This window comes from Aristolochia californica, unplaced genomic scaffold, assembly GCF_029961685.1.
Source record: "Aristolochia californica isolate CCGP_79_NKW_82.1479 unplaced genomic scaffold, dmAriCali1.0.hap1 SCAF_10, whole genome shotgun sequence".
In the NCBI taxonomy this organism is placed as follows: domain Eukaryota; kingdom Viridiplantae; phylum Streptophyta; class Magnoliopsida; order Piperales; family Aristolochiaceae; genus Aristolochia; species Aristolochia californica.
Window position 1 is genome coordinate 33,404,849 of NW_027181771.1, and position 54,052 is coordinate 33,458,900.

Consider the following 54,052-nt stretch of genomic DNA (forward strand, 5'->3'; position numbering starts at 1 on the left):
CTAACCAGAGTAGTTGGACCTTCTCGACCCTCGCTTGATTCTTAGCGATGTCGTCGTTGACCCAAAATCCCTTCCTACCATCGTCCCTCTTCCGTCCAACTCCTCTGCCATCGTTGTTGTTGAAGACCATTACATCAGATCACCGTTCTTCCTTTCTTCATTGCCCTTCAAACTTCTCATCAACAATGCATTCCTCATCGCCAACCGCTCCCAAACCTTCTCGTCAGGCTGAACTGATCTTCCACATATCTTCACTAAACGATGCATTTTTTCCAATTCTGTCCGCCCCAGCTGCTACCAGTGTTGATGCTCTTCCACATCTCTTTACCGAACGATGCACTCTCTCTGATTCCATTCGCCACAATTGCTACCAATGCCGCTACTCTTCCACATTTCTTCACTAGACGATGTGCTCTCTCCGATTCCGTCCACCCCAGCCGCTGCTCTTCCACATTTCTTCACCAGACGATGTGCTCTCTCTGATTTCGTCCTCCTCTGCCGCTACAAGTACCGCTGTTATTCTACATCTCTTCATCGGATGATGCATTTTCTTCGATTTTGCCTGCTCCAACCGCTGCTATCTCTTCATCAGACAATGTACTCTCTCTAATTCCGTCTGCCCCAACCTCTACCAGTGCTACCACTCTTCCACACCTCTTCACCGGATGATGTACTCTATTTGATTTTGTCCACCCCAACTGCTGCCAGTGCCATTGCTCTTTCACATATCTTCACTGGACAATGCATTCTTTTCGATCCGTCCACCCCAACTACTACCAGTGTCGCTGTTGTTCCACATCTCTTCATTAGACGATGTACTCTCTCTGATTTCGTCTACCCTAACCGCTATTAGTGCCGCTGCTTTTTCACGTTATTTTGCTTCCAAAAACCCTCAAAACAAATCTCCTTACATAGCCGGTGCCAAATTCACAGTTTATGTTGCTATGAAATAAGATTGATTTATCTAATAGTGACCTATCTTGAAGGGTCATGATAAGGGATTAACATAATTCCTTTAGTTATCGAATATGATCCTATTATATTTATCCCATGTTATAATAATTTTTTCATGTAAAATTTATTTTTTTATTCTAAATTATATAAATACCAAGTAAAAGTGTGCTTAAGTTTTAAATCTAGGATGGGATTTGCTAGATTCTGAGAATGAAGAATGTGTTGATGTGGGAATGGATCGTGGTCTTGTCAAGGACTTTCTTAACTTCTAGCCGGTTGGTCACCCATGAGATTTTCTGAATTGCATCTCAGCATGAGATCAAATCAGCCAATGGTCCTATTCTGTTAAAATTTATGAGAGAAATTTTTTATTTTTACTTTCTAATCTAACCACAGAGGCAAAAGCTTAATTAACGACTGGTTATTTGGAATTCTGTGTTGCCGGCTTCTACATTTTTTTAATGTGAGATCAGCGTCCTTCCACTCCCTTCCTCTGTCTCTTTCGTTTTTGTTTCTTTCAAACCTGGCTTTGTTTTCTGATAAAAGAAGATCAAACACGTTAACATCTAACAAGTTCATCGTCATCTGCCCCATGAAAGAAACCCAGCAAAAGCGATCAGAGATCAGTGAAGTGGAAGAAGACGATGAGACCCTTCGCACCCTCGATCCCAATGTTCAAAAGGAACGGATCAGACAGATTATCCAGTATCAGAAATCTCTCTATTTCTCTTCTTCCACCTTGTCTTCCTTTGCTTCAACTGCTGCCTTGAGTTCTTCTTTCTCCTCCAGCAAAAGGACCAGTTTGCTTGACCAGATGAAAGGGGGAAGCACATCCCTGCGGAGGTTGTTTGACATGGAGCATATTTGTCTCTCCACGCATTTCAACGAGTACAGTGGGTCTCCCGTAATCAGGCCTATATATCTTTGGGGCAGCGACGAGGATGGAGGTATTCGCAGGTTTTCGCCGTGGAAAAACATTGCCAAGTTCCAGTTAACCAGTGACGGTGGCGGGGTTCCACGGAGCAATAGTTTTGCAGAGGGAGGAGAATCGAGTTCAGCGAGGAGAAAACGAAGTAGCAGGCGGAAACTGGCGAGAACGAAGTCGTTTAGAAACTTACCTGGTTTGGGCTTCTGGAGATGCAGAGGACTGAGGTTAAGGTTGAGACGCTTAAGAATTATGATCTGCTGAAGGAAGTTTTGATTGACTAGCTCTTCTTCGGAGACGGCTACTGAATCAGTACACAGACATTTTGCTGTAACAAAAATCATGACACGATCCATAGAATCATCTGAGCACACAAGCCTTGTACAAATTGCAATTGAAATGAGCTTTTCTGATGTCATAATCAGAGTGAAACAGATGCAAGCTTTGGTTTAACAGGGAGGAGGGAGGTTTCTTCGATAGCTAATAGCAAAAGATTTCTCGCCAGAATTAGACCTAGAATTTTAAATAAAATGGGATTTACTTCATAAGTAGGGAGGGTTGTGTTGTGGCTTATTTGATATTTTGATTTGTTTAAACTCGTTAATCAATTTAGATGAAGTTAAGGATGGCAACTCATTTCACTTAGGGGTGGCATCAAACTCAAGATTTTGCAAACTCAGTTTGTTCGCTCGTGAGCCGACTTGTCAACATAATTTTTTTATGAAAAATACCATTCACTTTAATTGCTCTCATTAATTCCCTTTTTATTTGGTTGATAGTTTCTCTTATTTACCTTAAACCTCAAAGACGATCAATCGTTCAACCCTATTGGGTCCCTTAACTTCTAATGGTGTTGTTTGCCAATAGAATAAACACTACTGATGAAGGTGTTTGCTCTTTCTTTTAGGTCTATTAAGCTGATTAGTATACATTAGTACACTAGTGTGCTCAAATGCAAAGTCTTGAATGGCTCGTGAATAGTGTATCTAGATTTTGCAAACTCGGTTTGTTACCTCATGAGCCGACTTGTGAACATAATTTTTTTATGAAAAATACCATTCACTTTAATTGCTCTCATTAATTCCCTTTTTAATTGGTTGATAGTTTCTCTTATTTACCTTAAACCTCAAAGACGATCAATCGTTCAACCGTATTGGGTCCCTTAACTTCTAATGTTGTTGTTTGCCAATAGAATAAACACTACTGATGGAGGTGTTTGCTCTTTCTTTTAGGTCTATTAAGTTTGTTATTATACATTAGTACACTAGTGTGCTCAAATGCAAAGTCTTGAATGGCTCATGAATAGTTTATCTATACTTTAATTGCTCTCATTAATTCCCTTTTTAATTGATTGATAGTTTCTCTTATTTACCTTAAACCTCAAAGACGATCAATCGTTCAACCCTATTGGGTCCCTTAACTTCTAATGTTGTTGTTTGCCAATAGAATAAACACTACTGATGGAGGTGTTTGCTCTTTATTTTAGGTCTATTAAGCTTGTTATTATACATTAGTACACTAGTGTGCTCAAATGCAAAGTCTTGAATGGCTCGTGAATAGTTTATCTAGATTTTGCAAACTCTGTTTGCTAGCTCGTGAGCCGACTTGTGAACATAATTTTCTTATGAAAAATACCATTCACTTTAACTGCTCTCATTAATTCCCTTTTTAATTGGTTGATAGTTTATCTTATTTACCTTAAACCTCAAAGACGATCAATCGTTCAACCCTATTGGGTCCCTTAACTTCTAATGTTGTTGTTTGCCAATAGAATAAACACTACTGATGGAGGTGTTTGCTCTTTCTTTTAGGTCTATTAAGCTTGTTATTATACATTAGTACACTAGTGTGCTCAAATGCAAAGTCTTGAATGACTCATGAATAGTTTATCTATACTTTAATTGCTCTCATTAATTCCCTTTTTAATTGGTTGATAGTTTCTCTTATTTACCTTAAACCTCAAAGACGATCAATCGTTCAACCCTATTGGGTCCCTTAACTTCTAATGTTGTTGTTTGCCAATAGAATAAACACTACTGATGGAGGTGTTTGCTCTTTATTTTAGGTCTATTAAGCTTGTTATTATACATTAGTACATTAGTGTGCTCAAATGCAAAGTCTTGAATGGCTCGTGAATAGTTTATCTAGATTTTGCAAACTCTGTTTCTTAGCTCGTGAGCCGACTTGTGAACATAATTTTCTTATGAAAAATACCATTCACTTTAATTGCTCTCATTAATTCCCTTTTTAATTGGTTGATAGTTTCTCTTATTTACCTTAAACCTCAAAGACGATCAATCGTTCAACCCTATTGGGTCCCTTAACTTCTAATGTTGTTGTTTGCCAATAGAATAAACACTACTGATGGAGGTGTTTGCTCTTTCTTTTAGGTCTATTAAGCTTGTTATTATACATTAGTACACTAGTGTGCTCAAATGCAAAGTCTTGAATGACTCATGAATAGTTTATCTATACTTTAATTGCTCTCATTAATTCCCTTTTTAATTGGTTGATAGTTTCTCTTATTTACCTTAAACCTCAAAGACGATCAATCGTTCAACCCTATTGGGTCCCTTAACTTCTAATGTTGTTGTTTGCCAATAGAATAAACACTACTGATGGAGGTGTTTGCTCTTTATTTTAGGTCTATTAAGCTTGTTATTATACATTAGTACACTAGTGTGCTCAAATGCAAAGTCTTGAATGGCTCATGAATAGTTTATCTAGATTTTGCAAACTCGGTTTGTTAGCTCGTGAGCCGACTTGTGAACGTAATTTTCTTATGAAAAATACCATTCACTTTAATTGCTCTCATTAATTCCCTTTTTAATTGGTTGATAGTTTCTCTTATTTACCTTAAACCTCAAAGACGATCAATCGTTCAACCCTATTGGGTCCCTTAACTTCTAATGGTGTTGTTTGCCAATAAAATAAACACTACTGATGGAGGTGTCTGCTCTTTCTTTTAGGTCTATTAAACTTGTTATTATACATTAGTACACTAGTGTGCTCAAATGCAAAGTCTTGAATGGCTCGTGAATAGTTTATCTAGATTTTGCAAACTCGGTTTGTTAGCTCATGAGCCGACTTGTAAACATAATTTTTTTTTATGAAAAATATCATTCACTTTAATTGCTCTCATTAATTCCCTTTTTAATTGGTTGATAGTTTCTCTTATTTACCTTAAACCTCAAAGACGATCAATTGTTCAACCCTATTGGGTCCCTTAACTTCTAATGTTGTTGTTTGCCAATAGAATAAACACTACTGATGGAGGTGTTTGCTCTTTCTTTTAGGTCTATTAAGCTTGTTATTATACATTAGTACACTAGTGTGCTCAAATGCAAAGTCTTGAATGGCTCGTGAATAGTTTATCTAGATTTTGCAAACTCGGTTTGTTAGCTCGTGAGCCGACTTGTGAACATAATTTTTTTTATGAAAAATATCATTCGCTTTAATTGCTCTCATTAATTCCCTTTTTAATTGGTTGATAGTTTCTCTTATTTACCTTAAACCTCAAAAACGATCAATCGTTCAACCCTATTGGGTCCCTTAACTTCTAATGTTGTTGTTTGCCAATAGAATAAACACTACTGATGGAGGTGTTTGCTCTTTCTTTTAGGTCTATTAAGCTTGTTATTATACAATAGTACACTAGTGTGCTCAAATGCAAAGTCTTGAATGGCTCATGAATAGTTTATCTATACTTTAATTGCTCTCATTAATTCCCTTTTTAATTGGTTGATAATTTCTCTTATTTACCTTAAACCTCAAAGACGACCAATCGTTCAACCCTATTGGGTCCCTTAGCTTCTAATGTTGTTGTTTGCCAATAGAATAAACAATACTGATGGAGGTGTTTGCTCTTTATTTTAGGCCTATTAAGCTTGTTATTATACATTAGTACACTAGTGTGCTCAAATACAAAGTCTTGAATGGCTCGTGAATAGTTTATCTAGATTTTGCAAACTCGGTTTGTTAGCTCGTGAGCCAACTTGTGAACATAATTTTTTTATTAAAAATACCATTCACTTTAATTGCTCTCATTAATTCCCTTTTTAATTGGTTCATAGTTTCTCTTATTTACCTTAAACCTCAAAGACGATCAATCGTTCAACCCTATTGGGTCCCTTAACTTCTAATGTTGTTGTTTGCCAATAAAATAAACACTACTGATGGAGGCGTCTGCTCTTTCTTTTAGGTTTATTAAGCTTGTTATTATACATTAGTACACTAGTGTGCTCAAATGCAAAGTCTTGAATGGCTCATGAATAGTTTATATAGATTTTGCAAACTCGGTTTGTTACCTCGTGAGCCGACTTGTGAACATAATTTTTTTATGAAAAATATCATTCACTTTAATTGCTCTCATTAATTCCCTTTTTAATTGGTTGATAGTTTCTCTTATTTACCTTAAACCTCAAAGACGATCAATCGTTCAACCCTATTGGGTCCCTTAACTTCTAATGTTGTTGTTTGCCAATAGAATAAACACTACTGATGGAGGTGTTTGCTCTTTCTTTTAGGTCTATTAAGCTTGTTATTATACATTAGTACACTAGTGTGCTCAAATGCAAAGTCTTGAATGGCTCGTGAATAGTTTATCTAGATTTTGCAAACTCGGTTTGTTAGCTCGTGAGCCAACTTGTGAACATAATTTTGTTATGAAAAATACCATTCACTTTAATTGCTCTCATTAATTTCCTTTTTAATTAGTTAATAGTTTCTCTTATTTACCTTAAACCTCAAAGACGATCAATCGTTCAACCCTATTGGGTCCCTTAACTTCTAATGTTGTTGTTTGCCAATAAAATAAACACTACTGATGGAGGTGTTTGCTCTTTCTTTTAGGTCTATTAAACTTGTTATTATACATTAGTACACTAGTGTGCTCAAATGCAAAGTCTTGAATGGCTCGTGAATAGTTTATCTAGATTTTGCAAACTCGGTTTGTTAGCTCGTGAGCCGACTTGTGAACATGATTTTTTTATGAAAAATACCATTCACTTTAATTGCTCTCATTAATTCCCTTTTTAATTGGTTAATAGTTTCTCTTATTTACCTTAAACCTCAAAGATGATCAATCGTTCAACCCTATTGGGTCCCTTAACTTCTAATATTGTTGTTTGCCAATAAAATAAACACTACTGATGGAGGTGTTTGCTCTTTCTTTTAGGTTTGGTAAGCTTGTTATTATACATTAGTACACTAGTGTGCTCAAATGCAAAGTCTTGAATGGCTCGTGAATAGTTTATCTAGATTTTGTAAACTCGGTTTGTTAGCTCGTGAGCCGACTTGTGAACATAATTTTTTTTTGAAAAATACCATTCACTATAATTTCTCTCATTAATTCCTTTTTTAATTGGTTGATAGCTTCTCTTATTTACCTTAAACCTCAAAAATGATCAATCGTTCAACCCTATTGGGTCTCTTAACTTCTAATGTTGTTGTTTGCCAATAGAATAAACACTACTCATGGAGGTGTTTGCTCTTTCTTTTAGGTTTGGTAAGCTTGTTATTATACATTAGTACACTAGTGTGCTCAAATGCAAAGTCTTGAATGGCTCATGAATAGTTTATCTAGATTTTGCAAACTCGGTTTGTTACCTCGTGAGCCGACTTGTGAACATTTTTTATGAAAAATATCATTCACTTTAATTGCTCTCATTAATTTCCTTTTTAATTAGTTGATAGTTTCTCTTATTTACCTTAAACCTCAAAGACGATCATTCTTTCAACCCTATTGGGTCCCTTAACTTCTAATGTTGTTGTTTGCCAATAAAATAAACACTATTGATGGAGGTGTTTGCTCTTTCTTTTATGTCTGTTAAGCTTGTTATTATACATTAGTACAATAGTGTGCTCAAATACAAAGTCTTGAATGGCTCGTGAATAGTTTATCTAGATTTTGCAAACTCGGTTTGTTAGCTCGTGAGCCGACTTGTGAACATAATTTTTTTATGAAAAATACCATTCACTTTAATTGCTCTCATTAATTCCCTTCTTAATTGGTTAATAGTTTCTCTTATTTACCTTAAACCTCAAAGACGATCAATCGTTCAACCCTGTTGGGTCCCTTAACTTCTAACGTTGTTGTTTGCCAATAAAATAAACACTACTGATGGAGGTGTTTGCTCTTTCTTTTAGGTCTATTAAGCTTGTTATTATACATTAGTACATTAGTGTGCTCAAATGCAAAGTCTTGAATGGCTCGTGAATAGTTTATCTAGATTTTTTTAACTCGGTTTGTTAGCTCGTGAGCCGACTTGTGAACGTAATTTTCTTATGAAAAATACCATTCACTTTAATTGCTCTCATTAATTCCCTTTTTAATTGGTTGATAGTTTCTCTTATTTACCTTAAACCTCAAAAACGATCAATCGTTCAACCCTATTGGGTCCCTTAACTTCTAATGTTGTTGTTTGCCAATAGAATAAACACTACTGATGGAGGTGTTTGTTCTTTCTTTTAGGTTTATTAAGCTTGTTATTATACATTAGTACACTAGTGTGCTCAAATGCAAAGTCTTGAATGACTCGTGAATAGTTTATCTAGATTTTGCAAACTCGGTTTGCTAGCTCGTGAGCCTACTTGTGAACATACTTTTTTTATGAAAAATATCATTCACTTTAATTGCTCTCATTAATTCCCTTTTTAATTGGTTGATAGTTTCTCTTATTTACCTTAAACCTCAAAGACGATCAATCGTTCAACCCTATTGGGTCCCTTAACTTCTAATGTTGTTGTTTGCCAATAGAATAAACACTACTGATGGAGGTGTTTGCTCTTTCTTTTAGGTTTATTAAGCTTGTTATTATACATTAGTACACTAGTGTGCTCAAATGCAAAGTCTTGAATGGCTTGTGAATAGTTTATCTAGATTTTGCAAACTCGGTTTGTTAGCTCGTGAGCCGACTTGTGAACATAATTTTTTTATGAAAAATACCATTCACTTTAATTGCTCTCATTAATTCCCCTTTTAATTGGTTAATAGTTTCTCTTATTTACCTTAAACCTCAAAGACGATCAATCGTTCAACCCTATTGGGTCCCTTAACTTCTAATGTTGTTGTTTGCCAATAGAATAAACACTACTGATGGAGGTGTTTGTTCTTTCTTTTAGGTCTATTAAGCTTGTTATTATACATTAGTACACTAGTGTGCTCAAATGCAAAGTCTTGAATGACTCATGAATAGTTTATCTATACTTTAATTGTTCTCATTAATTCCCTTTTTAATTGGTTGATAGTTTCTCTTATTTACCTTAAACCTCAAAGACGATCCATCGTTCAACCCTATTGGGTCCCTTAACTTCTAATGTTGTTGTTTGCCAATTGAATAAACACTACTGATGGAGGTGTTTGCTCTTTCTTTTAGGTTTATTAAGCTTGTTATTATACATTAGTACACTAGTGTGCTCAAATGCAAAGTCTTGAATGGCTCGTGAATAGTTTATCTAGATTTTGCAAACTCGGTTTGTTAGCTCGTGAGCCGACTTGTGAACATAATTTTTTTATGAAAAATACCATTCACTTTAATTGCTCTCATTAATTCCCTTTTTAATTGGTTAATAGTTTCTCTTATTTACCTTAAACCTCAAAGACGATCAATCGTTCAACCCTATTGGGTCCCTTAACTTCTAATGTTGTTGTTTGCCAATAGAATAAACACTACTAATGGAGGTGTTTGCTCTTTCTTTTAGGTCTATTAAGCTTGTTATTATACATTAGTGCACTAGTGTGCTCAAATGCAAAGTCTTGAATGACTCATGAATTCTATACTTTAATTGCTCTCATTAATTCCCTTTTTAATTGGTTGATAGTTTCTCTTATATACCTTAAACCTCAAAGACGATCAATCGTTCAACCCTATTGGGTCCCTTAACTTCTAATGTTGTTGTTTGCCAATAGAATAAACACTACTGATGGAGGTGTTTGCTCTTTCTTTTAGGTCTATTAAGCTTGTTATTATACATTAGTACATTAGTGTGCTCAAATGCAAAGTCTTGGGCTCCTCTATGATAACTTGCATTTCCATGGTACCAAGTTCATCATAATATTTTCTTTATTTATTTTTTAAGTTTTAAATGTAGGTTGGAGTACGAGCCCCGTTTGAACTCGAACTCAAACGCAGTTAAAAATTTTAGGCCTAAGTTTAATTCCACTTTTAGGCTCAAGGTTGAGCTCGAGTTCGAAGTATTTAGATCAAGCGAAACTCGAAGATATGCATGTTCAAGTTTGGCTCGGCTCGATGCCATCCCTAATTTCGTCCCCTTATTACTGCCTTCATACGAAACAATTCCAACACAACCATAAGCAGAAGTTTATTCGGTTGACTCGATTAATAAACGAAACGGGTTGATTTCAAGGCTTATGAGTCTCGATTTAATTTATCAAAAGAGCAAAAACTAAACCAAAAATTGGTTTGATTTAAAATTAACCGAATATTTTATTATTTATTTTTAACAACTTAATTAACTTAATTTTGAGTAATTTATATTTAAATAATTAGATATATTTATCATATTAAATATATTTTAAAATATTTAAAACTTGTTAAAATATTTCTAATGATATAGTTCTTTTCTTTCTATTTTTCGTCTTTCGGTTTGAACAACTTTACACTTCTCATTTCTCATCTCTTGGCTAGAACTGAACCTTCTAATTCCTGGTAGATAAACTTGCCTCTCATCTAACCATCTTTCGCCATGGCCAATGCTTTACTACTGAAACCTTATCATTCCCTGGTTTCATATCATTTGGAAGTAAAATGCAAAGTCCAAGGAGGAGATTCATTCCAAGTAACTGATCTCTAGTCCTGACTAATATGTGAGGGGAATGTTACCCCTTGCTGGAGCTCGAGGGGGCCCTTCCACTCCTCCCTCTTTCTCTATGACGAAGGAAGGGCGAAAGCCCTGCAAAGATGAAAGGAAAAAGAGGGATAGGGCCCCTCCTCCCTGCTCATATGTGTGGGTTTCATTCAAACTCCACTTGCATGCTTTCTACTTCAAAAATATCAACCTATGCATTCATATAATCAAACTCTATTTAAATTTTGTTCTCTTGATAGCAGTTTTATGAAACCCAGTCAGGATAAATTCAACTGGACTTGATCCTTCGCACAAGTCATATACTTCTAAATACCCTATGGAAGACGACCAATTAAAATTTCAAACCAACCAGCCTTCTTCCCTTCTCTTCAACAACGATGAAGGAGGAGCTGCCACCCCCTCCCCCAAACGTTGATTAGCTGGGAGCGGCAGCCAAAAAGGGGCAGGAGGGGAGAGGATCTTGTTAAGATTTCTTCCCTGAAGGAGAAATCATGTAAATATTCTGTAAATTTGGTGATTGGGGTAATCCCGTGAATCACTCAAATTCTTCCATGTATATTCTGTAAAACGGCTATTTAAGCCGATGATGTGAATGATAAATCAAGATTGTAATTGAAGTATTATTTTTTACTTGGTATCAGAGCAGGAGAATCCTTCTCCTTCTCATCGCCAAAGAACAGAGCAAAAGCTTTGTCCCGTCGTCTCTCCCATTAAGGGTGACATCGAGCCGAGCCGAGCTTGAACCTGCCTATGTTCGAGCCGAACTTGATTTAAATATTTCGAGCCGAGCTTCGAGTGGAGCTTCGAGTGGAGCCTCATCTCGAGCCTAAAATTGTTATTGAGCTCGAGGCCACCGAGTTCGAGTCGAGCTTCGAGCCGAACTCGAGCCTCAACATACATTTAAAACTTTTCAAAAAATATATACCAAATAAAAAATATATAAAATTATGCATACATTTTACATAAAATTGGGCATAACCTATATATATAATACATGTATAAGATTGGGCATAACCTCTACTTAACATTAAGCATAATCTATATATATAATACCTGTGTAAAATTCGACATGACCTCTATTTAAAATTGGGCATAATCAACATACATAATACCTGCATAAATACTCCATAAAATTGTTTATACATTCCATAAACACTCCAATAAATTATTTATACATTCCATAAAATAGTCTAAACACTCCATACACTGGATAATATTATAAATAAATTCCATACAATAATCAAACACAACAAAATTAAATGAAATATCACTATCAATTTACAATCACCCAAATAAAAATTATAAATCCATTATAAATTTACAAACTATAGTTATTTCTCTTTATGTTATAAAATAATATACGTCCTTGCTTGAGCAAAATCTCCACCTATGACAAAAACAAAAAAGTAAAATTAGTTATTGTCAGATAAAAAAATACTCTTCCACTAGTAGTTACTTAATGTCGTTAAAAATATTAAAATTACCATGATGAGAAAACATGAAAAATCATGTAGCTGGTAGCATTATCTTTGCACTCTTTTTCTAAGGCTGTAATCATAAAATAAAATTTTAATAAATAAAACTAAAAAATATCGTAATAAATAATTAATCAAAGAAATTCACCTTTTGATTTTTCTTTATACCGTGAAGAGTCTGAACCCAACCAGTGCCACAAATCAAAGTTTGAAATGTATTTGGTACCAAAGAAGAACGATATGAGTCTATTACTCTACCGCCAACACTAAATAATGACTTCGAAGCTACTGTGGATATGAGAATTATAAGGGGGGTTAGTCAACAAACTTAAAATTTGAAGTCCATCTTCATCTCCTGCTTCAAATTCATTTAATTCCTCTACATGAAATTCAATTTCAAACTTGGTGTTAGTGTGGACGAGTTCATATACATTGGAAAACAATTTCCAGTGTTAGTACCCCAAAATAAGAAAAATATAAAAAACAAGAAAGTGAGTAACTTATAATAGTATACTTAATTAAAACATAATATTTAAACCCCAAATTAGGTAAAAAAAACATGATTACAACACAAATAAATAATTTAATGTATAATTAAAATAAAATAATATATTAATTAATTAAATTAGATATTATATTATTTAATGATTGCAGTTTAATATATATTAATACAATAATTACGTGAACCAATTAACTGTGTGCATGATTAATTATAAAAAATAAAAAAATAAATAGGAAAATTTGATCAAATGATAACTTTAACACACTATATTTTTACATATTATTGCATCGTCCTGAAGAAAAACAGGGTGAGAATAGGATTTGCAAGTTTTTTTTTTTTTTTATAAAAACCACACGTGCGAAACTCGCATGTGTGAACTGCACGTGCGAGTTCGCATGCTGTCCGGGATGGAGCGTCGAGGAGGGAAAATAATCTCCCCCCCTCAGCTTAGGTCTCCGAACTCCGTAGGTATCCGGGGGTTCCCGTTCCGACGAGAGCGGTGGCCGGCTGATTTGACGGCGGCAACAGGCGGTGGTAGGGGGGTGACGACGATGGGAGAGGGTCTAGAGCAGCCACCCTAGTTGGGGTACGACGAGGCGAGGGTGACGCTACGGGAGTCGACGGCAACGACGATGAGAGGCAGAGAAAGTGATGAGTGGGGAAAGGATTAGGTGCGGCGACGGCAGAAGGGGCACCGGCGGTGAGAGGGAGAAGGGAGAAGGAGGCCGAGAGAGGGAATTTCGGAGGAAGAAGAGAGAAGGGAAGGAGGAGACGAAGAGAGCGAGGGCGGGAGAGAGACCGAAAAAAAAAATTTCGGGAGAGAGAGCGGGAGAGGAAGAGAGCGAGACCGAAAAAAAAATTTCGGGAGAGAAGAGAGCGATGGCGGGAGAGAGATCGAAAAAACAATTTTCGGGAGAGAGAGCGTGCGAGACTCCCAAAAATTTGCCCGATCCCGCCGCTTGTTAAATTAACGAGTTCTGCTCGAACTCGGCTTGTTAACCTAAGCGAGCTCATTTCTAAGTTCGAGTTCGGCTCGAACTCAAAATATAATGAGTCGAATCGAGCCGGAACCGAACCAAACACGAGCCGACTCGATTTGAAGCCACCCCTATCTCCCGTAGCCGAAGAACAGAGTTGCAACTCTGTCGCCAAAAAAAACAAAGCAGGTCTGCAACTCTGTTTTGTTTTTTCTTCGGCCGTCGTTGTACAACAAAACCGCCGTCACCTGATCTCCAGAAATCCGTCGACGTACCGCCAGCCTGAACGTCACCGGCAACGAACCACCTTCCAGCGATCGGCACTAGCATCACCGACGCAGAAGATGAAGAGCCGTATTATCTTCATCGTCTCCCTCACTCTGGTGGACCGTCGAGATAACACCGAAGACTGAATCAGAGCCACTGCTCGGCCTTCTAGCATACCGCCAGCCCAAAAGTCACCGACAACGAAGAAGCCCCACCGTTGATGAAGAAGACAGGTACGAAAAAATTCGCTTCCGTTAACTTAGGTCCGAATTTGTTTTTATTTTTCTGGTGGGTCGCGAGATCTTCTTGAACCGGACCGGACTGGGAAAGAAAGAAAAAAAATTATTCAGAAAGAGAACCGGACCACAATCGGAGACCAAATCGGGTCAACCCAACGAACAGAAAACAGACCGAATCAGTATTTTTTGGGTGATCATCACCAATCTATCGATCTTCTATTTCATCATGTCGAAGGAATCAACATCGATTATTCATGTGCAATCCAAAAATTCTGGTTTTTCAACCAGCGTCACTCTTACCGAAGTCAACTATGATGTATGGTCCCAGATCATGGAGATGCAAATTGCGGGACGAGAAAAGCTCAAATATATTATGGGAAAAACACCATTTCCACAAGAAACGGATGCCTCCTATGCAAAATGGTATGCTGAAAATCAAAAAGTCAAGGGATGGTTGTTAACCTCTATGTCACCAGATATTATGAAGCGCTATATTCAGCTGCATACCGCACGCGAAATATGGAATGCTCTGGAAAAAGCTTTCTATGATGGGTCAGATGAATCCCAATTATTTTCATTGAATCCGAGAGCTTTCTCCATCAAACAGACTGGTCGCCCTTTATCAACGTATTATGGTGATCTTGTGGAAAATTTTCAAGAACTTGATCATCGTGACAGGATTATAATGAAAGATCCTGATGATGTTATCGCGTATAGAAAATCCGTTGAAAGATTGCGTGTTCATATTTTCTTGAACGGATTGGATGCAGAATTCGAACAAGTCCGTGGAGAAATTCTCAGAAAAGATCCGATATTGGATCTTGAAGAAGCCTATGCTTATGTACATCGTGACTCTGTTCGTAGAACCACTTTACATAATGAAGTTGACCGTGTTGAGACATCTACAATGGTAACACGTCGAGCTAAGCTTAAAATAGCTCGACCAACTAGTCCTAACAGTGATCAAAATCAAACATCAGGATTTCAGAATCGTAGCTATGAGGTTGGAACAACCAAATCAGAGCGCATTTGTACTCATTGTGGTGAGACTGGACATATAAAGTCACGATGTTATGAACTTATCGGGTATCCAGAATGGTGGGATCCTACCAAAGCGCCTCGCAAACGGAACTCCAAATCAAATAATCATGCTTCCGTTGTAGTAGCAGAACCTTCCACCTCTCACATAACTAAGGATGCATCAGTCTTAATCGCTACATCTGGTAAGGTTCTTAATACTTCTGCTCCTAGTAGAAATAATGAATGGATAATTGATTCTGGTGCTACTGATTATATGACCTTTGACAATCATCATGTTAAAAGTATGAGACCATCTGCACAACATATCGTATCTACAACAAATGGTACTCCATCTCACGTTATTGGAGAAAGTTCTATCACTCTCACTGAAAATCTGAGTCTTGATTCTGTATTAGTTGTTCCAACCCTCAATCATAATCTATTATTAGATGCTCAAATAAGTCATACTCTGCATTGTATTGTGGTTTTTTGGCCTAATCTTTGTGTTTTTAAGGACATTCGAACTCACAAGACAATTGGGTATGGTACTAGAAGGGGGAAGCTCTATTACCTTGATCTGCAGCCAGAGAGTTTTTATCAGTTAGCCCAAGTGTTCTTAATGAAGAATAAATCTGCAGATTCTGACATTTGGTTATGACATAAACGGTTGGGTCATTCATCCTTTGGTTATTTAAAGAAATTGTTTCCTACACTTTTTGCAAAATTTCAGATTTTAAGTGTGATGTATGTAAATTGGCGAAAAACCATCGTGTTCCATTCCCAATAAGCATGAATAGGAGTGTAGCACCTTTTATGATTATTCACTCTGATGTGTGGGGTCCAACAAATATAGCCTCTCTTAGTGATAAACGGTGGTTTGTATCTTTTGTTGATGATCACACCCGTATGACTTGGATTTGTTTAATGAAGTCAAAAAGTGAAGTTAGTTCATTGTTCAAACTATTTCACAAAATGATAGTCACTGAGTATCATTCTACAATACGAACCCTTTGAAGTGACAATGGTGGAGAATTTGTGAATCAAAGTTTCAAAGAATATCTAGATGATCATGGTATTACTCATCAAACTACTTGTCCATACACCCCTCAGCAAAATGGGGTTGCAGAGCGAAAGAATCGCCACCTTCTTGAGGTTGTTTGTGCTTCCTTGTTTGAGGCTCATATGTCGGCTAGTTACTGGGTTGAAGCCATCACAACTGTAGCTTACCTTATCAATCGAATACCCTCGAGTGTGTTACAATTTCAGACTCCCTTGAGTGTTCTTCATAAAACCATAAGTTCACCTACTGTACCGAATCTGCCACCTAAAGTTTTTGGGTGTGTAGTCTTTGTTCACCTCCATAAGTCATTGAGACATAAATTGGAACCCCGAGCTCTCAAGTGTGTTTTTTTTTGTTATCCTCAACATCAGAAAGGTTATCGTTGTTATCATCCTCCCTCTCGCAAATTGTATGTCACTCTTGATGTGGTATTTCACGAAGAAAACATGTATTATTCTACTCCCGAGTCTTCAATACAGGGGGAGAAAATGATTGAATTGAAGACCCTTAATCATCATTTGGATATCTTGGATACTACAAGTGGTCAATATTCAGATTACAGCTGTGGACATCAAAATGATATAAATGAGCATGATTCACAGGATGGAGAAAGACAAGACCAGATGGAAGTAATGCAACTAGAGTCTCAGCCACCATCTTCCCCCTTCATAATGTACCAATGGATCAATTGCCTTCTGAGTCCGAGTCTATGTCTGAGACTCAGGTAATTTCCGAAACTCAACTAAGAGTGATACCTCATCGAACCACAAGAGGAAAACCTATAGTCAATTATGAACCTCATCGAACCTTTAAATCTCAGTATCCCATGCATAATTTTGTGTCTTATCATAGATTGTCAAAGACAAATGAAGTATTTGTGAATCAATTATCTGCTATATCTATTCCTAATAGTGTGCAGGAAGCCTTGAAATATCCTAAATGAAAAGAAGCCATGAATGAAGAAATGAGGTCCCTCCAAAAAATTCAACATGGGAAGTGGTAAACCTACTTGTAGGAAAGACACCAATTGGATGTAGGTGGGTATTTACCATTAAATATAAAGCCGATGGCACCATTGAAAGGTTCAAAGCAAGACTTTTTGCCAAAGGATATGCTCAAACCTACGAGATCGATTATATGGAGACATTCGCACCAGTGACCAAAATCAATACTGTTCGGATTCAACTATCTCTAGCTGTGAATCTTGACTGGTCCTTATATCAGTTTGATGTAAAAAATGCATTTTTGCACGGAGATCTCCAAGAAGAAGTATATATGGAATTACCTCCTGGATGTATTATGCAAAACAAAGGATGCAAACAAGTATGTAAACTGAGAAAATCCCTATATGGTTTGAAGCAGTCCCCTAGGGCGTGGTTTGGAAGGTTCACAAATTTTATGAAATCTATCAGATACAATACTCTCTTCTTGAAATATAACAAGGAGGCCATTGCAACTCTTATTGTATATGTTGATGATATGATAATAACTGGGAATAATCCAAAAGAAAAGAAATCATTGCAAAGTCGTCTTGCTAGAGAATTTGAAATGAAAGATCTTGGCTACTTAAATATTTTCTTGGTATTGAAGTATCCAGATCCAAGGAAGGAATTTTTCTATCTCAAAAAAAATATGTTTTGGATTTATTGAAGGAAACTGGTATGACAGCGCGTAGTCCAGTTAGTACTTCTATGGAAGAAAATCTGAAACCGGGATCACATTCAGATCAAGTCCCTGCTAACAAGGAGCGTTATCAGAGACTAGTTGGGAGGTGAATGTATCTTGCACATATCATACCAGACTTAGCTTATGTACTAAGTGTGCTTAGTCAATTTATGCACTCTCCAAGTGAAGAACATATGAATGCCATCAATCGTATCCTGCCCTACTGGAAATCATCTCCAGGGAAAGGAATTTTATTTAAAAAGGGAGGTGACTTGAAAATTGAAGGTTACACCGATGCCGATTGGGCTGGGTCAATAGAAGATAGACGGTCTACATCTGGAAACTTTACATTTGTAGGTGGAAATTTGGTCACTTGGAGAAGTAAGAAACAAGAGGTGGTGGCTAGATCATCAGTTGAAGCCGAATACAGGGGAATGGCCAAGGCAATATGTGAATTATTATGGATCAAAAATCTGATACAAGAACTACATATTGAGCAGACAAGTCCTATGAAATTATATTGTGACAATAAGGTAGCATGCGATATTGCCCACAACCCAGTCCAACATGATAGAACTAAACATGTTGAAGTTGATAGACACTTTATTAAAGAAAAGTTAGAAGCAATAATAATTGAAGTCCCTCATGTTCGATCTGAGGATCAGCTTGCCGATGTGCTAACCAAAGCAGTGTCTTACCAAGCTTTTAACAAATGTCTTGACAAGTTGGGCATGCGTGATATCTATGCACCAACTTGAGGGGGAGTGTTAAGATTTCTTCCCTTAAGGAGAAATCATGTAAATATTCTGTAAATACGGTGATTAGGGTAATCTCGTTAATCACTCAAATTCTTCCATATATATTCTGTAAAACGGTTATTTAAGCCGATGATGTGAATGAGAAATCAAGATTGTAATTGAAATATTATTTTTTACTGATCTATCTCTATGTTATTGTAGAGTGAGGGGGCATTCAAAACTATGGGGTAAGATCCTCTGCCATCCCATCGTTAGATGAGGACAAGAGAGCATGTGGTTCAGCCATTTTCTAATAAGAAATTCATCCCTGAAGATTTCTATCTGAAAAAAGAAGATCACTTTCTTGGAAGAGATTTTCAATCCATCTTTACAATAATTATTAGGAGAAGCTAGTGGTTTTCCCTCTTCATCTGTCCCTGTTTTTCACCCCTTCGTGCCTTCTTTCCACCCCTTTTGCCTACATTTTAGTTCGGAGTAGAGCCCCTACTTGAGCAGGAAGAAGAGGGTGCCGCTCGCGGGAAGTGGAGGTGCCAACGCTCTCTCCTATTTAGGTCACTTGGTGTGTTGACCATGTCGTAGGGATTTTAACTCCGGTATTCTTTCTATTTCGATTTTTTCTAAATGTCCCTTTTTCTTCTATTGCTAATTTATTTATCTATTTTAAAGATAAAATAATTAAATACTATACTAAAATGTATTATATTATGTTATTATAAAAAAATAGTTATTTTATAGAAAATCAAACAACCAATATTGATTTAACAACTTGAATTGCCCAAATCCAAATTCAAGCTGATTAATGGAGACAAAAACATGAATACTTTTTTAAATAAGATTATACTAATAATTATAATATTTTTTACTAAATTCCAAAAAATTCAAATAAATCTCACATAAGATTTAATATGAAAAATGATTCTTATTATTTCTTTTAAAACTATACTAATAATCACTAGAAAATTTAACAAATTTCTAAAAATTAATTAGGACACTAATGATGTTTTAAATTAAAATTTTTAAATAATTTATAATCTTGAAAAAAATTTCCTATTTACCTACAATATACATTTTTACCTAGGGTACTCACTTGGTCAAGTCACTGTTAACTCGTAAGACTATGACTTCAAGCCCATGTGCTTATATTTGAGTATGTTGCATTAGTGTTCTCTTGGTAATAATTTCCCCCCCTTAACTTAGGTCGTCGTTGTGGTTCAGCCGAGAGATGTTATGCTGCAGTGGCAGCAGGGTGACGAACCAAGACCAACAGCGGTAGAGAATGCGATGCACGTGCGGTGGGGGAGTTCTATGCTGCGGCGCTGACGAGAGTGGTTGCGGGCGGGAGGTGATGAACTGAGACTAGCAGTGGCAGACTGCAGGGACAACGACAACAATGAGGGTGGTCGTCGATGACGGCTTGGGGAAGTTTGCAAATAGAGGCTGGTCGTTGATGACGGTTTGGGGAAATTCGCAAATAGAGGGTGGTCAGTAGGGCCTTTTTTTCCGGAGAATATTACTGACGACACTGTATGACGACGACGTAAAGATATTAAGAGAGATGGAGAAGGGGAAGAGAAAAGTACCAAGTATGGGCGGCGACAGTCGATAACTGCTTCCGAGAAGGATTTCCAGCGACGATAGACTGGTTTTGATTAAACGATCAGGAGCTCTGATACCATGTAGAATAATATTGATGTGATTATCATTAATCAGGTGTACGCAACAAGTTAGTTAATCAAGTTGCAGTTTGCTCATCAACAACAAAACACTAATTAAGTTTGCATGTGGAGGTCGGTTTTAGATTTGTAATTTTCTTTTATTCGTATACCGATGGTCGTGTCAATTTGTGAACCGGTTCTTTTGTACATCGACACTAATCTAATAACTTTTTTCTAAAACAAATCTAAAAAAATAAAATTATCTTTTTTTATTAAGCAATGAAAACATCCAATAACATTTCGAGAGCTAATGGTTTTTTCAAACCCTAAACCCTCACAATTAATAATACTAAGTTTCCAGATTTTTTAAATTATTTATAACTCAATACATAATGCACCTTTTCATTAACTTTATGACTTATTTAATAGCTAATAATTTTAAAATTTTTTAAAATCCTAAGACCTAACAATTAATAATATTAAGTTTTATAAATTAGATAAATGATAACTAATAAATAATAAATCGTATTAATTAAATTAATGTCTTATTTAATAATTTTTATTTACTCTATTAACGAATACTTTTTTGAAATTAAAATTTTGATCACCCACAAGAAAGAGAAAGGGTGATCGACGTGTTCTCATGCTCTCCACTCTCCATCGATCTAGACACCGGATTGAAACTGATTTGTATGTTACTCTGTGTTGCAGGAGCCGCTTGGACTTCCTTTTCATAGAGAATTCACATCCAATTAGTTGTACTTGCAATGAATGTGCAACCATATTTCTGAGAAGATGGGCTGAAGGAAGCTATTTTGCCACATTAGAAATAAGAGTAAGAGAAGATGTATTTCTGCAGTGTGTTGATTTCCTCTGCGAGGACGATGGAGGTCTCCCCCTCGATTCTTTGGTCATCTATCCTCTGTAGATGTACAACCCTGCTCTTCATGTTCCATGTCACCGCTTCTGTGATCGTCTTTGTCAAAGAAACTGAAAGACTCTCTCTCCTCCATTTTAAGAGCAAGATCACCTCCGATCCTAACCGAGTCTTGAGTTCATGGAACGACTCCGTTCATTTCTGCCAATGAAGAGGAGTCAACTGCACTCGGGAGATGAGAGTCACTTCATTGGATTTAGGCTCACAAAGCTTGGTGGGTACCCTGTCTCCCAGCCTTTCCAATCTCACCTTCCTCACACTCATCAAACTCAGAAACAACAGCTTCCACAGAAGAATCCCGCCGGAATTTGGCAAGTTGACCCGCTTGCAGTATCTTATTCTCTCGTATAACAGGTTCGAGGGTGAAATTCCAACCAATCTGAGCGGCTGCTACAACCTTAAAGGCCTAGAACTTTTAGCGAATGAGCTCGGAGGTCATAGTCCAGACCAGATTGGCTACCTACCCAATCTGTTCTTTTTGCAGCTTATAAAACAGAGAGAACCGAAAATAATAACAGAGACTGAAAGAATGGTTTTCCGATGAGTTTATTCTTCTCCGTTAAGAGGCTATTTATAATACATTACAAGTCGGTTTTAGGATCAATTCCCCATCTTCCGAATCTTGAACCCCGAATTTTTGGGTGTACCGCTTATGTTCATATCCCAAAGATCTTGCGAAATAAACTTGATCCATGTGTCAAGCGATGTGTATTTGTTGTCTACTCTGACTTTCAAAAAGGATATCGGTGTTATGATCCACACACCAACAAGCTCCATGTAACTTTAGATGTCTCCTTCCATGAATCAGTCCCTTATTATTCATGGGGAGTTTCTTGGACATCTCTTCAGGGGGAGAGTTCAAATGAAGAGAATGTTTCACATGAAACTAACGGAGATGTTGAAAGAGGTGCTGAAATTTTTGAGTTAGAAGCGGAGAATGAATTTTTTAAGTGTCATGATGTGCAACAAGACTGTGATTCAGTAATCTCACCTGAAGAACCCCCAGAGTTGCCCCCGTTTGCACCAACAACTGAAGAATCAACCCGGAATGTTCCTCCTCAGGTAAATACGAATCTTGTGTTTGATGAGTCTAATGAAACATGTCTTCCTATAGAAAACATAACCTCTAGATATTCATGAAGCCAAGACCAAATACTCAATCAATAACTATGTGTCCTCCCATAGGTTGACTAAATCGTATGCATTTACTATTGATCAATTATCCAGGGTTTCTATTCCTAGTAATGTGCAGGATGCATTAGCTGATCCAAAATGGAAAAAAGCGATGAACGAAGAGATGGATGCTCTAAAAAAAAATGTCACTTGGGAACTTGTTCCCCAACCTAAAGGAGTAAAAACAATTGAATGTCGATGGGTGTTCACATTGAAACTCAAACTGGATGGAAGCATTGACAGATATAAAGATCGACTAGTTGCAAAAGGATATACGCAAAGGTATGGGATAGACTATCAGGATACTTTTGCACCAGTAGCTAAGATCAATACAATTTGTATTCTTATATCAATAGCAGCAAATCGAGACTGGCCTCTGCAACAATTTGACGTTAAAAATGCCTTCCTCAATGGAGACTTAGAAGAAGAAGTCTACATGGAACTACCACCAGGTGTAAAAAGTGGTTATTTGTCTCAAGGTAAAGTTTGTAAATTGAAGAAGTCATTGTATGGGCTAAAACAGTCACCTAGAGCATGGTTTGGGAGATTCTCGGCTACAATGAAAGAGATAGGTTATAAACAAAGTAACTCAGATCATACTTTGTTTATAAAACACAAAGAAAGAAAGGTAACAACATTAATTGTATATATTGGTGATATGGTCGTGACAGGAGATGACCCAGGTGAAATGCAAGCTTTACAGGAGTATTTAGCTACTAAATTCGAAATGAAGGATCTCGGACAACTTAAATATTTTTTGGGGATTGAAGTTGCACGATCGAAACATGGAGTCTTCCTTTCACAGCGAAAATATGTGTTGGATCTTCTAGCCGAAACCGGAATGCTTGACTGTAAACCAATAGAGACGCCCATGGAAATACATCATAAACTCGGAATTCTTCCAGATCAAATTCCAGCAGACAAAGGGCGTTATCAGCGATTAGTTGGAAGATTAATCTACCTATCCCACACAAAGCCCGATGTAGCATATGCAATAAGCGTTGTGAGCCAGTTCATGCATGCACCAAGTGAAGAACATATGGAAGCAGTCTATTGGATCTTGAGATACTTAAAGAGTGCTCCAGGAAAATGTTTGTTATTCTCAAAAAATGATATCTCTAGTATTGAAGGGTATACAAATTTTGATTGGGTAGGTGATCAGACAACCAGAAGATCCACGTCGGGTTACTTTACTTTTGTGGAAGGGAATCTTGTCACCTGGAAAAGCAAAAAGCAGAAGGTAGTATCAAGATCAAGTGCTGAAGCTGAATTTCGAGGTATGGCTCATGGTATATGCGAGTTGCTATGGATACGGAATATACTAAGAGACTTAGGGATTGAATACGACAAACCTATGAATCTTCACTGTGATAACAAGGCAGCTATCGCAATTGCACAAAATCCAGTTCAACATGATCGCACTAAACATGTTGAAGTTGATCGTCATTTCATCAAAGAGAACCTCGATGCAAAGATTATACAATTCCCCTTTATTCAATCTTTGGGCCTTGTGTGGGATAGGTAGATTAATCTTCCAACTAATCGCTGATAACGCCCTTTGTCTGCTGGAATTTGATTTGGAAGAATTCTGAGTTTATGATGCATTTCCATGGGCGTCTCTATTGGTTTATAGTCATGCATTCCGGTTTCGGCTAGAAGATCCAACACATATTTTCGCTGTGAAAGGAAGACTCCATGTTTCGATCTTGCAACTTCAATCCCCAAAAAATATTAAGTTGTTCGAGATCTTTCATTTCGAATTTAGTAGCTAAATACTCCTGTAAAGCTTGCATTTCACCTGGGTCATCTCCTGTCATGACCATATCATCAACATATACAATTAATGTTGTTACCTTTCTTTCTTTGTGTTTTATAAACAAAGTATGATCTGAGTTACTTTGTTTATAACCAAACTCCTTCATTGTAGCCGAGAATCTCCTAAACCATGCTCTAGGTGACTGTTTCAGCCCATACAATGACTTCTTCAATTTACAAACTTTACCTTGAGACAAAGAACCACTTTTTACACCTGGTGGTAGTTCCATGTAGACTTCTTCTTCTAAGTCTCCATTGAGGAAGGCATTTTTAACGTCAAATTGTTGCAGAGGCCAGTCTCGATTTGCTGCTATAGATATAATAATACAAATTGTATTGATATTAGCTACTGGTGCAAAAGTATCCTGATAGTCTATCCCATACTTTTGCGTATATCCTTTTGCAACTAGCCGATCTTTATATCTATCAATGCTTTCATCTGGTTTGAGTTTCAATGTGATCACCCATCGACATCCAATTATTTTTACTCCTTTAGGTTGGGGAACAAGTTCCCAAGTGGCATTTTTTTATAGAGCCTCCATCTCTTCGTTCATCGCTTTTTTCCATTTTGGATCAGCTAATGCATCCTGCACATTACTAGGAATAGAAATCCTGGATAATTGATCAACAGTAAATGCATACGATTTAGTCAACCTATGGGAGGACACATAGTTATTGATTGAGTATTTGGTCTTGGCTTCAAGATTAGGTTCATACTGTTGTTTTGGAACTCCCCTATTCAATCTTTGTGGATATCTAGAAGTTATGTTTTTTGTAGGAAGACATGTTTCATTAGACTCATCAAACACAAGATTCATATTTACCTGAGGAGGAACATTCCGGGTTGATTCTTCAGTTGTTGGTGCAGACGGGGGCAACTCTGGGGGTTCTTCAGGTGAGATTACTAAATCACAGTCTTGTTGCACATCATGACACTTAAAAAATTCATTCTCCGCTTCTAACTCAATAAATTCAACACCTCTTTCAACATCTCCGTTAGTTTCAGGTGGAACATTCTCTTCATTTGAACTCTCCCCCTGAAGAAATGTCCAAGAAACTCCCCCTGAATAATAAATAACTGATTCATGGAAGGAGACATCTAAAGTCACATGGAGCTTGTTGGTGTGTGGATCATAACACCGATATCCTTTTTGAAAATCAGAGTAGCCAACAAATACACATCAAGAGGCACATGGATCAAGTTTATTTCGCAAGATCTTTGGGATATGAACATAAGCGGTACACCCAAAAATTTGGGGTTCAAGATTCAGAAGATGGGGAATTGATCCTAAAATCGACTTGGATAAGTTCAAGTGTGTGACTGATGATACAGTTCCACAGCTGGAGGAAGAAGAAGATTGCCTTTTCAAGTCCAACCCACGCGGCAACGCTTCAAGGAGTATACTAGACAAACACCTGGCTTCTGTCATTGAGATCAGTGTTCTATGCTCAGTTGAACCAGCGAGAGAGCGGCCGGAGATGGGGGACGTCACCTTAAGATTGTGCGCGATCAGAGACCTCATCGCCGTTCGTCCTTTCCAAACAATTAGAGAGCCCCCTACATTCTATCTGAACACGTGTAAGCGTAAGATTGTATCACCATTTGCCGTTTGTAGATGTGTTAATACGTTGTTAAGGGTGGGTCAGTGCACTTTGCAAGTGCTGGGGAAAGTTAAAATGAAAATGAATTAGTGAAATTTGTGTTAGTGTGCGGAATGAAAAGTACAGTGTAAAATACCATGTAGAATATAAGAATGTAGAATAATATTATTGTATTTATCATTGATCAGGTATACACTATTTATAGAATTACAATAGAGAGAATAGGTAATTACAATTCTACAATTTGAGTATGTCTCTAATTCAATCACTTACAATGAGTTTGTCTCTATTAAAATCACATTTTTATCTTTATCTCTATTATAATAATACACAATTGAGCAAAACACAAATCAAGTTTGCATGTGGAGATCATTTCAAATGACCAAATCAAAGGTTGGACCCTACAAAACTTGAAATTTTATAATTTTCTTTTATTCTTGTACCGATCGTCACGTCGATTTGTGAACTGGTTCTCTCCTCACAATCAATGATTCTTCCTGGATTGGAAATCGACATATTGCGCTTGTTAAATCAGCCACGGTACTGATTCTTGCGTTGCGTTAACGCGAATAACGGAAAGAAATGGTTGGAAAGTAGATAACCCAAGGAAAGAGAAAGGGTGATCTCATGCTCCTCCTAATGCTTACTCTGTGTTTCAGGAGCCGCTTGGACTTCCTTTTCGCGGAAAATTCACATCCAGTTAGCTATACTTCAATGAATGTGCAACCATAGTTCTGAGAAGATGGGCTGAAGGAAGCTATTTTTCCACATTAGAAATAAGAGTCAGAGAAGATGCATTTCTACAGTGTGTCAATTTCCTCTGCGAGGACGATGGAGGTCTCCCCCTCGATTCTTTGGTCATCTATCCTCTATAGATGTACAACCCTTCTCTTCTTGTTCCATGTCTCCGCTTCTGCGACCGTCTTTGTCAAAGAAACTGAGAGGCTCTCTCTCCTCCATTTTAAGAGCAAGATCACCTCCGATCCTAACCGAATCATGAGTTCATGGAACGACTCCGTTCATTTCTGCCAATGGAGAGGAGTCAACTGCACTCGGGAGATGAGAGTCACTTCGTTGGATTTACGCTCACAGAGCTTGGTGGGTACCCTGTCTCCCAACCTTTCCAATCTCACCTTCCTCACAGTCATCAAACTCCGAAACAACAGCTTCCTCGGAAGAATCCCGCCAGAATTTGGCAAGTTGACCCGCTTGCAGTATCTTATTCTCTCGTATAACAAGTTCGAGGGTGAAATTCCAGCCAAACTGAGCGGCTGCTCCAACCTTAAGGTCCTTACTCTTTTAGGGAATGAGCTCGAAGGTCACATTCCAAACTGGATTAGCTACCTACCCAATCTGTTCTTTTTGCAGCTTTCCGTCAACAATTTCACAGGACGCATTCCGCCTTTGTTTGGGAACCTTTCTTCTCTGCAAGTCCTCGATCTTTCACATAATAAATTGTCTGGGCAGATTCCGAAATTTCTTGGGAATTCTTCTTCTTTACGGATTCTCGCTCTTTCCAATAACAATCTTGAAGGCGAGGTGCCTAAAGGAGGAGTCTTCACGAATGCGAGCTCGATTTCTGTTCTTGGAAATAAGAATCTCCGTGGGGGAATATTGGAACTGCACTTGCCTACTTGCCCTGTTTTAACCTCTCTGTGGTTCACGCAACACTTTCTGTCGCAATCTTAGGAGTGATATTGTTAAGATTTACTCTGAGATTTCTTCCCTAAGGAGAAATGATGTAAATATTCTGTAAATCCGGTGATTGTGTAATCCCGTTAATCACTCATTATTTTTCGTATATTCTATAAAACGACTATTTAAGTTGATGATGTTAATGAGAAATCAAGATTGAATGTGAATTATTATTTTCGACTTGGTATCAGAGCAGGAGAATCATCTCCTTCTCCTTCTCGTCGCCGAAGAGCAGAGCGAAAGGTCTGTTCCGTAGTTGTAGTCGAAGAACATAGCGAAAAGCTCTGTTTCGTAATCTAAACTTTGTTTCGCCGCGAAACAAAGTTGTTCGAAAGCTCCGCAGGCCGCCATCGACGATCTTCCATCAGAAAGCTTCGTCGAAACGTTCTGCAGGCTGCTGACGACCGTATACGAGCCACTGCTCGACCTTCCATTAGAAAGCTTCGCCGACTGACAACTCGCCGCGAAACAGAGTTGTTCGGATGTTCCACAGGCCGCCGACGATCGCAGCCGAGCCACTGCTCGGACCTCAACAGACCTTCACCGACGACGGTCTTCCAGAAAATCGTCAGCCCAGTTGACGGCGACGAAGGGGAAGAGACGCACTGTCGAGACGAAACTTCGTCGTCTCGACGAAGAAGAGGTACAGTAACAAAAAAAAAAATCTTTGAACTTAGGTCCGTATAATTATTTTTGCCGAGCGATCCGGTCTCGGACGAACCAAGATCAGCCCAGTAAAAGCGAACTGGACCAGACCAGTCTACGGATCGGACCAATATTGTTTTTTTAGAAAGCGAACCGGACCATACCGAATCAGTATACGGACTGGATCTGACCAACAATGAGGGTGGTCGTCGATGATGGCTTGGGGAAGTTTGCAAATAGAGGGTGGTCGTTGATGACGATTTGGGGAAGTTCGCAAATAGAGGATGGTCAGTAGGGCCTTTTTTTAATTTTTTTTTGGAGAATTTCACCGACGATATTGTACGACGACGACGTAAAGATATTTAGAGAGATGGAGAAGGGGAAGAGAAAAGTATCAAGTATGGGCGGCGGCAGTCGACAACGGCTGCTTCCGAGAAGGATTTCCAACGACGACAGATTGGTTTTGATTAAACGATCAGGAGCTCTGATACCATGTAGAATAATATTTAATCAGGTGTACACAATATATAGAATTACAACAGAGAGTTTTGTGATGCAACGCTGACGAGTGTTGTTGTTGGCTAGAGGCAATGCAATTAGGGGTAGAGATCACAAGGCACAATCAAGTTAGTTGATCAAGTTGCAGTTTGCTCATCAATAGCAAAACACTAATTAAGTTTGCATGTGGAGGTCGGTTTTAGATTTATAATTTTCTTTTATTCGTATACCGATGGTCGTGTCAATTTGTGAACTGGTACTTTTGTACATCGACACTAATCTATTAACTTTTTTCTAAAACAAATCTAAAAAAAAAAAATTATCTTTTTTTATTAAGAAATGAAAATATCCAATGACATTTTGAGAGCTAATGGTTTTTTCAAACCGTAGACCCTCACAATTAATAATACTAAGTTTCCAGATTTTTTAAATTATTTATAACTCAAATACATAATGCACATTTTCATTAACTTAATGACTTATTTAATAGCTAATAATTTTTAAAGTTTTTAAAATCCTAAGACCTAACAATTAATAATATTAAGTTTTATAAATTAGATAAATGATAACTAATAAATAATAAATCTTATTAATTAAATTAATGTCTTATTTAATAATTTTTATTTACTCTATTAACGAATACTTTTTTGAAATTAAAATTTTAAATCATTATTAATAAGTTCTATTAACTAACCACTTAATTATTGATTACAAAAAACTTAATTTATTGCGTCGGGACCTGTTTCTCTCCTCACAATCAATGATCCTTCCCTGATTGGAAATCGACATATTGCGCTTCTTAAATCAGCCACGGTACGGAAAGAAGTGGTTGAAAAGTAGATGACCCACACAAGAAAGAGAAAGGGTGATCGACGTGTTCTCATGCTCTCCACTCTCCATCGATCTAGACACCGGATTGAAACTGATTTGCATGTTACTCTGTGTTGCAGGAGCCGCTTGGACTTCCTTTTCATAGAGAATTCACATCCAGTTAGCTATACTTGTAATGAATGTGCAACCATATTTCTGAGAAGATGGGCGGAAGGAAGCTATTTTTCCACATTAGAAATAAGAGTAAGAGAAGATGTATTTCTGCGGTGTGTCGATTTTCTCTGCGAGGACGATGGAGGTCTCCCCCTCGATTCTTTGGTCATCTATCCTCTGTAGATGTACAGCCCTGCTCTTCTTGTTCCATGTCTCCGCTTCTGCGACCGTCTTTGTCAAGGAAACTGAGAGGCTCTCTCTCCTCCATTTTAAGAGCAAGATCACCTCCGATCCTAACCGAGTCTTGAGTTCATGGAACGATTCCGTTCATTTCTGCCAATGGAGAGGAGTCAACTGCACTCGGGAGATGAGAGTCACTTCGTTGGATTTAGGCTCACAGAGCTTGGTGGGTACCCTGTCTCCCAGCCTTTCCAACCTCACCTTCCTCACACTCATCAAACTCCGAAACAACAGCTTCCACGGAAGAATCCCGCCGGAATTTGGCAAGTTGACCCGCTTGCAGTATCTTATTCTCTCATATAACAGGTTCGAGGGTGAAATTCCAGCCAATCTGAGCGGCTGCTACAACCTTAAAGGCCTTCATCTTTTAGCGAATGAGCTCGGAGGTCATATTCCAGACCAGATTGGCTACCTACCCAATCTGTTCTTTTTGCAGCTTTCCATGAACAATTTCACAGGACGCATTCCGCCTTCTTTTGGGAACCTTTCTTCTCTGCAAGAAGTTTATATTGCGAGAACGAATCTGGAGGGGAGCATTCCCAGCGAATTAGGTCGACTCGCAAATCTGTATGTACTTCAAATTTCACAAAATCAATTGTCGGGTACGATTCCTTCTTCGATTTACAATCTGTCTAGCTTGATAATCTTGTCTGTCACCGCTAACCAGTTACATGGGAGAATTTCACCGGACTTAGGCCTCCGCCTTCCAAATCTCCAGGGCCTCTACATGGCGAAAAACTTCTTTAATGGACCAATTCCAGTATCACTGCCCAATGCTTCTTACCTCGAAGAAATTTATTTCACCAATAATGATTTCACCGGGCCTGCGCCTCTCAATTTGGGAACCTTGAAGGGCCTTCGTATACTAAGCCTCGGCGGTAATCTGCTCGGAAATGGTGAAGCAGATGATTTGAAATTTATCACGTCTCTCACCAACTGCAGTTTTTTGCAAGAATTCACCATTCATGAGAATCGTTTTGGAGGAGTGATGCCCAACAGCATCGCTAATATGTCGGGACAGTTATACAGATTGGGGCTTGGATTGAATCGAATATCTGGAACCATTCCTGAAGGCATCGGAAACCTTGTAAATTTAACACTCTTGTCCATGGACGGAAACTTGTTGACGGGTGCAATCCCTCCGGGTATAGGGAAACTCCGGAAGATGCAGACATTGTTACTGTCGCGGAACAAATTCTCTGGTTCGATACCGTCCTCCATCGGCAACTTGACAGAATTGAATTATCTTGACTTGGATAGCAATGAGCTGGGAGGAAGTATACCTCCGAGTATCGGAAACTTCCAACATCTCGAAGGTTTAAACCTGTCGGATAATAAGCTCGGTGGTACAATCCCCAGAGAAATTGGTAACCTTTTTTCCATTTCTGTTTACCTCAATTTGTCTGGAAATTTATTAACTGGATCCTTGCCGCCGGAGATAGGTTCCTTGCAAAATCTTGGCATCATAGACGTTTCCAATAACAGATTAAGTGGAGAAATTCCCAGATCGATCGCAGGTTGCTTGAGACTGGAATCCCTTCGTTTGAGTGAAAATTTCTTTCAAGGATCCATCCCTCCTTTATTAAGTGATCTAAAGGGTCTTCGGGTACTAGATCTTTCACGCAATAATTTGTCTGGCCATATTCCAGAATATGTTGGTAATTTTCCTTCCGAACAGAATCTGCAAGTCCTTGATCTTTCACATAATAAATTGTCTGGGCAGATTCCGAAATTTCTTGGGAATTATTCTTCATTACGGATTCTTGCTCTTTCCTTTAACAACCTTGAAGGCGAGGTGCCTAAAGGAGGAGTCTTCACGAATGCGAGCGCGATTTCTGTTCTTGGAAATATGAATCTCTGTGGGGGAATATTTGAACTGCACTTGCCTACTTGCCCCGTTTTAACCTCAAAGAAACGCCAATTTTCTGCAGTCCACGCAGCACTTGCTGCTATTGTCGCAGTCTTAGGAGTGATACTCTGTATTTTGGTCTCTCTCTGGCTCATACAAAGATCAAGAAGGAAGAAGTCTTCGTCCCCGATGGAAGGAAGCCTAAAGGTTTCTTATTCCGAACTAAATCGAGCGAACTTGGAAGACCGGTACTTAACGGTGTCATACTCCAAATTACTCGAAGCAACTGGTGGGTTTTCTCCTGCAAATTTACTAGGTGTTGGAGCTTTCGGTTCTGTGTACAGAGGGTTTCTGAATCAAGGTGATGCACCAGTAGCAGTGAAGGTACTGAACCTAGACCAACAAGGAGCTCTCAAGAGTTTCACTGCTGAATGTGAAGCTTTGAGAAAGATCCGTCATCGAAATCTCGTCAAAATATTAACCTCTTGCTCGAGTATAGATGACGGCGGCCGAGAATTCAGAGCTCTCATTCTCGAATACATGCCGAACGGCAGTCTAGAGGAGTGGTTACACCCAGTAGAGCAACACTCCGGCAGCAGCTTAAACTTTTCTCGGAGGCTAAATATTGCGATCGACGTTGCTTCGGCGCTGGAGTATCTTCATCACCAAATCCATACACCCGTCGTCCATTGTGATATAAAGCCCAGCAACGTTCTACTCGACGAGGACATGACAGCCTGCGTTTCAGACTTCGGATTGGCGAAAATTCTCCTCGACTGCGGTGGTAATTCTGATCAAATTCTAACGAAATCGATTGCATTGAGGGGTTCAATCGGGTACGTTGCTCCAGGTACGGAATCAATTATGCTTGCTCAAATTTCTTCTTATCTTTCTGGGATTCCGTTCTATGAAAGCCAACTGTTTTGCTAAGCTAAACGAATGAACGGTCTCAGAGTATGGCATGGGCGGAGAAATTTCTGTCAAAGGTGATGTCTACAGCTTCGGAATCCTGCTCCTGGAAATGTTTACCGGAAAGAGGCCCACCGACGAGATGTTTAAAGAAGGCGAAAGCCTTCACAAATTTGCAAAGACGGCTTTATCCCAGTGTGTGACAGATGAGACTGTTCCACAGCTAGAGGAAGAAGAAGATTGGCTTTTCAAGTCCAGCCCAAGCGGCAACGCTTCAAGGACTATACTGGACAAACGCCTGGCTTCTGTCATTGAGATCGGTGTTGTATGCTCAGTTGAACCAGCGAGGGTGAGACCGGAGATGGGGGAGGTCACCTTAAGATTGTGCGCGATCAGAGACTCTCATCGCCGTTCGTCCTTTCGAAACAATTAGAGAGGCCCCTACGTTCTATTCTGAACACGTGTGCGTTGGATTGTATCACCATTTGCTGTTTGTAGCTGGAATATCCATAAATATCATATAAATATTTACATATTTCTTAATTTTGAATTTATATTTATAAATCCTGATAGTAAATTTGAAATCCCTAAACCCTAAATCCTAAACCGGGTCTCACATAAGAAAACAAAGAAACCCATGATTAAATATTTTATATATATACATATATTTTAATTTTAACCTTTTTATATCCGTATATAAATATAAGAAACGAATCGATTGTTTATCAAAAGGATGAATAATTTTTTTTAAAAATAATTGAATATATTTTGAAATTAATATTTAACTTATTTTCCTAGGTCCGATATTATTTGATATACTTCTAAGCTTTTAACTATTTATTGAATTACTTTAGATAACTACGCAAAGTGTAGGATAGAATACTAATATGAGTTATGACTTCGGGTACCCATATGGTGCATTTTAGCATCTGTAGGTACATTTTAGCAAAACGCTTTTCTTTGGGATAAAGAAGTCTTTTTCTTTTCAGGATCAGAACAAAAGGAGATCAGAACAAAAGGATACCTACTAGTGTCCTTGCACATCCCACCCTCCTTGAACAGGACGAGCGATCGAGGTGAGCCCGCGACAGAAACGACAGAGTCTCTCCCTCTTCTCTACTCAGTGGCCGATGGCGAGCCTCTGGCGCGCTGCGATAGGGGGTGCCAACACCGACGACGTCGGCGGCGGCGTCGAGTTCTGGACCAACCCGGAGCGCACTGGGTGGCTTACTAAACAGGGTGAATACATCAAGACGTGGCGTCGCCGCTGGTTCGTCCTCAAGCAAGGGAAGATCTTTTGGTTCAAGGATTCTCACGTCACCCGAGCCTCCAAACCCCGCGGCGTCATCCCCGTCGGCAACTGCCTCACCGTCAAGGGCGCCGAGGACGTCCTTAACAAGCAATTCGCTTTCGAACTCTCCACGAGCAGGGAGACCATGTATTTCATCGCCGATTCCGAGAAAGAGAAGGAAGAGTGGATCAATTCAATCGGACGCTCGATTGTTCAGCACTCGAGATCTGTCACCGATTCTGAAGTCGTCGATTATGACAGTAAAAGGAGTGGCTGAGGGGAAAGACTCGGTTGGAGGTTTTCCTTCTATCTATTGTATAGAACTTTTTCCCGGTGATAATTTAGGGGTCTATTTTTTTCTGGGGTTTTTCGTATTCTTCTTTGTCTTGGATGTATGATTAGATCCAGTTCGTCAATGAAACTGAGAATTAATATCTCTAGATGTTTATAGGATGCTCTCTTGTGTTCTTTTCTTGTGCTTTAATTTGTGCTTTAATGGCCTACGGTCTTGAATTTGATTTGTTGTTGGGTTTTTAGCCTCTCTAATGAAGACGATCCCTTTTCCTTTCTTTCATATCGTTTTGTGCAGGCGTGTAAGACTTGGCGATGCCTGAATGCTGTGTTTATTTGGGCATATCAACTTGTTTTCCGGTCGACTTTTTTCTCATGATCCTCATTAACATCTAAGATTTTCGTTAGGAAATTAGGGAAAGATGGCAGAAGATAGTTGAATTTCAAACTTTCTAGCTTCTGGATGTACATTAGATTAGTGACTTGAGCCTCAAATTTTAACACATATATGTTCAAAGCGTTAACTATCTTTTCTCCTTCTCAGTGGCTGACATTGTCCAAAATATGTGATGGTAGAAGTTGTTAGAAGTTTCCTCTTTTTCACAGCATCAATTTCCCCTCAGCTGCTCAGATTATCCAACGTTTTACTGGATATCTGCTCTTTTCATTCTGATTAAAACCTTCAACTCGAAGCGAGGTCACAAATATTGTTCTCACTCTGATGCATTATATACCTTCAATGCTTCATTAGCTTCCAAATATTATATCAAGCATTAGCCACTAAGTCTGGAAGGCTGTCCTCAACTTGGCCACTATAAGAAGTTCCATGAACCTTGTACCAATGGGATCACCATATACTTTTGTTATTCTTTATTCTCTGGTTTTCTCTCTGTTTTCTGTTGTTCATATTCTCTTCCTTCTTTCAACTTTTAAGGGTCTTTCATGAATTAAATTTGCATGAGGATATCTGGGTCTTGTTTCAGGTATAGGGTCTTTTTCTTTCTGAAAAAATGTCGTTTTTTTATTAAGCCTAAAGGCAAACGGAAGATACAATCAAGAAGGGGAGGACTTACAATGCTGTGGGGTCTTTTTCTTTCTTTTCAACTTCAAATCTTTGAAGATGTCTTTAATTCGATTTTTTCTCACTATAGCAGGTAGATTGAACATTATATACTTTTACATCCTTTCATCAAAAAAAGATTGAACATTATATTGGCAGGGAACATCTCCATTGTTGCTTCGAGGGAAGTTTATTTCAGAAGTGTGTGCAATGGATGTAACACGAAATAAACCGACTAAAAATGTTTCTCCTTGATTTCATTTCTCTACCACTTTGAAGACAATTTCTCTCAAATGTAGTCATCAGGAACCTTTTGATCTCACCTGTTGTTGCAAGGAAGAAAACATATTTGGTTTACAGGTATGGCCCTGACTCTCAGAAAAAAACAGAGAGAGACAGACAGACAAGTAAGTGTCTTTGTTTCAATTCTTGATCTTAACCTTGAACACCATACATAGTTCTGAGAGGATCAGAAGCTATGCAGACACTATTGATAGGAAGAAAATATTGTGTAAACAACTGTAAGTCCTGGGTTTTTCTATGCAAAATTGGAGTAGAGTAGGAAAATTTGCTGAGGCAAACTTTGTACCTTACATTGAAGTTTGACTTAGAATACATGAGGATGAAGACTATGACCATGTTAGTGTACAGAAAGGAGGGGAGTGAAAAAAAAAAAAAACTGTTTGTGTACATAAATTTTTTTACGTAGAGTTCATCTAACTGGTATAAAATTTATAATAGAAAGATAGTGAAATTTTATTTAGTTAAAAGCATTTAAATAAATAATATCATATTATAATCAAATGTCTCAATTCTCAATCATGTATCAATAATAAAAAAAATCGTTATTCTCACATTTTTCAAAAACAAAATGGTTCTGGAATTCATCTTTGCTCTTTTTTTCTGTTAGCACTAGATATTGGAGATTCTCGTGGAGTGAGTGTCAATTGTTCTTCATAGAACCAGTCAGCAGATCGAAATGTTCTCTATTCCTGGTTTGGGTTGCAGGGTCTTCCAATCTCTGTAGAGAATGGATTGGCCTCACGGAGACTCGCTGTTTCATAGAATTCGTCGCAGTAGCCGGTGGTTACCCATGAATTTGTCTTTTTCTCGTTCGTCTTGTCAAATCAGCGATGTAGAATATTTTTATCCGTCATTTACTCGATGGGATAGTGACGAACAATTCTAATGGAAAAGCTAATCGCCTCTTGACATGATTTATATAATGAAAGACGATAAACGATTACATCCTAAGAGAGGTATCGGGTATTTTTTAAATAAAAAATGCAGTGAAGCTTTACTCCTCGTCGAGCCCTACTCGAGACGCCCACTAGAGAGTGAGATACTCCGGGCGTGAGGAAGAGGAGCGTTAATGGCAACCGTTCATCTCCCGCCAAAATTCCCTCTCCTACCGCAACACAGCAGCAGAATTAGGGACCTCGAATTTTCAGACCATCGGACACTTTCATTGCTCGAAAAATGTACCGACGCGTTCAGTCTGAAGCAAATCCACACCCAGATGCTCCGCCTCGGCCTCTTCTTCCACCCCTTCTCGGCCACGAGACTCCTCACTGCTGCTGCTGTCGCCCCCATTTCAAACCTTGACTACGCCGAGCGCGTGTTTGACCAAATTCCCCACCCAAATCTTTACTGCTTCAACACCTTAATACGAGCCCATGCGTCCGGTCCTACCCCTGAACGTGCCTTCTTTTTCTTTATACAGCTTCTTTATCAGGACCACCTTCACTCACCTAACAAGTTCACGTTCCCTTTCCTCCTCAAAGCAACAGCTGAACTCTCAGCATTTGGCCTTGGAAAAGCCCTTCATGGGATGGTCTGTAAATTGGGGCTTGCCGCCGACGTGTATATTCTCAACTCTCTGGTCCATTTTTATGCTTCGTGCTTATGTTTGGATCTTGCTCACGAACTATTTCTGCAAATCCCGGAAAAAGATGTTGTTTCATGGAACTCCATTATTACGGCTTTTGTACATGCAGACCTGCCGAGTGAAGCATTGGACTTGTTTCAGAAAATGAAAGATGAGAAGACGTGTCCACCCAATGAGGTGACCATGGCAACAGTTCTCTCTGCTTGTGCGAAGAAAGGTGATTTAAAGTTTGGAAGAGGAGTATGTGAGTATATAAAGACTGAAGAGATTAAACCAAGCCTGGTGTTGAGTAATGCGATTTTGGATATGTATACCAAGTGTGCTAGCTTGGAAGACGCAGAAGAACTTTTTGACAAAATGGTTGTCAGAGATTCTTTCTCGTGGACAACCATGCTTGTTGGGTTTGCGAAGGCGGGGAAATTTAATGCTGCCAGGCAGGTCTTTGATTCAATGAGCAATAGAGATATTGCATCTTGGAATGCCTTGATATCAGCTTATGAACAGAGGGATCATCCCCATGAAGCTCTGGCTCTGTTTCGTGAACTACAGCTCACAGATACAAAACCTGATGGGGTGACACTAGTTAGTACCCTCTCAGCTTGCACTCAATTGGGTGCATTAGATTTGGGGCGCTGGATCCATGCATACATCAATAAACAAAATCTTAGTCTAAATTTCCATCTTACAACTTCACTCATCGATATGTACGCCAAGTGTGGAGATTTAGGGAAGGCACTTGAAGTGTTTGATTCAGTGGCCAAGAAAGATGTATGTGTTTGGAGTGCTATGATTGCTGGGTTATCTATGCACGGGCAAGGCCAAGCTGCAGTAGATCTCTTCTTGAAAATGCAGGAAGCTAAGGTCAAGCCAAATGCTGTAACCTTCACTAATTTGTTATGTGCTTGTAGCCACGCAGGGTTAGTTGACACTGCAAGGCTTTTTTTTAGTCAAATGCTACCAGTTTATGGAATTGAACCTCAGGTTCAACATTATGGGTGTATGGTAGATCTCCTTGGTCGAGCTGGATTATTTGATGAATCCATGGATTTGATAGAGCAAATGCCGAAGCCTGCTTGTGTTTCTGTCTGGGCTGCTCTTCTCGGTGCTTGTAGGATTCATGGGAATCTCAGACTTGGTGAGCTTGCCTGTAAACGGATACTTGAAATAGAGCCCAACCATGATGGTGCATATGTGCTCTTGTCAAATATTTATGCCAAGTTTGGACAATGGGAAGATGTTTCTAGGTTAAGGAAATTGATGAAAGATGCAGGAGTCAAGAAAGAGCCCGGTTGCAGTGCAGTGGAGGTCGATGGTGTTGTCCATGAGTTTCTAGTTGGAGATACATCTCATCCATTATCAGACGAAATTTATTCAAAATTGGCTGAGATCATTTCCAGATTGAAATCAGTTGGGTATGCATCAGATAGCTCCCAATTGATTCAAGATGTGGAAGAAGATGAAGTCCGGGAGCTAGCATTGAGCTCCCACAGTGAGAAATTGGCCATTGCATTTGGGCTTATAACTACCGTCCCTCCTGGGCCAATTAGAATCGTGAAGAATCTCCGAATCTGTGGGGACTGCCATTCAGCTGCAAAACTCATTTCTGTTGTTTATGACAGGGAGATAGTTTTAAGGGATCGGTATCGATTCCATCACTTCAGGAATGGAGATTGTTCATGTAAGGATTATTGGTGAATGATGAAATTTCAGACTGAAGTTCCGAGGATTCAATTAGTCAAATACAACTAACACTGCTGTTTGATGCGTTGGAGTGCGTTCAGTTATAAAATTATTTGAGCACTTCCAAGCAGAAAGATTCGAAGGGTAGTAATAAAAGAGCTGTTGCGGGAACTGAAAGCATCAATTTCCCGTAGAAAAAATAATCTAGCTCATGAGCTCCGGTAAACACGGTGTTCCGACCTAGCTGAGTCGACTCGTGATCGTTTTTCGTCTTGGGAGTAGAAACTCGGGAGTTGGGAACCTGGGAGCTTGGGATACTTCTTTTTTCATTTTCTCGATACTTACTTTTCAGTTAACGTACGCAGTGGACGGAGCAAGATCCGGGTTCAAGAGAGGCCCGATTCCAAACGACCGCCACGTGCCAGCACCAAAAACCTCCTCTTCACTTATTTTACTCGATCCCGTTAACAATATCAAAATTAAATCGCATCCGTCAAATTTTCCACGCGTCAGAAGCGTCGGCCCTTCGGCGGGAAAGTTCCGGTAACCAGAAACTCAGAAAAAACCACGAAATCATTAAAATTCGTAGAGGCAAAAAAGGGAAAAGACGGAGCTCAAACGTGAACATTTTCGTCTGGTTCGAAGTAGGAAAGAGAGAATCGAAAGTTGATGAGATGATGGAAGCCCTAGTAAGAAGCTCTGCTTTGAGAGTGTTCTCAGAGAACTGTAACGGAGTACTGAAGTCTTCGTCCGGAGGGATTCTTGGACCGGCGATTCGAGTTTTGCGGCTGCCGAAGGTCGAAACTGGTGCCTCACTTGTGCTTCGGCACAAAAGTGTCGGTTCGTTTCCTATATCTTGCGTGTCGGCAGATTCGGAGGTAGCTCGTTTCTTCTTGTCTTCGCTTCGTACTTCTTACTGCCCTTCAGTTTCTTTCTTGGAGCGTTCACTTGAGCTACAAGTCGATCGCTATGCATTGTCTTATCCTTGTGATTTGGTTCTTCGTTCTTAAGATCGGTTTTCTAGTCTTCGAATTTCAATCCTTTTTATTTTATTTTCGAGAATCGAAAGTAAAGCCGTTTTGGTTTCTCCTCTTTTACATGTCTCACTTCTCAAAAGAAGCTGATCTGATTTTTATTTCTTTTGCTGCTTCTTGTTTATAGGATTTTAATGTCTTCATTATCTGCCCTCAGTGCCCGTTTTATGACTGTTTTTCGTGCTCAAATTGCCTGTGTCGATACTTTTTTTACTCCTTCACAATCTTGGCCATGTGCAGGTCTATCTCTTTTTCTGTTCCCTTTCTCAGCACCTCACTCAATAAGTACTTTACTTTTGTTAATCAGTCTTTCCAAGATTTCTACTCTCACAAGTCCATTCCAGTAACAACAAAAGTTTATTGCCACAAAAAGTAGATCGTTCTTGGTCATACACATATCTAGCTTTAGCAGACCACCTTTATGCTCTTAATCATTTTATCAATATAACTTCCACTAGATCCCATAATGCACTTCATACAAATGAAGGATCTACCTGTACACATCCAAATGGCAATTCCTTTTTCTTGTCACGCACTCTGTTCTCAAATAAAAATTCCTAAATTTTAACTCTTTTACACCTTATAACTTATATTATTGAAATTCATATAGGCCATGAAATTTCATCGGCACATTGAGAGTTTTGCAGCGTAGCTCATTCATTAATGGTATTCTTTGGTTGGAATAAACATTCAGCCTCGTTTATGCGTCTAGTAAAAGGAAATCCTATTTTTCTGCTGCGCAGCAAATATGACTTTACCATTATGCACGCTCATCAATTATATCCCCGACGGTTTAAGATATCTCATCAATTTTATTTGCATATAAATAAAGTTGAGGTTGCATGTCTTTAACAAGATGAAAAGGTCGTAAAACTGCATTTTTTCTTCAACTTCTTCCTGGATATGCATTCTTTTTCTTGGTAGATATAGTAATACAGTGAATGCTTCCTTTATGAGAGAATCAAGTCCCCAAGTCAGAAACGGTTAACTGCGATGTATTAATAAACGAGAAATTGTTTTGTGGCCTGACTGAACTTCTGCTACTTTAACATTCAGTGTTAGCACTATCTACAAGGTTACACAAATGTTATTAAGATGGGATGAATATGTCATAAAAGCATTCATGAATATAGACATGTTGTTGACTTTGAGGCTATCAAAATAGTGTATGGATTGAGCAAACTAATTTGTTAAAGTTTTTTACACCAGGCAGTTCTAGCGTCTGAGCAAACTGAGATCCAAGCTACTCGTAAGTCTTATTCCACTCATTTTTATATTCTCTTTGTATTCTGGTGATACTTCCTTGCTTATTCTTTTTATTTGACATTATCTTTCGACTGTTTGGCTTTTCAGATGGTTTGAGAACTGTTCACGTGAAGTTCATATTACAGAAGGCATGCCTTTTTGGGGAGCATTTTTTTCTTGTTGGGGAAGATCCCATCTTTGGTCTCTGGGTTCCATCTAATGCAGTACCATTGCAATGGTCAGAGGGTCACATTTGGACAGCAGAACTGGTACTGTCTACTTCAAAAATGAGAACAAATGTTTGCTCAATTTCTAGTACCCTTATTCTCTAACTTGTGTTCTATGAACAGGATATACCCATTGGGAAGTCAATCCAATACAAATTCATTCTTAAGGGACCTTCTGGAGAAGTTGAATGGCAACCGGGCCCAGACCGTGTCTTTCAAACATGGGAAACTGGCAAAATCATTGTTGTAACAGAAGATTGGGAAAATGCAGAGCTGCAAGATATGAGAGAAGAGAAGACTACAAAGATTCAGGATGAGGAATCCATATCAAGCGACATTGTACTAGCTGAGAGTACTGTGATGATGGATGAAACAAAAAATTCTGAAAACAATCCGATAAGCTTGAAGCAAGAAGAAAACCCAGTCACCATTACCGGAGAAATTCCTGTTCTGGTTCCTGGTTTGACTCCCAATCTGACACCACAATCTGCAGCAGAAGAGTTTTCTTTGGAAGCATCCACGGATGAGGCAATTGTTGATGCCATTGTACTTGCTGAGAGTACTGTGGTGATGGATGAGACAAAAAATTCTGAAAACAATCCGATAAGCTTGAAGCAAGAAGAAAACCCAGTCACCATTACTGAAGAAATTCCTGTTCTGGTTCCTGGTTTGACTCCCAATCTGACACCACAATCTGCAGCAGAAGAGTTTTCTTTGGAAGCATCCATGGATGAGGCAATTGTTGATGCCATTGTACTTGCTGAGAGTACTGTGGTGATGGATGAAACAAAAAATCCTGAAAACAATCCGATAAGCTTGAAGCAAGAAGAAAACCCAGTCACCATTACTGAAGAAATTCCTGTTCTGGTTCCTGGTTTGACTCCCAATCTGACACCACAATCTGCAGCAGAAGAGTTTTCTTTGGAAGCATCCACGGATGAGGCAATTGTTGATGCCGTTGTTCCAACTGAAGAAGCCAACAGCCGAAGGGCACCGGAGGTAATTGATTTTGATTGATCCAGTGTGATTTTCCAAAAAAATTCATATCTTCAGATCAATTAACAAATTGCAGACAACAACGCTACCTATTACCTTTGCCTCAAATCAAATTGATAATATCTATGCTGTGTACTGTCTTTGGTCTCGTCTATGAATAATAGAGATAAGTCTGACATGGCAATAACAAGTTGTCTAGAGCACTGGCAGTTACATTCCTTTGAAATGTACATCTCTAGCATCTCATGACTAGAGTTACAATCATTCATCTGATTTATTTCTTCAGGGAATGAATGCTCAATGTAACAAGATTTAAAGAGTTTCTTTATCAACAAATGAGCAAAAAAAATAATATGACGTATTCAAAATGTTGAAGATCAAATGAAACCAAGCAAGCACTAGTGCCAGCACTCAAAATAAAAACGATAAAGTGGTAGACATGTCCTTCAATTGCAACATCAAAATTGACAGTTTTGTTTCATCTTGACTTTCTATGTACTACGGAAAGAGACATGAAAATCCGACATTCAATACGGATGAACCCAAGGCAATTGATGGAACTCCACCTGAAGAATCTAATGATCACGATTCTTCTCCCAGAGAAGGGGTTTCAAGTGATGTAATAGACGGAAAATCCCAATCCGTTGAAATTAGCCAGCAAGCACCTGCTACTGATGATGTGTTTGGAAACGACGTCCAGTGGGGAAGGAAAATCCTAACCAAGCTTTTATTGGGAATGGGTTTCAGCAAGAGCCAACTTAGCTGAAGTTGAAGTGCCAATTCTTACCCCCCTGCTTGGAGCTTGCAGCAGTTTGTATAGAAGCTTAGTATTTTCAAATTTTTCTTGCTCTGTTTGTGACCACACACTGAATATTGTTAGCTCCGTCAGATATATAAGATACTTTATTTGCGAATATCCATTCATTCACTTTCTGCTTACGCATGGTTACATCCTGTTCATACCGAAACTGCTATGTGCATTCAACGAGGTTTGTTTATTATCACTATCTCTACCATTGTGTCACAATTGTATGAAGATCCCTTTTTTCTGGCATTAAATAGAGGTCGTGGGTTGTGCTTATTGTAGGATGCCATTGAGTGTATACTATAGAATACAACACATGAGAGAGTATTTAAAAAGTACAAAGCTTATTTGGTGGCAGTTTGAAAAGTCTTTTCCCATCACTCGTTTTACTTTTTCTCACTAAAATATTGCCCTTACATTAGTTTAATATAAAAAATATAGCTCAAGAAAAGTGTATAAACTACAAGAAGTTATTTATAGCATGAAACAAATTCCTTAGGTTTGGTTTAAAATTTTAACAAATTAGTTTTGAATTTTAGTTTTATAAAAAAAATTGTTGATCATTTCATATTTGTGTTAAAGAGACAATCTAGGATTGTTATTTTTATTGTATATGTGGATGATATTGCATTATCAGAGAATGATTCTAAGAGTATTGAGCTAGTTAAAAGAGTATTTAGTAAAAATAAATAAATAAAAATTAATTTAAGACAACTAAAATACTTTCTTAGTATTGAGGTGACACAAAGCCAGAGGGTGTTATCCAATCTCAAAGAGTTTAATTTTAGATTTGTTACAAGAGTGCACATCTAGTGGATATTACCAATGCAAGTCAATATTAGTCTTCCTGATGATCAAAATCCTGAGCTTAAAGATAACACATAATTTAATTTATATTACAGCTACAAAGCTAAACATATGATTTGCAATAGAAAGTGCTAGCCAATTAATAGAAAATCTACAGAAAATACACTTAAAAACTGCTCATGAAACTTAAAATATTTGAAAGGTGCTACTAAAAAGAGTCTATTATATATTCCCCATGAAAAGTTGGATAGGAAGTCTACTAACAGGATATTGTTATCCTCTAACAAAAGAAGCAGTTGAATGCAAACACCACATGAAAGAAACTGAAAAGCTTGCACTCGGCTTAGCTGACGTTACGGGTAATAACTCGAAGGGCATCCTGCCACATCCTAGTTCCACTTCCCCTTCGAGTCATGAGGAACCCCACTGGCTCAAACCATCAGCCATGTATTTATATTTTTGCAAAGACATGAATCCAACATCATTTGCCTAAAAATTCCATTGATGATGACGATATAGCAAAGAACAGCAGTCAGGACTTAATGGGGATTCAGATTTAGCGCCTAAACCCCATGAGAAATGAATGACATCGCCTATAACAGATCCTCCAGGTAATTTCATTGGTTAAAAGTTCAGGGGATTTTGGTGAGATCTGTTCTCACCAATTCCAAATACCCTGAGTGGCATCTTCCCTCATGTAGAAAGAACATTGAGATTGCCTCTAGGAATAACTAGCGATTTCTTAGACTATGAACTGATGTGCAAACTGCCAACACGAAGGCCCTGAACAAATGGATAGTACATCTAGTAGGATATGTGCTAATTAGTTCACCTTTACGTGTCCTTGCAATTTGGCCATTAATTAGAAGAGTACCTGCACAAGCTACAGGTCAACAGTTAGATCCTATTATTCAGGTGACCTTATATAATTGCCAAGATAGATGGTACTGAAGTTGCACTAAGACCACCAACCTGAAACGCAAGGGCTTCAATGGCCTTAATTTGAACACTTTGTTCAATTACAAATCTCACGGATTGTGATGTACGTAAATTTGCCATGAATGCTTCCTAGACTTTGCTTCTAGCTCAAGTGTTTGCATTGCCGTTCTTATTATGCCTTGGAGATGATAGATTTTCTGACCATTGTTGGATTTCATCCTTTGAATGTTTAGTTGGCATGCTTTGTAATGGCCTGAAGAAGGAAGAGCATTAACACCAATTGCTCTAAACTTTACTACCATATACTTACTGTCACGGAAAGAGAAGTCAGGAGTTACCCTATCATAAATTAATATCAAGGATCATGGTGCTTGTACTAGTGAAATATGAATGCTATAAACCCAACATACAGAATTAACAGGAATACTGCAAAGTCACCTTGGTGAACTTATACACTTCTGTGCCTGCTGATTCATGGTGGATTTTACGCTTCCCAGCGCCTCCTCAGCAGCCTATGATAAAATATCAGCACAAATCAAGTATAAACCAGGTCACAGAGAAGAGAAGCTTTTCACAAAAAGTTTAACAATTTTCGTAAAAACGCAGGCAGCTAAAACTCTAAATGATCTACAAATAATTTCTTCCCTAATTGTTGTCCTTGTTCCAGGCTTCTGAAATTTCTTTAAGAATATCTTATGATGTGGAAAGGGATAAAAGGGAGAACTCGAAACATGCAAAATTGATGGGACCAGGACTACCATAACAACAAAAAATTAAAATGAGAAGACAAATACACTTCGATTCCGTATCTGATATGGCCAGTGATCTTGATAATGATTCGAGAAGCATCCACAACTAAAAATATTCAATTTTCTTTCCTTTTTTTTTTTTTAATGGCAAGAATCTTTATGAGGGGACAGCATCTTCCACTCAACATTTTATAGTAAAAATCATTAGCTCTTCTTTTCCTGGCTACAAACACTTCACAGAGTAATTTGCAAATGGTTGTGAGAAAAATACTTTGACAGCTCAATCACAATGAAGTCATAAAACACCATAACCTGCAGCTTGGCATCTTCCTTGCTAGGTCCAACACCTTTTCCTACAACCTGGCCACCTATTTCAACCTATAACAGGAGGTAAAACAAGGAAATAAATCGACTCAGTGACTAGAATGCACTCAAAACCAGATAAATCTAGCAAGATCCCATGAAGGAAACGGTTATGCAGACCATAATTAAATCCAACACCAAGTAAACAAATACTCGAAGCAAGAAACGAGATAGGTCACTTCACCTGACAATAGAACAGCCCTTCACTCAAGGTGATTGAGGCTGGTGGCTGATCTTGGAAAACTGGACTCAGCCCCTCCATGCAATACCAACCAAAGGAAAAAAAGTAAAGAAAGAAACAACAAATGACATTACATCCAGTAGTTAAATATGTATCTACTCTGTAGAGTAGTTTAATATTCTATGGTATAAATCTCTTACCAATTCTTCAATCCCAGTAACAACAGCTGATAATCTTTTTGAATACTCCACCAGTCCTAGCTGCTCAGGTGTAAATGAAGTGGGCAGTTCTTCTGTTCTTGACGATTCATCAAATCCAGAAGAACTAACAGTATCCATCAGAAATCCACTTTGCCTCTCATGTAAAATACCATCAAAGTTTCTGTCAGATGGTCCACAATCAGGTCCGATATCTGCCACATACATACCTGCAGCCATAGATGCAAGTACTGAAGAAAGACCCGCAGAATAGCATCCTAAGAAAGAAACAAGCAAATGGTAGAACTAGAGGATGATTAATGCAGTCATCCTCAACAGAGTTTGATAAGGTTCTATAAAGAATTAATGTTGACATAACTAAAGCAAGAATAATAGTACAAATAAAGATATAGTTAAATATTAGTCTCAATGCTCTCAGTAGCTCTTTTAGTTTCTTGTTTCTTTGTTCCATTAGAAGCCAGCTGCCTTTTTATTATAATTTCTTTTATGTGAACCATATTCGTTTCCTCATAATTTACTTTCACATGAAATATTTGTAGAACTACATTAGTTCCTTTTCAGGTGGGGACTTAGCCCAACATCAAAAGCTTGATGAACGAAAGATGAGACTGGGTGCCTAAAATTCTAATACACATTAGCCCTGCATCACATAGCTGTAGGAAAATTCCTCAATCAAGTAAATAGCCTCCTGCAATGCAAAGGAAAACATGTTTTAACCAAGCTTCCAAGATTTAATACAATTGACTCAGGTCTACCACAAACTATGCAAGAAAGTTTTTTTTTTTTTGAATGGTTGAGTGAGGTCAGCTCCTTCCAACATGACCAGCTAAAATTAGGAAGCTTCATTCCTGCTAATAGCCTAGGATCTTTTCAATTCTGAACCAATGTGAGACTGTTCCCTCACACATAACAATTCCTACTCAAATAATTAGCATGAGACATAGATCGCATAAACAATAATAGAATAGAGAAGTTTTTAACCCACTAACACTCCCCTCACATCCAGACATAAACCAACAACCTGGCTCAAAACATGGAAAGCCTACACAGAATTCATAGTGATCGAACACATTTCACACAAACAAAAACATAGGCTCAAGTCGGCTCTAATACCTTGTTAAAGTTGGGTCAGTTCCTCCTGAAATGGCTAGCTGAAGCCAGGAGGTCTCTTCCTCATCAATAAGTATAGGAACTTTTCAAGTGGAAACCAATGTGAGACTATTCTCCCACATACAATAACTCTCACTCTCAAACAACAAGCCTAAGATGTGAAACACGTACAGTTATAGACTGGCAGATTTCTTTACTCACACCTTGTAAGGCAACTGCAATTCCATTTCCAATGAAAAACTTGCAACAACATCTTTACATACAATGTAATGGGAGGAAGCTAAAGCCTAGGAATTTTAGAAAGATCATTCCGGTGCAGGGAAAAAAAGGCTATTAAAGATAACAATTTAAATCTCGAAACACTCAATCCAGCTTGTAATCTGTTTAGCTCATGATGATTAAGTTACACAATGAACTAGAACAGACGAACCACTAAAATTAGTCTTCTTAAGCCAGCAAAGTTTAGGCCTTCATGTAGGTGAACCAATATAACCTAGTTACCACATAAAAGATCCACAAACGAGTCCCTCTTCAAGCACTGTAATTAGGACCCACACAGCCCTAGTATTCATTTGAACTCCAAAATGAACATATGCCATTTTTGTGTTGACATCAACAAAATCTTCTCCATTTTACTTATTAACAGATGGAGAAATAGAAACTAGGAGGACAGCCTGATACATATGGCGTCATCATCACCAGATCAGGATCAACGTTATCTTCCATACAAGCAACTGGGCCAACAATGTTTAGTACTTAGGGCCTTTCCTTCCATTGATTCTACAGCAATATGCCACCTATGAAGGATTTCCTATAAATATAAGCATATTATTTGGAAATGATGCAAACATTATGGCATAATTAGATCAACAACAAAGAATTGGACCACTGATAAAGCACAAGGGTCTCACTGGCCAAACTGTGAAGAGCATTATCAGCAGCTTGAAGTTGAGCCTCTTTCCTTGTTCTACCCATCCCAGTACCCATCTTCTCACCATTGAACAGAACCTGAACCATTATAACATTGATGAGCACAGGATATCAAAAACAACATATCTAGCAGGTCTGATTTGGGCAGAATCATGACAATGAGTATAACCCAGACTGAGCCTGCAAAATTTTGAGCTGTTTAGCTAATTTCCTTGAATAAAAAATGGACTTATTCAAATCCTGGCTCCGTCACACTCAAGGTAGTGTAGTAAGTAAACAAGGCAGGGATTACTGGATCAAAATGGAAAACAAAAACCAGTTTCAAGTACAAATGGAATGCATGTCAAGAATAGGCACCCATTATAACCTCTGCTGTGAGAATATTAAACCAAAGTAAGATCTGTTTTAGAAAGTAATACAAATCATCACTAGATCACTTGGAAGAGATTCAGTGCAAAATTTGATGGGGATCAAATGGCTGTTCATTTACCTTTATCTTTGGAAGCTCAAGAGGAGGCTAAAAAATACAATTAAATTTAAAAAAAAAAAAAACTTACCTCAACAGAGAACTGGAGATCCTTACTCGCACTCACTACTGACCTGAACTCAACCTGTAGAAAAAGGATAGGTGCTATAGTATAAAAATGGAGGGAGAGGGAAGGGAAAAAGCAGAGGGAATAAAGAACCTCAAAATACAAATATAAGCTACAAATCCATAATAACAATACCTTAGACACACATCTCCGCCCAATTTCTTGCAACACACTAATAGATAGAGCAGATGGCTGTGTAGATAATGTTCCAGCCCCGCCATTGCTAATAGACGTGTGTGATACCTCATCATCTCCTGAAATACAGTTCACTCAGAGTACGGGAGGAATAAACCCAATGCAACAGTAAGTGACAAAAAACAATACCAGATGACTGACTTCCTCGCAGATGATTTTGCCTGTGCCTTTCATCTCCAACATATGCCTACATATAAAAAAATTCACCTGGTAGAGTTTCCTTATGACTAATAAGACCATTACATAAAGCGGCAAGGGTATTAAGAAAATAGTGCAACACAAACCTCCTCACTTTTCATTACAGAAACATTATGGGGTTGGCCAGAAGGAATTGAAGTCTCTGTACTGTGATGAAATGGATTAGGGGCTCGATCCTTATCAGGCAGTAATGCATCAGGCTCTTGGGCCAATCCTAGAGACTGCGTAGTTGGCTGTCCAGCTCCAATATCTTCCTCTGCTACAAGCCAGCCTCCATGTCGCTGTGTTGGCATCACTGAGATTGGTGCTGGTGGCCTTTGAACAAGTGGAGGATCACCAGGTCGCCTTTGAAGAAGAGGAAGATCTCCAGGTGGCCTTTGGACTAGAGGAGGATCTCCAGACGGCCTGTGAACAAGAGGAGGATCTCCAGGTGGCCTTTGAACAAGAGGAGGATCACCAGGACTGCTATAATTCCGGGTATCCTGGCCATGTTGCAAAATCAAGAGTCTCCTCCTCTCTATTTCAGACAGGGAAATCTCTCCTTCTCTTGGGGCAGCTCCAAGTAAACCAGGTCCTAGAGATCCAAAAGAGGCACCACACGTAAGCTCCTGCCTACAATATACAGCCCCAAAATAGAATGATTGCTTACTATGTAAAGGTATATTTGGTCTGGGAATTAGTGCCGGCATATGGTTAGAAGAAGCTGCTAATGGTTGCTGAGAGGAATCAGTCCTCAAGTCAGAACCATTTGAGACAAAAGGGAAATTAGATTCCTGGAAACAGAAACAAACAATAAATTATCTGGAATGCACAAAATTTTACTCCACTAAGCAAATAAAAATGACTTCTAGCTGCCACATATGTATGGTATGCCCACTCAACCATAATCAGACAAAGTGTGATTAATGGAGCAAATAAGATTTTTAACACTACAAAATCACACAGTTAAATAATATGACAACATCAGGTCCTAGATGCAAAAAGGACACACGTTGACTCACCAATCGGTTCAATCTTCGATCTACTTCAGCACCGCTCATGCCCTCAGGGACAGGAATTTCCCTGTTGCCATTTGGTACAAATCCTGGATCCTAACCAATTAATAAAAAAATATTTAAATACACCAATCCTCCATGTCATCTAAGATCTCGAGCTAAAATATGTTTTGTTACCTCAGACATCAAGTAGTGCCTCACATCAGGTGCAGAGGGCAAATCCTTAACCTCATCTTCATAACGCAGTTCAAAAATTCTTCGCAAAAGATTCTCATCAAATTCTCTGTAAAGTGCTTATATTTCAGACATGTCAAACAACTTTATACAGCTTCCTGAAAAAGATTTTTTTTTTTTTTTTGGGGTGGTGGGTGTGGGGGGGAGGGGGCTAGATGTTATGGAATTAAACATCACTGTTATATATTAATTGAGTTTACTTACTTGAAAAAGCCACCTCTGACATTGCATGCAACATTTCTTGCAACACAGAGCACAGGAACAGCATATGCCATCTACAAAAGCATCGGAATCATCAGGTTCAATTACAAATGGAAAGTGTAACATAATAGCCTGAAGGCATGATGCCACATACCTCTGCTTGGGGAGCATAATATGGAGTAAATGCAGGTACAACATGAACTCTAGGCTGATCATTATCATCCCAAACATTCAGTCTGTCATCAATCACCATTGCCATTCTTGGGTGGCAAATTCCATCTTGGAAAACATTTAGCAGTGACTTCCTTGAGCCTGCAAAACTCATAAGACCCCCAAGGAGATTTACAAAAAAGAAAATCATAATAACATATTTTTTTTTAAATGCATATTTAGTTCCTATCTTCTTAGATGATACTTCAACGACATTATCTATAATATGATGGGACATATATAATAAAAACATTAGTGAAAAGGTGAATTACTTGGGAGCAGGCAGCTAACCTGATTTGACACATACTATGCGGTCCATTAGTTGTTTTGAACTTATAAGGTGTGCTTCTGGATCAAGAAGCCTCCACATCTCAAGGGCATAATCTCTTTCAGCCATAGTGCAAACATAAACTTCAAACCTCTTGCGCCCTTTAGCAGTCAAATAACTCCTCAAATCCTCCCATGCTGGTCGGAGCCTCACTAGAACACTAGTGTCACGGATCTGCCCAAACATAAATAATCTATAGACGGTAAGAAAACATGGAAAAAAACACAGAAATGAATTATTTACTTAAAAAGCTAAAAGCCAAAGAATGACCTCAATATACATTTTTCATCGTGATGTTCACATATTAATACATAACATCACCAGTTACTATCATTCATCATATCTATTCCTACTAGAGGAACATAATGTAAATTGACAGGAGCAGCATAAAACGTTGCAAAGACACTAAGGATATGAGCCCAATATAAATCTATCAAAGTGCAAAGAGTTCATGTAGCTGAACACTACGTAAAACTACAAGGCTTCTTGCCAACAAGATTACTCAAACTGCACTTGAAATGTGAATTATCAAGTTGTTAATGTCAAACAAATAGCGCTGATGAACTGATTGCAGTTATATTTTCCTTCCAAATAAGACATACACAAAAATCACCAAAAAAAAAAAAAAAAAACTAATCTCTGGCTGATGAGATTACTTAAGGTAAAGTTGAAATGTGAATCTATCGAATTTGAGTGTCAAACGAAAGGAATTATGGATTGGTTAATGTAATATTTACAGAGCAAATAAGAAGCACACTCCCACATAAATGTAGCCAAAAACTTACGAAAAATAACAGAAATCTAACCTCAGGGTTTATGCGCGTCAGGACAATGTTTCTATCTGGCAGCCTTATAATGGGCCGGACAACCTGGTCCTGGTTATCAGATAGTGATGGAAGCTCCTCTAACTGAGTTTGGATTAGTTTACCATTATCCAATACATGATCATTCTCGGAAAACTGCTTCAACAACGCTTTGTCGTCCCAATATCGCTTTAGCTCAGCTTTCATACCAGAAGCTCGGAGTACATCGGTTTCACATGCAATTCTTCTTTGGAGAAATTCGATTCTATCTTCAAAAGACTTCATCGTGTTTGCCACGATAAGAGTCTCGTCGAGATCAAATACGATGGCAAGGCAACGAAGATTAAGCATTCCCAAGCAAGAAGCATAGAGACCTATAGGGACTGCACAGCACCAGAAACATGGAAACGCCTCAACTTTTCCCTGCATTGCTACCAAATGCAGCTCCTCGTTTCCAATTAACACAACTGCAGTCTGAAATGATATACAAAATTCTGTTAGGAATTCTCAAGTTTTCACAAATGAAACAAAGAAAACCAGTTCATCGGAAGACCTTCGGTTCTGTAAGGCAAGAAACATATAGACGATGTAACTGTGATTGTTCAGAGATTGATTTGACGTCCAGTTTGCACCGCACAGTGAATGGGGATATAGTTTGAAGCACTGAAAGAGGAGGGCATCTTTCGCTCGGCAAGGAGAGGTAATTGATGCGAATTTCGTTTTCTGGGAACTGGAAATTCGAATTTTCGGCGGGGAACATCTGTACCTCCCCCAGGCACAGATCGCCATGGTAAACTATGGATTTAAACCCTAGAGTACTCATGGAATGAATAATGCATGAATACTGATAAAAAACAATCTTGCCAGAATTAAGGTGAAGATCGACGAAAATGAGGACGAATTGTAGTTAATTGCCCATTTCCCTCCCTCTTTATCATGAACAACTCACTCTCTGGTTTGCTCCCCGAGTCTCGTTCTCCCTCCTGGCCCGCGGTTTAAATGACACTCAACGCTGGTATTTATAGAACTCCGATCTCTTTTTACTAATGCCCTCAGTTTTCTGATGTGTGTGATACGTCTCGATTGATTGCGCGCAGGTGGATTTTTTATTGGGGCACCCGCGATTCGACCGAGTCGGACGGAAATTGTAAATCCATTGATTTTATTGAATTAAAAAAATCATTTAATATGTATTTATATAGGTGTGAATAAATAAAATTTATTTTCTAAAAAATAAATTTCCTAAAATTCCCATGTTTTTAATATTTTTAATTAAAAAAATTCTTGCATGACTAAAATATTTTGTAATATTCAATTTATGTAAAAGCTAAACCCACAAAACAACCTAAGCTGTAATAGTAAAAGTCAAAATCGAGAAAAAAAAATAAGTTTATGTAGTCACGAATATTACAATTATTTTTTAAAATAATATATATTAAAATATAAATATAAATAAATGATAAATTTATCATTTTTATGTAAAAATAGATATTTTAAATTTTAAATGCTATTTCAAAATAAAACATTTTACATAAGTTAATCATTCTCACAAAAAAAAAAAAAACTCTTCCATAGTATTGAATTTTTGATACATATTGAATTTCTTTACCATCTACACTACACTACCATGTTGATCATAATTGTTTCAACCCGTGAATAGGTAGGTCTAGTTGGTTGTAGGAGTGGCATCGAACTGAGCCGGTTTATGAGCGGCTTGATTCAATTCAGTTCGAGATCTCATATCAAATTCGTTTAAGTTAATGAACCGAGTTCGACCGAACCACGGTTTAGTTCAAAAACTTGCGAGG

General features: G+C 38.3%; 6 protein-coding genes across 8 annotated transcripts; 5 read left to right on the forward strand and 1 right to left on the reverse strand.

Moving 5' to 3' along the window:
* The first annotated feature begins 26,684 nt into the window (after positions 1 to 26,684).
* Positions 26,685 to 27,542, forward strand: LOC137943143 (LRR receptor-like serine/threonine-protein kinase EFR). Its single transcript, XM_068788838.1, has one exon. It carries the CDS (start codon positions 26,685 to 26,687, stop codon positions 27,540 to 27,542), a length of 858 nt encoding a protein of 285 aa, XP_068644939.1.
* A 2,077-nt stretch (positions 27,543 to 29,619) lies between these two features.
* On the forward strand, positions 29,620 to 33,208 carry LOC137937214 (putative receptor-like protein kinase At3g47110). Its single transcript, XM_068782304.1, has 2 exons — positions 29,620 to 32,614; positions 32,718 to 33,208. The coding sequence occupies exons 1-2, from the start codon at positions 29,776 to 29,778 to the stop codon at positions 33,104 to 33,106; spliced, it is 3,228 nt and encodes a 1,075-aa protein (XP_068638405.1). The 5' UTR covers positions 29,620 to 29,775; the 3' UTR covers positions 33,107 to 33,208.
* Positions 33,209 to 33,699: 491 nt separating this feature from the next.
* On the forward strand, positions 33,700 to 34,538 carry LOC137942538 (pleckstrin homology domain-containing protein 1-like). The gene has a single exon (XM_068788231.1). It carries the CDS (start codon positions 33,804 to 33,806, stop codon positions 34,239 to 34,241), a length of 438 nt encoding a protein of 145 aa, XP_068644332.1. The 5' UTR covers positions 33,700 to 33,803; the 3' UTR covers positions 34,242 to 34,538.
* A 2,050-nt stretch (positions 34,539 to 36,588) lies between these two features.
* LOC137937222 (pentatricopeptide repeat-containing protein At2g29760, chloroplastic) lies at positions 36,589 to 38,957 on the forward strand. The gene has a single exon (XM_068782313.1). It carries the CDS (start codon positions 36,688 to 36,690, stop codon positions 38,896 to 38,898), a length of 2,211 nt encoding a protein of 736 aa, XP_068638414.1. The 5' UTR covers positions 36,589 to 36,687; the 3' UTR covers positions 38,899 to 38,957.
* Positions 38,958 to 39,429: 472 nt separating this feature from the next.
* On the forward strand, positions 39,430 to 43,309 carry LOC137937231 (uncharacterized). The gene is made up of 5 exons (XM_068782318.1): positions 39,430 to 39,761; positions 41,127 to 41,166; positions 41,271 to 41,431; positions 41,513 to 42,388; positions 42,894 to 43,309. The coding sequence occupies exons 1-5, from the start codon at positions 39,558 to 39,560 to the stop codon at positions 43,149 to 43,151; spliced, it is 1,539 nt and encodes a 512-aa protein (XP_068638419.1). The 5' UTR covers positions 39,430 to 39,557; the 3' UTR covers positions 43,152 to 43,309.
* An 831-nt stretch (positions 43,310 to 44,140) lies between these two features.
* LOC137937238 (RNA polymerase II C-terminal domain phosphatase-like 2) lies at positions 44,141 to 53,215 on the reverse strand. Of its 3 annotated transcripts, none has more exons than XM_068782327.1 (19): positions 52,798 to 53,215; positions 52,248 to 52,718; positions 51,405 to 51,615; positions 51,058 to 51,215; positions 50,907 to 50,977; positions 50,646 to 50,751; positions 50,475 to 50,564; positions 50,123 to 50,246; positions 49,560 to 50,047; positions 49,405 to 49,462; positions 49,216 to 49,334; positions 49,045 to 49,098; positions 48,469 to 48,565; positions 46,430 to 46,656; positions 46,233 to 46,304; positions 45,998 to 46,063; positions 45,375 to 45,448; positions 44,970 to 45,189; positions 44,141 to 44,871 (listed from the first exon to the last, which is right to left on the reverse strand). In XM_068782327.1, exons 1-18 carry the CDS (start codon positions 53,065 to 53,067, stop codon positions 45,084 to 45,086), a joined length of 2,862 nt encoding a protein of 953 aa, XP_068638428.1. In that variant the 5' UTR covers positions 53,068 to 53,215; the 3' UTR covers positions 44,141 to 44,871; positions 44,970 to 45,083. The 3 variants fall into 3 exon arrangements, with proteins under 3 accessions (XP_068638428.1, XP_068638425.1, XP_068638431.1); XM_068782324.1 differs by having other exon boundaries at positions 44,141 to 44,880; XM_068782330.1 differs by lacking the exon at positions 44,141 to 44,871 and having other exon boundaries at positions 45,101 to 45,189; positions 45,957 to 46,063.
* Positions 53,216 to 54,052: the final 837 nt, after the last annotated feature.

What these genes read in the sequence shown, in the direction of transcription:
- LOC137943143 (XM_068788838.1), top strand. Translation starts at nt 26,685, where the DNA reads ATGGAGGTCTCCCCCTCGATTCTTTGGTCATCTATCCTCTATAGATGT.
- LOC137937214 (XM_068782304.1), top strand. Translation starts at nt 29,776, where the DNA reads ATGTATTTCTGCGGTGTGTCGATTTTCTCTGCGAGGACGATGGAGGTC. An exon ending in AATCGGGTACGTTGCTCCAG is followed by an intron (nt 32,615 to 32,717) that starts GTACGGAATCAA and finishes GAACGGTCTCAG; the next exon opens with AGTATGGCATGGGCGGAGAA.
- LOC137942538 (XM_068788231.1), top strand. Translation starts at nt 33,804, where the DNA reads ATGGCGAGCCTCTGGCGCGCTGCGATAGGGGGTGCCAACACCGACGAC.
- LOC137937222 (XM_068782313.1), top strand. Translation starts at nt 36,688, where the DNA reads ATGGCAACCGTTCATCTCCCGCCAAAATTCCCTCTCCTACCGCAACAC.
- LOC137937231 (XM_068782318.1), top strand. Translation starts at nt 39,558, where the DNA reads ATGATGGAAGCCCTAGTAAGAAGCTCTGCTTTGAGAGTGTTCTCAGAG. An exon ending in GCGTGTCGGCAGATTCGGAG is followed by an intron (nt 39,762 to 41,126) that starts GTAGCTCGTTTC and finishes TTTTTACACCAG; the next exon opens with GCAGTTCTAGCGTCTGAGCA. An exon ending in AACTGAGATCCAAGCTACTC is followed by an intron (nt 41,167 to 41,270) that starts GTAAGTCTTATT and finishes TTGGCTTTTCAG; the next exon opens with ATGGTTTGAGAACTGTTCAC.
- LOC137937238 (XM_068782327.1), bottom strand. Translation starts at nt 53,067, where the DNA reads ATGAGTACTCTAGGGTTTAAATCCATAGTTTACCATGGCGATCTGTGC. An exon ending in GGCGGAGATGTGTGTCTAAG is followed by an intron (nt 49,099 to 49,215) that starts GTATTGTTATTA and finishes CTTTTTCTACAG; the next exon opens with GTTGAGTTCAGGTCAGTAGT. An exon ending in TTACTGGGATTGAAGAATTG is followed by an intron (nt 46,305 to 46,429) that starts GTAAGAGATTTA and finishes TATTGCATGGAG; the next exon opens with GGGCTGAGTCCAGTTTTCCA.